This window comes from Petaurus breviceps, unplaced genomic scaffold (assembly GCF_028583685.1).
Source record: "Petaurus breviceps papuanus isolate PSGF00001 unplaced genomic scaffold, PetGlider_PUasm1.0 229, whole genome shotgun sequence".
Taxonomy (NCBI): Eukaryota; Metazoa; Chordata; class Mammalia; order Diprotodontia; family Petauridae; genus Petaurus; species Petaurus breviceps.
The window spans coordinates 14,384,578-14,455,708 of NW_027185903.1; the positions used below are offsets into that span (position 1 = coordinate 14,384,578).

General features: G+C 39.0%; 2 protein-coding genes across 5 annotated transcripts in view; one reads left to right on the forward strand and one right to left on the reverse strand.

Annotated features, from left to right (window-relative positions):
* The first annotated feature begins 9,775 nt into the window (after positions 1-9,775).
* Positions 9,776-42,489, forward strand: HMGCR (3-hydroxy-3-methylglutaryl-CoA reductase). Of its 2 annotated transcripts, none has more exons than XM_069096237.1 (20): positions 9,776-9,959; positions 20,648-20,835; positions 21,571-21,682; positions 23,110-23,197; positions 23,534-23,618; positions 25,184-25,289; positions 28,280-28,386; positions 28,491-28,607; positions 29,178-29,338; positions 29,737-29,984; positions 30,098-30,264; positions 31,923-32,117; positions 33,766-33,924; positions 34,062-34,219; positions 36,418-36,523; positions 38,917-39,087; positions 39,396-39,536; positions 39,647-39,805; positions 40,246-40,400; positions 40,527-42,489. In XM_069096237.1, the coding sequence occupies exons 1-20, from the start codon at positions 9,872-9,874 to the stop codon at positions 40,579-40,581; spliced, it is 2,766 nt and encodes a 921-aa protein (XP_068952338.1). In that variant the 5' UTR covers positions 9,776-9,871; the 3' UTR covers positions 40,582-42,489. The 2 variants fall into 2 exon arrangements, with proteins under 2 accessions (XP_068952338.1, XP_068952339.1); XM_069096238.1 differs by lacking the exon at positions 9,776-9,959 and adding an exon at positions 15,396-15,558.
* A 26,290-nt stretch (positions 42,490-68,779) lies between these two features.
* Positions 68,780-71,131, reverse strand: part of CERT1 (ceramide transporter 1) — a 173,253-nt gene continuing 170,901 nt past the window's right edge. For all 3 annotated transcript variants that reach the window (XM_069096249.1, XM_069096248.1, XM_069096250.1), the window contains 2 exons: positions 69,775-69,911; positions 68,780-68,948 (listed from right to left, as the gene is read on the reverse strand). In XM_069096249.1, the coding sequence (XP_068952350.1) occupies positions 69,784-69,911 (128 nt within the window). In that variant the 3' untranslated portion in view covers positions 68,780-68,948; positions 69,775-69,783. The remainder of the gene's footprint in view (positions 68,949-69,774; positions 69,912-71,131) is intronic.

Here is a 71,131-nt window from a genome sequence, read left to right on the forward strand (position 1 = left end):
TTTTTGGGTTAGGACTCCGGCTGAGCACTGCCAGAGGCCGGAGCTGCTGGGAGCGCTCTTCCAGGACGCTGGGTGGTTGCTGTGAGTGGGGAGAGGAGGACCTTTGCCTGAGGTAGCCTGTTCTGTTTTAAAGGCTTGAAAATGTGGGTGCTTTCTACTTTATCTACCTGTGCCAATATCATAACTACTCTGATGGCTTTCACTTTCTGGTTTTGGGACTCAGTCTTTTGGTATCTTAATAAATTTTCTAGTTTATTTCCCCAAATGGCAAACCTGACGTATTTTGTGATGGATAATTATATCAGCATATTTGTAATCTCTATAGGCATTGTGAATATGGCATTGCTGATACAGCCAGGAATTGAGCTACTTCCCTGTCTGTGGGTATCTTTCCTGATGCAGAAAATTCTCCTGCTCCTAGTTAGCTCTGCTAGATCCTAGACCTCTGAACCTCTGGAACCAATAAGCAGTCTTCAAGCTTCTCAGGAAGCAATGCTTGATCACTTGAGATCACAAAAGACCAAAGACAAAAGAGACAGTCAAAATTCAGGCACTGACTCACCTAAGGTAGACAGGTGCTTTAAACAGGTCCCTACAGTTCAGGACAGTTAGCTGGAACAGTGGATAAGTGCCAGGTCTGGAGTCAGGAAATGAATTCAAATCTGGTCTTGGGCACTTACCAGCTGTGTGACCTGGAGCAAGTCATTTAACCCTGTTTGCCTCAGTTTCCTAATCTGGAAAACAAGCTGAAGAAGGAAACGGCAAACCACTCCAGTATCTTTGCCAAGAAAACCCCAAATGAGGTTACCAAGAATTAGATATAACTGAAACAACTGAAAATCACCATGAGGAACCAAGAGATTGACTTGCCAAGGGTCACTGAGCCAGTATGTATTAGTCAGAATTTGAACCCACATCTTCCTGACTCAACAGCGGACCAGCTCTCTATCCCTGACATTATGCTGCTAAATTAGGTAATACAATTTAATATCATCCAAATTTAAAAATGAAGAGTAGCATCTTGCCCTGAATCACTTAGCACATACATAGGGGTGGGATTTGAACTCCAGGTACTCTATCTACAGATTTAGTTGCTCTTTCCTCTAATTCCTCTAATTGCCACACATGAAAGAAATGACAAAAAAATACCAACTAACTTAATGTAAGCAAATGTATATGTATGGTGTTTGTATTACCTTTATAGGTTATGTGTATGTCCTCATGGATTTGTCTAAATGTGACCCACAAGGAGGTTTAAATAGATATCTCAGAAATCTCACCAACCCCCCTCTAAAGAAGTCTTTGATTCCTGCCTGGAGGGGAGTAGAAGAAGGGGCCCAGGTCCTCCTTAAGTATTGGTAGGCTAGGGGAAATAAATTTATTTTTAGGTTCAAGCTGTTTTCATGGTTACTATCCCCTAAAAAGAAAGTCACATCTGAAGATTTAGTAACTTTCCACCAAATTCTATTTACACAAAAGACTATCACAAATAGTAAATAGTGAAAAAACTCATTTATCCAAGTAGATAGCAAACAAAATTAAAGTTATACAGATTAGAATACAGTAGACAATTAAAAGAGTGAATGAGCTCTCTTAGTAGGATCAACATAGCTTGCCTCAGGAGAGGGAGAGAGGAAGAGAGGGAGGGGGAGGGGGAAGAAGGGAGAGGTGGAAGGGAGAGGGGGAGGAGGGGGAGAGATTTTGATCTCAGTCAAGGGGAAATGCCCCAAAGTCTCTAGGAAAGGAAATAATTAGAACATAATGAGGCGCCAGCTCCTCTACGTGTCTATGGCTTCCTACAGTTCTCTGCACATTTGCCCTCTCTAGAAAAGGAAGAAGAAAATCTCTCCTCTCCCAGACTCTACCACCTCCATCTTTCTTGTAGGCATTCAGCATTGAGTAATTCTTTCTACCAGTGAAGAGAATCTTATACAAATATGCTAGGCCAGAAACTCAGGTTACACATGTAAGTGCTTCCATGAATAATACTAGTATAATTTTTTCAAGGTAGGCTTTGTGGAGGAAGTGAGTTTTCAGGTGGGATCTGAAGATGCAAGATGATTTCAGGTTGGTCCTTAGAACAAAGTTGCCCCAACAGTTTGATTACTGTACAGAGAATAGAGATAAGATGTCAAATTCTGTGTCTACTGTGAAGCTTTCCTGACTGACCCAGCCTACAATGATCTTTCCTTTCTTTAGATGCCCATAATGCTTGTGGTCTGCCACAATCTAGTCCTGAGAGGACACCAAGCTATATCCTGCCCTGGACTCTTTTCTAGTTTTCATGCACAACCATCTCCTGAATTATGTTGTAACCTCCTAAAAAAGGTGAGGTCAGGGGAAGCTCACCCTCTACTTCTCTGTTTTGCTCTGCAACCCCTATAACAATTCTCAGTAGGCAGAGGAGATGGGGTCCAACGCTAAATCCCCATCTGTTAACTAGCTCATGTCCTCCAGCCTAAAAACTTTTCTCATCAAGGTATTATCACAAGGTTAGTCTCACCATCATTCAGCCTCATTCAAGTGGAAAAAGAAAGTGAAGGAATGGAAGAAGTAAATTTGATTTCAATGACATTCCAAGCATTCAGATAAATTCTTACATGTCATTAAGCAGCACTAAAGATTGATACTCACTATCTTTACCAACAAATGTGTAAAGTGATTTGCAAACAAACCTTAAAGCACTATATAAATGTCAGTTATAATGGTAATTATAATTATTATTATTGAGTATCTACCATGCCCATGTGCTAGAAACAGTCAATTGCATGCTTGATGACATAAGGGTTTTTTGTTTATTTAAAATGCTTGCAATTTCACTATGTTTCCATCTACTTCTTCCTTTATTGCCTCAACTATGTAGGTGATGCAAATGAGGTTGAAACACCTACGGGAAGGACTTCTGGAATAGTCATTTTGTTTTTTCATTCTTTCAAGAAATATCTGTCAAGTTCTGAAAATGTACAATCTGTTTTGGAGCAATTTACCAAGTTATAGTACCAGAATTAAAAAGACAACCTGGCATAGTGAATACAGTCAGGAAGTCCAAAATCTATCATTGTTTTGCATTGTAAAGCCATGCACAAGCAGCTTTCCAGAGGACTGTTTCTGCGAACAGCTTTTCAAGGTTCTGATTACACAGTAAAGTGAACTCTCTATTTATTCAATAACAAATTGGAGCAAAACATTCACAGAAAATCAAAATACAGCATTCACCATGTTCCAACTCAACAACTTATCACTAAAATGGCCACACAGTTTTCACCAAAGTGGTCACATAGTTTTGAACAAAGTACAAACATTTAGTCAATCAATCACTTAGTAACTCAATCATAAAGTACAAAAGGTCAAAGTCTTCAACCCATGGGGCATACTAAGTTATAAATCAGTCAATATTCAGTCATCAGTTACTATTCAATCATCAGTCACTACACAGTCATCAGTCACTACTCAGTACCCTCTTAAGGGGTAGTGGAAAATACACAGACCATCTACCCCTTGGTCACAAGTTAAGCACAATTTCATCACTACTCAGTACCCATGGAGAGGTCTTTTCATCTTGACTCAGGGCAGGCTTTCAGCTTCCATGGCTCCTCTTCCATGGACCAGCTCCTGCCCAAATCTAACCAACTGCCACCTGAGTTCAAAGGCAGACAGCTCCCAGCTCCTTGTCCAGCTCTCCATGCAGTTCCTGCTCTACATTGGAACTCACACTGTCCAGTCCATCTGAATTCTTCACAGTCTCTGTTCCTGGGAAGACAAGGCTTAATAAAGCCACAATAACATTCATACACATTAACAAAGCCACAACGACATTTGTACAGAATACTGACACCACAGTCATGCTTCCTCAGTCTTTGGCAGCTCCAGCTGGCCCTCAGAAATTCTCAGCAGCTCTGTTCTCAAAATCAAAATCACTTTCTCCCATTCTCAAAGTCAAAATCACTTTCTCCACAGAAGTTCCAGTCCAGCAGCAGCAGCCCAGCCTTCAGGTGCTCATCCCAAGAAGTTCTTCAAGAAGTTCCACAAGAAGTTCTGACTTTCACAGCTGGGGTTTTTTCCTTATATACAGTATTGCTCCTCCCTGTTCAGCCCCTTCCTGTTACATCAGCAACAGGGGGTTCCCTGTTCAGCCCCTTCCTGTTATATCAGCAACAGGGGTTCATGCCTTCTTTAACATTTAACATAACTTCTTTAACCTTTAACAGAGGCTTAACTTGAAACTAGGTGCTGTCAGTTTAGCAATACAAAGGGATCTTCAAATTTAATTATTATTACATGCACATAAAGGAGAAGAATGCAACATCAGACTGGAAAGGTAGGAGTATGACTTTGGCCAAATCACTTACCCTCTCGTGGCCTCAGTTTCCTCACCTGCAAAATGAGAAAATTGGCCTAGATCACCATATTATGACTGGCTCAAGCCATACTCAGACTGTCTTTTTTTCTGCTTGTATTCCAAGCACTTAACACAATACCTGGTATATTATAGTATTGTTGGTAGTGATGAGTTGTTTCAGTCATTTGGTGTTTTCTTGGCAAGGATACTGAAATGGTTTTCCTTTTCCAGATCATTTTACAGATGAGGATACTGAGGCAAACAGTGACTTGGCCAGGGTCACACAGCTAGTGTCTGAGGCTGGATTTGAACTCATAAAGGTGATTATTATTAATAAATTATTTCTCTATCTACAAAGAGAGGGTTAAATTAGATGACCTTTAAAGTTCCTTCTACCTCTAAATCTATGATCCTGTGATGATCATTCTGATCATAAGGAAGCTTAGCCTGGTAGCATTGTGGGGAAATGAGTGGACAAGAGAAGGTTGAATAGGAAATTATTTCAAAAGTATGGATGGTTAAGAGTATAGGAATCAGGACCTAACTGGGGTGATATCAGTTCTATGTCAGAAACATAGAAGGCGTAATGCCAAGCAAAGGCAACTTCCAAGGTTTGGAATACCAGCATAGTAACTCTTGATTTATTCAGTGACAAATTAAGGCAAAACATTCACAGAAGAGAGAAAATCAAAATACAGCATTCACCATGTGTAATTCAATAATTTAATAAGTCCTCAATTCAATCACAAAGTACTAAGGTCCAAGTACTACTCCACCCCTGGAAATTACATTCATTTAGTCAATCACAAAGTCTCTCTTCTCAAATGGAGATTAGTTTCCAATCATAAACAAAGTACATTTATTTGGTCAGTCTCAGAGCACAAAAAGCCAAAAGTTTCCCACCCCTGAACTACAATTATCATCAGTTAACCTGCATCTTTGCAAAAGGGGCAGTGGAGAGCACAAAGGCCATCTACCCCTAAGCCACAACAAGGTTAAGATATCATCACAGCATTCAATACCCAAGGAGAGGTCTTTTCTTCATCTTAATCAGAGGCAAGTTCTCAGCAATCTTTGTTCCTGGGGAGACAAAGCTTAACAAAGCCACAGGATACATTGCCAGTGAACTCATCAATTCACTCTCTGCCTGCAGAACAGTCTCAGGACCCCTGAAAATATCAGCAAGACTCTCTTCCAGGATTTCTGTAACCATGTAACAAGAAAATCCTTCTTCTGGGCTTCTGAACCAACAGCAAGGTTCCAGGACCTCTGCAACAACAGCACTGTCCTTCACCAGCAGAAGAATCCAGCAAAATAAGATCAAAACAGACAGAAAAAAATACCAGCACTACAGTCATGCTTCCTCAGCTCTCAGCAGCTCCAGGTGGCAGCTCTCACAAGTCCTGGACAGCTCCAACTGGCTCTCAGCAGTCCGGGCAGCTTTGGCTGGTAGTTCTCTCTCTCAGCAACTCTGGCCCCTGCCAATTCTCCTCTCTCTGTCTCCATGATGCTGTTCCCCAAAAGTTCTTCTGCTTCTCTCTGCTTGGGCCTCTCTCTAAATCCATGGCAACAGCTCCTCCCAGTTCAGCCCTCTTTCTTCAAATCAACATCCCATAAGTAGGATTCACAAGCTCTGGGTTTCAACACTCAACCCAAAAACCAATACAGGGGGATCTTTAAGTTCCATTAACATTACAGAAGGTAACTGATGAGAGGAATCTTGGAGGTACCAACTCTGTGTCCTCCCAACTTGTTTGACCCTGCCCTCATATGTATGCCTAACAAAATATAAACCATGTGGTTTGCTACATCCCTCATTCTCCTTCCATTCCACATCTCCTCCCACCCAGCTTCATTCTCACTAAGCCTATATGCTCCCAGAATCTCTGACACCACACTCTTCCAGCTCCTGATGGCCTTCCACACTCATTCCCACCTAATGTTTCAGTTTCATGATCCTCTGCTCCTCCCTTCAGAGCCTTCCCTACAAATGGACTTGAGACAGAATCAGAGAATTTTTTTTTTATACAGAAAAGGGACAAAGCCCACAAGATTAAATTTATCCTCATAAAGATAGGGAAATTGAGAGACAAAGGGTAAACAATTGTATCATACAGTAAATTAACACAGTTGAGATCAGAATCTATATCTTGGATGCTGGAGATTAAGATTACACAAAGAAGTACATTGGTTTGGGTCAGGTGTGGCTAGGTGTGCCAAGACACACCCAGCTCACAATCTATGCTTGACTCTGGAACTATGGTGTAACACCCCTTGAATGGTGTCCCTAAAAACATATTGTTCTTTATGGTACTGTATATATGGAGAAGATAAAATTTCTGATTGACTGAGAGGATGTAGAAACCAATGCTTCAGTTCTGGATAAGGGACTTACCTGACTTGTTTGCAGACAAGACCTCCAGGGAATCTGTCCAGTGAGAGACTTTTGAATGGCAGAGCCTCCTCATATGTGTATGAGAACCAACCCCTGTTAACGCTCCTTGATTTCAAGAATTTGCAGTTCTAGAGACTGCTGAGAATAGACCTTCCCTGCATCAGATAATTTTCTTTCTCCTGGTTTGAGATCCTATTTCCCCCCAAGCTGAAGAGCCCAGATATAATTGTAGCCCAATTCCCTTAGGAGAGCCTAGAGGAGAGACTGACCAGTTTCCATAGTCCTGGACCTTGCTTGCCCCTCCCCCCAGCTAGGCTGCTGGTGGTGCAGTCTTAGTCTTCCTCCTAGTCCCCCAAAAGAAGGAAAAGCTATCCCTTTGAAGATGGAGTGGAACAGATCAGTTTTCAGATCATTTTCTGTTGTTGTTCAGTCGTTTCAGTCATGTCTGACTCTTTGTGACCCCATTTGGGGTTTTCTTGGCAAAGATATTGGAGTGGTTTGCCATTTCCTTGTCCAGCTCATTTTCCAGATAAGGAAACAGAGGCAAACAGGATTAAGTGACTTGCCCAGGCTCACAAAGGTAGTAGGGGGCTAAGGTCGAATTTGAACTCAGGTCCTCCAGACTCCACAGGACTACCACCTATCCCCAAAGTCACATCATCCACATGTACATATTTCCACAGGCTTAGAGCTCTAATGATGAACTGGAGAGATTATTTAGTCCAGAGGTATAAAACACAAACCCATTCAACTGCAGCCAGAAATTGTGAGATATTAAACAAAATAAATAAAAATACAATTGAGCATAAATAATGCTAATACACAATTTTCTAAGTCCATAACATGAGGCCTGCCAAGGGATCCTTATGTCTGATTTAGTGGCCCCCGTTCCTATTTGAGCTTGACACCATTCATCTCATCCCACTACTACCTTTCTCAGATGAGGTCTCTGAAACCCAGGGGAGTAAAATCACTTGCTAAGTGTGGTGCCATTCACCAATAGAGAGGGTAAGATTAAACCCAGCTCCTCTGACTCAAAAATTCAGTAATCTTTCTACTATACCATACTGCCCTAAAGAGCTGGATATAATGGGATTTGAACTCACTCATACAGAGACTACGACCTTAATAGCTGCTCTTTCTCATCACCTTTCCTTTCCCTCTCCCTTCTAGACAACTCTTGTCTGTGCTCATCCTTGGGCTAGGGATTTTTTCCCCATACAAGTATACATTAATGATGAAAGGGTCTATGACTCTAAAATAAAATCCTGAGATCCCAATCTAAAAAAAAACAACCCAAAACAACAGAAATGAGGGATGGAGTAAAGTCAAACACCAGTATTTCACATTTGGGCAACTGGGTGAATGGTCAAGCCACTGACAGAGCCAAGTCAGAGGGAGAATACATTTTTGGGGAAAAATACAAAATTCTGTTTGTCCTACACCCATAATGTTCACAATTCAGTTGACTACCAACCTAGCCAATGTGGTAAGCAGATTTTCTAAAACAAAAATTCGGACACATGTTTTAACAGAGGATATTCCTTGTGCATGGCCTTGCTTAAAGGGAGAGGGAGGACAAATACATTTTCTTGTGAAATTGGAATGGGGTAGAGATGATCTTCATTGGTAGGTGTCTCCACACTGGAAGCTCTCTGAGCTGCCTAAATCCCAGAGCATTCACAAATGTGTGTACATTCACTAGGAATTTGAGGCTTAGCCTGAGGAGAAACGGCAATCCTCCATGGACCCAAGAATATGTCTCCTGGATGTAAGGTAGGAGAGTCTCGCGGCATCTGTCTTTTACTTAGCCTTTATACTGCTTAACACCAATATTTAGCAAGCATTTCTCATAGCAACTCTATGAAGTAAGTCAGCATTGTTGGCCAAATATCTTATAGAGAAGGAAACATCTCCTGTTGCCTTAATTTGAATATATTTCTCAATATCAAAAAGCCATTGGGAAGTATGCTTAAATTAGGGTAACAAATACCCCATAATCAATGAAATGGTAGAATATTTGGAGCCTTCTGTGCCACTTAGAGGCAGCTGGGGAGCACAACAGATAGAGCTCTAAACCTGGATTCAAGAAGACTTGAGTTCAAATTCTGACTCAGACACAAGCTTAGCTATGCTACCCTGGGCAAGTCACTTAACTTCTGTCTGCCTTAGTTTCCTCATCTGTAAAATGAGGATGATAAATAATAGCATTTACTTCACAGAATTACTGTAAGGATCAGATAAATTATTTGTAAAGTAAAGCTTTGCAAACTTTAAAGAACTATATAAATGCATGCTACTATCGTTATCTTTATGGTACAATGAATTTCTGGATATCAGGTAATAGTAACACAAGGCAAGGCAGAGTTGGATAAAGGCAAAAGCTTCTAGATGGGGGACAGCTGCAGAGTGATTTTGGGAATGGGAGAAGAAACCAGAGAAAGCTGAGCTGTGTTCAGGAACCGTACTAGACAGTAGCAAGAACAATAGCTTACCAAAAAAAAAAAACATGCCCCAGAAAGAAAAGAGGGTAATTAAATCCCAGAATACCCTGGTGCTCTTTCTTTTCTAATAGACTTGCACTATTTTGGGTATGTTAGTGTAGCGGCTTCTTTCTTTGCCACTGCTTACAAGGAAAGCCAGGAGCAGGCAAATGGGCAAAGAAAAGGGCAGAAAGAAGAGAGCAGCAGGTAGAAAACTACGGCAGAAAAAATGTTACCCAGTGAACAAGTGTAAAGAGTAGCATGGCGGCATAGTAAGGAGTTCTAGATTTGGTTAGCTTTGCTCCTCTTACCGTATGACTTTGGCCAAGTCCTTCTCTGTAAAAGGATGGCATAGGACAAGGTGACGTCTAAAGTCTGTTCCTATTTTGAAAGCTACCATCCAATGAAAGAAGAGCAGCACCCACAGATATCCTCCCTTTTTTCTTGAGACATGTCTATCATGATTGGTGCTCTGAACTACTCTACTCCAAACCACTGGGGTTGAGTCCCTATAACTTAGGATTTGTGTGGGTGGAGGGTGTGCTTGTACTTTAAGCAACATCCTTTCTTTCTCTCTCCTGACACTGTGGAGTGAGAACAGGAGCTAAGCACTTTCTATTCTGGCTGCCACTGAAATCCAAGACTAAAGGCAACATGGTGTTATGGAAAGGGCACTGGATCTGGAGTCAGAGGCCCTGGGTGGAAATTCAAACTCTACAACTTACAACTTATCTAAATGTGGGTAAGTCATTCAATCTTTCTTTGCCTTGTTTTCCTCATCTATAAAAGGAATAGGTTGGATCACAATGTCAGAGTGGGGACCTTCCAACTCTTAAGTCTATGATTTCATGATCCCATTTCTTGCTTCCCCACCCCCTTCAAACCAATCTGAATTGATGGGTCCCCAGGTTCTATACTACCACAGAGCTCATCTTATTGCTGAAGTAAGGGCATGTTATCCTGAAAAAGTCCATGGTATACATCCCTGTGCTATGAGATGCCTCAGCGTATCCTGAACATGTCCCTTGGTTTTTACTGTACCAAGATATACCTCCCTGGACATTGCATAAGGACCCTCTAGAGCAGGATTTCTTAAAGTGGGGGATGAGAAAAGCTTGGTTAGGGTAGTGACAGCAATATCTGGCAATAACTTATTATCCTATTAAAACATTAGAGAAACTCCAAATTGATCTTAGTGGGCCTATGGAGAAGAAAATTAATCTATTTGGTTTATTTTGTGCATTCGTATTCTAAACTCTAGAATTTGTTTCCTTTCATATTTAATAGGAGGTAGAAGAAGGTTTACTGAAAACACAAATATCCCAACCAAAAAGGATGGGGATTTTTGCTATAGAGAAAAGCAGTGGCTATATCATTTTCCATTAGGGTTATTCATTGATTCACATTGCCTAAAGATTACTAAGCAGCTCTGGTTGTAGGTTCACATCAGATTTAAGCCACTAAATGACATATATAGGGCTAATATGCCTCTTGTTAATAATATAGCTGGTACAAATGCTGAAACAAGTCCTACAAGCTTGAAGACTATGAACTTCAAAAGGTAGGGCTGAGATACTTGGAAAGATAGTCACCTTTCATTATTCAGATGAAAGCTTCACAACCTAACTTTCTAGCCTTATAGCACACTATCCCCTGGCCCCCTTCACATACCTCCTCTGTCTGTCTCTGTATACAACATCTCCCCTAGGCATGAAATAGGGATACCCCCATCCCTACCTGAAACACACACATCTTTCCTACCTCTTGAAATCATTCTTCTCTATCAGTGCCCAGCTTATAGGCTACTTCTGCTAGAAAATCTTCCCCTATCTACCCAAAAGAGAAGTGACCTCCCCCCCCCAAAAAAAAACCTCTCCTAGCACTTTGGTTCTTTCCAAAGTACTTGTCACATTCTAATTCTCTTGAGGTTGTGTTTGTAAATTATAACCTCTGTTAGATTACCATCTTCTGAAGAACAGAATCCTATCTGATTTCATCTTTGTATTTGGGTCCAGAATTAAAAAGGAAAAATGAGGTGAAATGGATTGCCTCTGGGAAATTGCACAACACTTTTGAGACTCAAGTTTTTTTCCCCAAAACAAAAGATCTATCTTTTTTAACATCAGTGTCTTTATGCTTCATAAGACATGGAATACTTAAGTCTCTAAATCATTAAATTTGCAGATCACCCAAGGGTATGTAGAGGGGTGTAGAATATTACTAATGAAGAACTGGGTAGGAAAAACTGCTTAAAGGATGTCATCAGGGAACAGTAAGACCAGAAAAGGAGGTGGCATAGTCATGTACTGGAGAGTTGACCTATGAACATGCTCCATTGATGTCTATATCTATTCAATGTCAAGAGTTCTAAAGAAAGGCCACCAGTACATTCAGTGGACTCTACCTGGAGGATTTATGCAGACGACAATCTCACAGGATGAAAAGGTAAAGATGGGTTGCGATCTGCACTGTTGGAAGCAGTAACATCTTTTGCACATGGATTGCAAATCCTTTAAAATACTGAATTTATTGAATAGTAGTTATCGGGTATTAGTTTACATTACTCCCCTCTATACCCAACCAAGTTGGGTTCTGAGTAATCAAAATTTTAGTCCACATTAAATTTCCTTTGTGTTGCTGACTCAAGACCCTCTTATCAACTTACCCCCAAATTACTCTGCCAAACTCTCTGGTCCACCTTTTTGTTTTAATCAAGTTATTCTTGCCACTCCTATATCCACCTCATAGAATCATAGATTTGGAGCTGTTACTTCAGAGGTCACTAAGTCCTACCCCTTTAATTTTAAGAAACCAAAAACTGGAGCCCTTAAGTGACTCACCCAAATTCACAAATAAGGGGGAGGGCGAAGATTTGAATCCACATTCTCTGAGTCCAAAACTACCATTCTTTTCACTAATTCCTAATCCTGATTCTACTCCCTGGTATCATCCACAAAACTTCCATTCACTTAGCCAAAATCTACCCAGAAGTTTTCAAAGGATTATGATAAAGAGAAAAGGAAATATTCAACATCTACTGAAAGCTAGGATTTAGAGATGGGAGGTTCTTGAAAGATCATGTTTTTACCCCTTTACAGATAAGAAAATAGGTATAGAAAGTAAGAGTATAAATTAAATGCATAGGGAGCAATCCATACAAAAGGAAATGATTTACCCAGGCTCATGCAGTTGGCTAGTAAGTGGCAGAACTGGGACTGGAGCCTAGTCTTCTCTCAATTCAGTGCTCTTCATAGACCATACTGCTTCTCCAAATGTGAGAAATCTCATAGACATTCTGTTAGACCTAAAAAAAAAAAACTCCACACTCAAAGCAAAAAAAAGGATATTTTTTTTACAGATTAACAAAAGGTAGAGAAAATTATGTAAGTGTAGAGGCTCTATCTTTGGTATTATCTGGTATCTGTGGGTAATGAAAATATTTTAATTTATATAAAAATAATTGCTGCAAAGCAACATCAAAATATTCGCGGTATTATATGATGCATGCTAATGTAGTTGCCCTAGAATTAAGCCATTATCTGATCATAGTAAAATGAACAATCTGACCAATAACCATGTCAAGAAATATGAGAAGTAAAGGCAGGAGAGCAACTGTATTTAAGGGTAGATTAAGAGAGGAAATTTCAGTGTCACTCATTCCTTAGATGTTCTGAGGCTTTTAGGTCAATAGACACACCTTTAATAAACCAAGTAAATCAAGGCAAATATGGTATTGAATTCCAAATGGAGGGAAAAAACCAAAATGAGAAGCACACAGATAATTTCTTCGGAGGTTATGTCTATGTCCACCTTTAGAGAATTATACTATTTTTGAGCTAGAAGTTCCAATTAGCTTATCCCCATAATCTGAGAGACAAAGAACCTGGGGCCCAAGGAAGCTGACTTGAACCAGAACGGAGTGGTGGGGCCAGGGCTAGCATTCCAGTCTCCAACCAGATTCCCCACAGAATGCATTTTTCACTCTACTCCACTACCTTTCAAATATGCTAGTTTTTATTTGGCCTTTTAAAAATATACACGTATATAGTAGTTTCATTTATTTGATAAATATTTCATAAATTTTTTGCTAGGTGCTAAACACTGTGCTGTGAAGGGAGGGCACAGAGACAAAAATAGTTCCTGATCCCAGAGATCACATTCTATTGGTGGTGGGACAGAGCTGGAGTTAGGATGTAAAAACAGATAACTAAATGCAAAATATCTACACAGTAAATCAAGGTAATTTCCAGTGGGAAGGTGGGAGTAGGGAAAAAGCACCAGCAAATTGCAAACAGGGGTATAGGATAGGCTTTCTGTAGGCCCAGGTGACAGGGAGGGCATTTGAGACATACAGGATAGCTCTGAGCAAAATCACTGAGAAGGGAGATGGAATGCTGTGTATCTGGAACAGCAAGTAGACCAATTGGGCTCAAACATGGACGGTATGAAGGAAAGGAAAGTGTAATCATTTTGGAAGGGTACAATGGGGTATATTTTATTCCACAGTAAATTGGGAGTGAACAGGGAAATGATGTGACTGGACCTTGCTTAAATTTGGTAGCCATGTGGAAGAAGGATTGGAATTACAGGATCAGAGTTTTAGAGCTAGAAGAACCCTGCCTTAGAGGCTACTGTCTCCCACCTCTTCATATTACAGCTAGGGAAACTGTAGGACACTAGAGTTAAGTGACTTGCCTAGGGTCACACAGCAATCAAATGTCTGTGATAGGATGTTGAACCCTGGATCTTTCTGACTCCAAATATAGTACACCATATGATAGCATGCTATCTCTCAAATAGAGAGGAGACACAGGAGGGGGAACTAATTATGAAGCTATTAAACTAATCCAGCCCAGACATGATGAAGGGCCTGAACCAGAGTGGCTGCAGAGAGAAGGGATTCTTAAAATTTGAGAGACCATGGAGGTAGAATCAATTAATCAATCATTTGCCAAGTGTCTACTATGGGCTACTAAAATAGTCCCTGCCCTCAAAGAGCTCCTCAAGAATACACAAGACCAAAAAGTGACTGGATATTGAGGTAGGGGTTGTGGATAAGGAAGAGGGCAGAGTCACAGATGACTCTCCAAAGTCTGGGAACCCCAGGGACGGGGAATTGGTGGTGCCTTCCATATACGGTAAAGTTAAGAAGTGGGTAGTAGGAGGGGAATGAATTCTCTTTACGACCTGTTGAGTTTGGGATGGGTAAGACGAATAAATGCTAATTAGCTACAACTGAGACACTTCTGCAATGTATTGTAGAAGGCAGGTAACTTATTTTAAATACATAAATCTAGGTAATGATAGCTTACCTATTGCTCTACTCTACTTACCTATTGCTTAACTCTAATATATATCGGGGCTCCGACTTAAGTACACATAGGAAAAGAGAACTATAATTTTCAGTTCCTAGTCTATAACATACAATTCACTTTGTTCTCCTGGGTCTGTTTATTCACATAACAAAGGCGAGGGTTTGGGCCAGACATTCTCTAAGGACCCTTCTGGCTGCTAACATTTCATCTTGCTACATCTAGCTTTAGTTTTAGCATTAATTGTGTCAGATGCTAATTGTCCCCAATTGTCCCCAAATCCAGAAAGTTGCCAATTCAGAGAAGTCTGGCTTTCCACTCTCTTCGGTGACTGGGGCCGGTACAAACTACCTCCTAGGACTATTCTTTGGATGGAATGTTACCAACTCCAATACTTTGACCCCTACTTCCCTCATCTCCTTCATCTCTTTCTGTCCTTCTGTCCCTCCCAGTGCCCTTCAAATTCCTTTCACTGGCTCTGCAACATAAGCCTTTTTCTCCTCCTCCGTTACAGCTCCTACCTGTATCTTCACATTCCAGACCTGAAATGATGCCTACGTCACAGTCACCATTTCCCCCAGCCACAGCCCAATTTCCCCATCCCCATCCTCATCTCTGCAAACCCCTCCCGACCTCACCCTTCACATCCTTTATCCCTTTATACTAGGCTGCTTTGATGCCTATACCCCCCCAGGGCCCAGTGACCAATGGGCTGCGGCGGCTCTGGGAGTCAGGCTCCTCATTGGTTGGCGAGCCATGGTGAGAGATGGTGCGTTCTCCCTTCTCTGAACCGACTCTGGGCTGTGGGCGGTTGTTAAGGCGACCGTCGGTGAGGTAAGGCCGTCAGGCCGGTAGACACCCCTGTGATTGGCTGAATGATCGGACGATCCTCTCTGATTGGCCGCGATCTCTTCAGCTCTCTGCGTGCGTAAACTGAAGGTTCCTTCCGCCCCGCGTCTCCGTTGAAAGGAGACTGCTGTCCAAACGCCCAAGCCTGGGATCCCGGAGGTTTTCCAGGGCGGCGGCGAGGTGAGGAAGGGATCCTGCCCAGGGTCTGGGGTGGGATGGAGGTGGGTGGAGATCGGGGTCTGCGCCATGACCGCGTTCAGACGCCTTGGCGGAGCCCGGAAGGCGCCTGCCTGCGGCGGCGACGGCGAAGAACCCGGTCTGCCGGTGCCGGCCCGAGGGACCCCGAGGACTCGAAGGGGGACCCGCCCTGCGTCCTTGAGGCCCCGGCGGACTGTTCCAACCGCTGGAGCCCACGCGGTGGGTGCGTGCGGCCGAGGGTCCTTCTCCGAGCGGTCAGTGCCGCCCTCCCCGCCTTTCTCTTCTTTGCCAGGAGAAGCGCTTTGGGGCTCCCCGCAGCGCTGAGGAGGGGGCTTCCCTGGCCCCGGGGCAGCCGCGGGCGGAGATGAGCACGGAGGCGGCTGCGGGAAGAGAGTCCAGGGCGGGGGCGGTGAGCTGGGCGGAGGAGCGGTCCCACCCTGTGCCCCCCGCACTCGCAGCTGCCGGACTGACAGGGCAAGCCCGCGCCACCCCGAGCAGGGGCGAGAGAGCCCCGGGAAGGAGCAGTGACCCCTGGAAGGGGCCCCTGACTTTTTAACCGGATCAGGGAAGGCGGATGCGGTGGAAGAAGATGTCCGGGGGGGTGCCCGGGACCCTAAATAATTTTCTGTGGGGAGATGGGGGGGAGGGCGTAGAATAGGCTGTCAACCCCGCGGATCTCCAGTTCTGCTAGTGTCTATTTCCTGTAATTGCTTAGGCGAAGGGAGAAAAGCAAAGCAAATGACAGTTCTTTTAAAAGTCCCAAATACGAGTGTCACATCCTTTGGAAGAGATTTCAGCCCCTGCCTTGCCCTTGCTTTTCTTTGTCCTAGTACAGTGCCGGGTATGCTGTAGAACTTTATAAATGCTTGCTTGACTGACTTGTAAATGTATAGTTTGGAGTTCTTGATGGGTTGAAGGCCTAGGCAGCGGATTTCATCTCTAGGTCAGTCCGAATTTTGGCATATTAATTACATATTAATAAAATTGGAGCTGTCATTTGAGTCCTAGCTCTAAAACTAATAAATTCATGCCCGTGTCACAAAAATCAGCTTTTTCGTATCATAGTCATGCCAGTTACTTTAAAGATCGTTTAATAGTCCAGTGTCTTCATACAAAAAGTTAAGGAAGCTGAGGACAAGGGACAACAGCAGACCTCGAGGTGATAGGGTTGTCAGATGAGCCAGGAGGAAAGTCTCCATCTTCTGTCTTTCTAGTCTGGTATTCTTTCCATACATCCAGATTGGCAATCTCAGCAAATACCCAAGTGGAGCCTGCTTTAATCTCCTATTACAAGGACTGGTGCTATACTGGAAAATTTGAAAGATCCATTGTCAGGGTAATAATATTGAATATATCAGATACTTAATAAGCATCCACAATATGCTTAAGTAAGTCTAGCAATATATATTAGATGATGTGGAGATACTAAAAATATAGCTCTCCTTTCCCTCAAGCAGACAAGTCACACACACAAATAATTAGCACAATAAATGCAGAACTCTTTGGATAGCAAGGACTATCCTTTTTGTAACTCCACGACCCAGTATAGTCCCTTGTCACCTAGTAGGTGCTTTGGGAGGATGAGGGTTGAGGAGGAAAGGGATGGAAGGCCACAGGGAATGTTGGTCACAGGCTAAATGACTTAGGGTGATCACACCAGTAGTATGCTGTAAAGGAAAGGTTGAACTCGGACCTTCCTAATGCCAAAGGCAGTAATCTATTCAGTATGCATTATGCCCATGCTACTTTTCTTATTATGTAAAGCCCTTTACAAAGTTATGTGAATGTAAGCTTTATATAGATGTTTAATGAAAATTTGTTGAATTTAATGTTTGCTAATAAATTCTATGGGAGGTCAGAGATGGAAGAAATCAATTTTGACCCAAGTGCTTTCGAACTTCATTTCTTTATGGCAAAATACAGTTTTATGTCATTGAAATACCATGTTTTGAGGCTGATCCCTCTGAATGAATAAACCAAGGTATATACTGTCTATTGAATAAAAATCTCTATTCTGAGTTTACTTGATCCTACTTTTCTGTAGTTTTGTAGAGCAGGTTTATTTTAAGTTTGAAGATTAATTCATTGGTATGTAAATGCATTAATAATATTAATAACAGGGAAATAGTAGTTGGTTGTGAAAATTTTGAGCCAAAAAGTGGTTTTCAGTTATTGTGTTAAAACACTTTGGAATAAATCAGATTACCATATTTATATTGTGTTCTATAGGGTTCTGTGAGAAGGAGTAGGGAGAACAGAGTGTGGGCCAGATCAGTTTTTTTTTTCTCCTAAATGTTACAAAGATTCTAGAGAAGACAGTATTGCAGAATTGTGAGGGATTGAAAACCTTTTCCCATTTTGGGGGGCTTCCTGGAAATTTTCTTTGTGATGAGTATGTCTTAAGAATACTACAAAAAAAAGTATACTACAGAAATTGTGGCATCAGATGATTATTCTCTGTTTTCAATTCTGCTTGTAGTTGAGCTAATTATAGATTATAACTTTTTTCCTCTGAGGACTGGGAATCATTTTGATATGCCAACTTAAAAAAAAAGGTTAATTAACTTAAAAGAATATTCATCTAAGGTGCTACATTAGACTAGATCCCCCAATATATGATTGCAAATACAAAGGAACTTTTATAGTGTAGTAATCATGTAGCAGACTATGTTGTAAGTTGGTCCAGAATTGAAAGGGAAATTTTCAGATTCATTTTAAACCCATTTCTCTTAGGTCCTATTCACTGACTAGATTATAAATTTCTAAATCTAACTGATAAGGTGTCTTTCCCAGCATCAATGTGTAGACAAAGTGTTTTAACAAATTCTTTTCAGTCGTGAAAACAAATGGTATCACTTTTTGGGTTTAAGTTGTAGAAAAATCATACCTATATTATAATGGCTTACTATAATCTATTACTTAAAAGCGCAGGCAAAGAACTGCCTGTAAACAATTTTTAAAGGTGCCTTTCTTAGCATTGATAGTATATGATATAAACACTGAGTTCTCTAGAATGCCAGAATTTAATGTGAGCTAAAATGCTATATTTTAGATTAGATATACTATTGGTTTCAAACTCAAATAGAAACAGAGGGGCCACATAATGACTTAGAAAATCACAAATTAATATTCTCTGCCTGTTGTGTTTTAATTTATTCTGGTAAACATTTCTTAATTCCATTGGCATTTGGTTCCAGCTAGTTTGGGGGCAGTAGTTTGACACCTTTTTTTGGAGGGGGGAAGGCAAGGCAATTGGGGTTAAATGATTTGCCCAAGGTCACACATCTAGTAAATGTCAGGTGTCTGAGGTCAGATTTGAACTCAAGTTCTCCTGACTCCAGGGCCAGTGTTCTATTCACTGCGCCATCCAGCTGCCCCTAGTTGGACACTTCTGCTATAGGTAACTCCTTGCCTTGAAAGAATACGCTGAGATTCAGATGAGAAAGTATACGGCAAAATACTTTGAATCCTGCAAAGGCTTAGACATGCTTTCCCTTTGTTCGCATTATGTAGTGTGTGTATCCATAATCCATATCCTTGTTTTCTGAGCTAAAAGATATGCACATTGTATTCAGTGATTTTTAGATGGTCTTTGTAGCTTGGTGGATGAATTAGATCTTCATAGCAGTATTTTTGTTGTTTTGGATCTGTGATTTCATTCATATAAAGAACTCCTGGTGACTTTTATTAGAGTTGCTAGGACCTTGAGAGTTTAAATAACTTGCCCACAGTAAACAAAGGCAGCATGGGTCAAAGGTATGGCTTGACCTCCTCCTGCTTGTGAGGCCTGCTTTCCATCCCCTAAGCTAAGCTGATTGTGGCAGGTATATTATATTTTCTTTATAATTCTTTCACTTGTTGGAGAATTGTAATATTATTGACTATGTAAATCACTGCCAGCTTTTAAATGGGAAATAATTATATATTTTTGATCCAAGTGACTTTTTTCCCCCAAAAAATTTTTAACCAGTATCTAAGTTGCTGAAAAAATTCTCTAGGAAACTGTCTCTTTTATTAAACTGTTTCCTTTTTTAGTCATGGAAAAACTGTGTTTGTTTATCTGCTGGGACATACTGCCATTATTTCACTTTTCCTTATAGATTTGATGACACAGTTCTATTTGCTACTACAGATGTCACTGTTTTATATTCTCTTCAGAACAGCCACAGCATTATAGTTTATTTTTTCTCCCCAGAGGCTTAATTTTTCAACCTTAGTTTTCTCTTTATTCTCATCTATGATTAATATTCTCATAATGTTCATTTTAGCATAGAACATTTTGACTCTAAGATTACAAGTCCCAAATTTAGTCAGTCTTGATATTCTTGACTTGTACAAATCATTATGCTGAGCCTTTTTCAGTTTTAAGGTAATTCTTAAATTCTGCATGAAATGTGAGTTTATCTGGATGGCTGCTTCAGATAGTTTTCATAGAAAATCCCCTTGCACGTTGGAGGAAATCATCTGTGGGAGATTTAGCCAAGACATAAAGAGGGGGGAAATCTATAAAGCTTCTTGGGGCTTATTAATTATGTGGACACATAATATGGTCACACATGCTTTTTATCCCATTTCTTCATGCTACAGTAACTGCTTGTAAGTAAAATAATTTATGTAGTTTGAACAAAAGACTTAAATTAACCTTATTGAAGAAGCATTGGTTTTCTTCATCTTTAAAATGAGGGTTAGACTGAGTATAGTAGAGTCTAGTAGGGACCAGATTTATAGGGTCTCGTCTAGCTCTTCTGTGAGTCTGTAGACAGTAGTCTGGACAAATTATGGTAAATGAATGTAATGGCTTATTACACTCTAAGAAATGGCAAAAAAATAACATTTAAAGAAACATGAAAAGAATTATATGCACAGAGAAGTGTACCAGATAGAAGCCATTCTTTTTGATGTGTACACTTATGTGTCACTCAGTAATCTGTCAAGTAATATTTTATTACTTGTACGTGTGCAAGATACCATGCCATATTAAACACAAGGCAGTTAGAGCTTGTTTCCTCCAAATGCATCTTTCTACTATGGCAATGAAAAATAAACTGAATACTCGTTTGTTGTCTTTCAGGATCAAAGGACTCAGGGGCTACAATGTTGTCAAGACTCTTCCGCATGCATGGCCTCTTTGTGGCATCCCATCCTTGGGAAGTCATAGTGGGGACTGTGACTCTTACCATCTGCATGATGTCCATGAACATGTTTACTGGTAATGACAAAATCTGTGGCTGGAATTATGAATGTCCAAAGTTTGAAGAAGTAAGTTAAATACATTTTGATGCTTTTATTTTTGAGATTAAAAAAAATATTATCTAATATTGTTTAATAGCTTAGTAACAATCTCAAGATACAATGAATACAATAGTTTTACTATTTTAAAAAATGTAGACTTAAGTCCTGGACTCTTTAGTTTAGGGAATTATTGATATAGTAACTCCTTATTTCCATTAATACAAATAGATAATTTACAGTCAGAGAAAATTAACTGAGTCCTTGAAAGGTTAAGTGATTTCCCTTGATCTCACAGGTAGTTTGTGTTGAGGGCAGGCTTTGAACCAGTCTTCCTTACTTTAAGGCACTTTCTTTCTGCTATACTATTGTGACTCACATTCACATTGTATGCATGCATTTATTAGGACCAGTCATTTATATTGATACTCTGGAAATAGGTAACATTTGAGTGGATTTGAAATTTTCTCAAGTATATGAAAAGAATAACTTTTTTCTGGAGAATATATTATTTGGTTTTTGTAGCAGAGTGACTTGTAATGCTTAGCAGTAACAAATTACTGCTCCTTTATTATAGCTAAACTGATTGAATTACACAAAACAGACCTTTCTTTAACTGAATTTTTGTGTAATTTTTTTATGTTTTGGAAACTCGATGTATTCTTGATCATGCTAATGTACAGAATAATGAGGTATAAAAATTACCCTTTTGGACTACTTTTTAAGATAATGAATATTTTCTTTTTTTCTCTACTCCCATTACAGGATGTTTTAAGCAGTGATATTATCATTCTGACAATCACACGATGCATAGCAATCCTTTATATTTACTTCCAGTTCCAGAATCTAAGGCAGTTGGGATCAAAATATATTTTGGGTAATCTTTTTTTGTTTTTAACTTCTCTTTCCTCATACATCATCAGATCCTGTCATGCTTTCTTCTGTGTTTTACCATGTAGGTATATATAACCTATTGCTCCAGTTCCACGTTACATGTATGTTTCACCTGTACATATGAGAAATATTTGCTATTTTCCTTTTCCTTATTGGAATGAGCCAAAGATGTTTCTTGATAACTGGAAAAATTGCAACCCCAAACCTCCCTTTGTAGTTTTTGACACTGTTGAGACCCCAACTCTCTCCTCCTTTGGACTCCTTAACAGTACTCTGCCTTGATTCTTTTTTCTAATTACTTCTCTTATTCTTCCCTCCTGTGAAATATGGGTGTCCCCTAAGACTTTGTCCTAGGTACTTTTTCTTCTCTATACTCTCCCTTGAGATCAACTTCCCTGGGCTCAATGATTATCTCTGTGCAGGTGACTTCCAAATCTATCTGTCTCTAATCCCACTCCTTAGCTCTAGTTTCACATTATCAATTGTTTGCTGGATATCACTGGAGTTTTTATTAGGTTTCTACATTTTGGTTGAATGCACCATCATCTTTTGGTCACAAGTTAACAACCTGTGGTGTGATCTTTGACACTTCCTTTTCCCCCACTCCCATACAACTTTTAATTATAACTCCACAGCATTTCTTGCATTATTTCTACTTTCTCCATTCACATAATCATTCATTGCCTGGACTATTGCAGGAGCCTCCTAATTAGTCTGTTTCCAGTGTCTTCTCCTCTCCAAAACACCTTCCACACAGTGGTCAGAGAGATATTTGTGAAACATAGACCTAACCACGTCACTGTCCTGCTTTTCAGTGACTCACCTCTGCTTCTATTACAAAATAATCCAGGAGGATTTTTTAAAGCCTTTTCAGAGTCTTGTCTCTCCACTACCTTTCCAGTCTTAATTCATAATAATCCTTTTCATATACTTTTCCTTCCTCTTAGTTAGCTTTTCCCCCTACACAAGATTTCATCTTCTGCCTCTGTGTCTTTGCATGATTGGTACCCTTTCATGCCTGACGTGAATTATCTCCATCATCACCTCTGCCTCTGAAAGTGTGAAGCTTTGAAAGATTCAAAACCCACCTGAGGCTCAAACTCCTCCCCAAAGCCTCTCTTAATTCCCTCTCCCCTCCTGATGAAATTATTTTTGTATTGCTCTGTATATATTTTGTATTTATTAATTTGTATACATCAGGCCTTTCAGTAAAATACATAATATCCTTGAGGTCAGACACCAAATCATTTTTGTCTTTGTGTCCCCAGTGCCTAGCACAGTGTCTTCCACATAGACACTGTACTTAAGAAATGGTTATTGAATTATTGCATATAATACACAACTAAATTTTGGGGATATGATTTTTTTAAGATATGTCACTTTAATTTTGTTCATGATTTTTAATTTTAGGCATTGCCGGCCTTTTTACCATCTTCTCAAGCTTTGTCTTCAGCACAGTTGTTATTCATTTCTTAGATAAAGAGTTGACTGGCTTGAAGTGAGTATTTAATACCTTAAACATACTCTGTGTCTAAATATAAGTTACAATTTTAAAATTATTTTTTTTTGCCACAACACTCCAAAGATTTGGAGGATAGTACTTCCAAACAACATTCTCTGAATCTAGAGTTAGTCACACATGGATGGGTGGATGTGCATAGATTCAGTAGATGTAAGCAGGCACTATGTGCAACTTGAGGGGCCTAGAAGGAAATAGGATGTGACTCTTAGCTTTAGGAGTATATATGCCAATAAAATATTGTTAGCATATAGTGTCTTTTAAGAAACCTGTTTCAACGATTTTTTTGTTATTTCCAATCATCTTGTTTTTCAGCGAAGCTCTGCCCTTTTTTCTGCTCTTGATTGACCTTTCCCGTGCCAGTGCATTAGCAAAGTTTGCCCTCAGTTCTAACTCACAGGTAAGTGCTGCCTAGGGGCACAGAGTATGTGTTACGACTCCTTGTTTTGGCATGTGAATTAACGGTCAGCACAGTAGAGCTCCTGTTAAAGGAGCTTTTGCAGTGGCTCTGTGATTTCAGTGGTTATAGAAGCCCAAACAGCTCCCATGGATCAGCACTTACTCTTCTACTTCATAGTCTTAGAAAATTGCCTGGCACACCGAGGCATGTTGCATGACTTGTCTAGGTAGTAGCCAGTGTGTGTCAGGTGGTACGTGAATCCAGGTTTTGCTGATCCTATAGCCAACTTAGTATTCTCTATAGCATGGTACTTCTTTATGAAAGGAATAGTAGCTTGAAATTCAGGAATTGGAAAAAGTAACAACTGTTACTGTGGAAATTCAGAGACTGATTTTAGCGTGGGGGGGTGGGGTAACTGGAAAAATCACTCTCGTTGCTTTTTATAGTCAGACCACAGATATCCCAACTCAGTATTTGCTGTGATTTGGAATCTTCTACTTGCTCATAATGAATTTGGAATCTTAGGACAGTTTATTGAGAGGAGCGCCTTTATGGCGTTGATTCATTTCCAAGTTATTTCATTCTTTCCTGTCCAAGTCTAGCATATTGGATACACCAGTGACTTCAAATAATCTGACATTTTAAAAATAAAATTTTTTTTTGGAGGGGGGATTATAGGACAGTTGGGGTTAAGTGACTTGCCCAAGGTCACATGGCTAGTAAGTATTAAGTGTCTGAGGCTGGATTTGAACTCAGGTCCTCCTGACTCCAGGACTGGTGCTCTATTCACTGTGCCACCTAGCCACCCCATAATCTGACATTTTAAACCTTTGTATATCAACCTAAACAAAATTTTGATTTGCTTAAAAAAATAACAAGACTGCAGGAGAAACTATTTATTCTTGGAAAATTTATTTCTGGTGTGATTTATATATGTGGTTGATAAGAGCTATACACTTTCTCTTGGTATTTTGACAAGGATATGATTCTGGTTTTATTATAATAATGAATATGATGTTGCAAGTATAAAATGGTAAGTCAAGTCTTACTACTTACTGATGGAGAAAATAAAAGGCTGCCTGTGCCGTATCAACAACTCCAATTTCCTTACCATTACTCTCTACTCCCAAAAAAGTAAAAAAATAAACCTTTGGCTTTGTTCAATGGAAAGGAAAGCGCAGTGTCTGAATCTTTTCCTCCACCACGTACCATTTTGTTTGTGACTTTAGCAGCCTTATAGTTTTCGGTTAGCTCATCATGACTGTTCTTTTCCTAGAAGCAGTGAAATGTAAGACTAGGTTTAGATTTTTGTTGTTGTTGTTGGTACCTGTGTAACATTTAAAACATCCACTTTTTTTTTTTTTGCGTTTTGGAGGGCAATTGGGGTTAAGTGACTTGCCCAAGGTCACACGGCTAGTTTTTGTAATAAGTGTCTGAGGCCAGATTTGAGCTCAGATCATCCTGACTCCAGGGCTGGTGGTGCTCTGTTCACTGTGCCACCTAGCCGCCCTGACATCCACTTCTTTTGCTTCTAGCCAACATTAATGGTGTGTTTTGTGTTGTAGGATGAAGTAAGAGAAAACATTGCCCGTGGAATGGCAATCTTAGGCCCAACCTTCACACTTGATGCCCTTGTTGAATGTCTTGTGATTGGTGTTGGAACCATGTCTGGTGAGTAGTTCTTTCAATAGAATAAACGTATATGGAATAAGTTAAATTCCTACCTTTAGTGTGGCCACATTTTAGTCCCTGTCTGAGGTATAACATTTAGAATTTGATTACATATCAGCATGTCTTGAAAGTATTAGGTACTTAGCAAATATTTGTTCATTTTGATAGGAAATGGGACTAGACCTATTTAAGGATTGGTTCTCTAGAGTTTACTTGTGATGAGCTCTTGTTTATTTGTCCCCATGGAGAATTATGTGCCTTAGAATTGATCATTTTTAGTAGTTATCTGCTTTTCTCTCCCTTTTCCTTCATCTGTTAACTGTAACCATTGACTAGCCAACTAAGTTAGCGTCCTGCCACACTGTAGCCTGAGAACTGTAGCCTGAGAACAATCAGGATTGATTGGAGAATCATTTGTCAGCTTAAGTTCTTATATTGCAATGTTGAATTGACTGATAAACTGGCATATATAGTTAAGCTTGGATAGTAGCTATCGATCTTACACTAGGGATAAATATCTTTAGGATTGGATTTTTTTTTTTTTTTTTGCTTTTTGGAGGGTGGAGGGCAAGGCAATTGGGGTTAAGTGACTTGCTCAAGAACACACTGCTAGTAAGTGTTAAGTGCCTGAGGCCGGATTTGAACTCAGGTCCTCCTGACTCCAGGGCTGGTGCTATATTCACTGCACCACCTAGCTGCCCCTAGGTTTGGATTTTTGATGCTATTCAATGAGAATGAAAGAATCTGATCTTTAAAATTTGTCAAAGTTATGCTTAATTTCTGATCCAATGTCATTGGACCTGAATTTCTCTCTCCCCATTTAGTTAAACTACTAATCTAGTGGAGTGGAAATGATTCCCTCTTAGCATTAAAGGTTTCTCTATATCTTCAGAAAACAGAACCATTATTATTACTTAACAGAATGTTTTCGTTCACTGAAATTCACTAGGCACTATATTAAGTATTAGTTTCTTTTCTTCTTTTGCCTTACTACTTGTGTGAACACTGGCTTTTATTCATTCATTCACCAAACATCTGTTGGCCAAAATAATTTTCTGTCCTGACACCACCTGTCTGACACCACTCAGACACCACCAAAAAAGGTGTCTGAGTGGATTTGTTCAGTTAGAAAGGCCTTGAAAAGCCAAGGAAGACTTACTTGCTTGTAGAGAAGGAAATAAAAGGTAGTCTATGAAAATGATAGGGAGTGAGATTAGATGATCTGGGACAGGGCTTAGTTGAGTACAATGAAACCAAAGCTCACTTACTTGGAATTTGATAAAGAAAGCAGTGGGTAGCTAGTGTAAGAGTTTAAGTTGTATGATCAAAGCACTGGGCAGGGAAAATAATAGGCATTTTGAACTTATTGGAAGGGAGAGTCTGAGAAGTGAAGACAAAGTACTTGTTTTCCAAACAGGCTGATCAGGACTTTAAATAGAGGGGTAGAGAGGATAGGGCAGATTTTTTAAGATGTTGAAGCCAGAACCAGCAGGCTTTTGTAATTTAAAGGTAAAAAAGAGTGAATGCATTATTTTCTTTGAAAAGTAAGGTATTGGTGGCGAATATGGCAGTAATGAAGTGGTGCAGAAAGAGGCTCAGGACAAGAAAAATTAGCTCATTTTGTTTTAATTCACTTTGGTGAGAATTGGTTGTATATAATACTTAAGTTATAGTATCAAAAGCATTCTCTTAAATTTGCCCATAATTCAGGTCAAGATTTTAAGTGAGAGCTTAGAAGTAGATTTGTCTTAAATTCGTATGAGGTTTTGTTTCATGCAACAAAAATTTGTATTTGAGTAGTTGAACTGACTCAGAGAATGGTAAAATGCAAAATTTAGGCATGTAATAATGATAATGGCATTTGCAAGCATTCTTTATGAAACTTTGTATCAGCAGCATATATTTTTTTTAACATTTCAATGTCTTTTCACGTGCATTAGTATGTAAAGGACATCAAGACAAGGTTTGTACATAACTGCAATTTTTTTTATTTGAAATTATATGTCAAAGCCAATTTGTAATAGAAATTTCATTCTTTAATAGCCATTTAGCATCACTTTCTATATAGTTGATCACATAATAACTAAAATGGAAGGACTTTTAAAATTACTATATACAATATCTTGAAATTCAACTTTTCATTATAATAAAGCTCTTATGATAATCTCTTTTATAATAATTTTATAATCCTTTTATGGTGGTGTACATTTCACACAGTCCCTTGAAATTAAGGTGTACTTTTGATTAAATTTAGTAGTAAAGGTTTTAAAAAATATCTGTTCTTTTAGGTTGGCATGTTGTCTTGGTTTTTTGTTTTCAGTAACTTGCAGGAAGAGTTAGATAAGTAATGTTTGTGGGATATTATTATCTCGTTTGAGTCACCCAGAGGCAGAAAGTTTGATAACCTTTGTTGTGAAGGAGAAGATTTTGTATGTTATTCATTGCAAGGGCTGATGAAACTAGTTGATAAATATAAAAAATTATTCATTCCATGTTGTGAACATTGACATTTGGAACTTGAGTGGCTAGTTCCTCAGTGAAAAAGCTTATTCTGAGACTTTCATATATCTTTACAGGGAAAGCCTTTATCTTCAGTGTATTATATAATTTAATTTAAATGTATTAATGTTAAAAGAGGCATTTGTTGCATAGTAATGGAGACTAGACTGGGACTTTAGAAGACCTGCTTTTAAATCCTGCCTTGGATACAATGTAATCTGTGTCTTAGGCCAGTGGTATCACACTCCCCCAGATACTAATGTAATTGGAAAGTGTTTAACAAAACAAAAACACAAAAACCACAGATAATGTTAATTTGACTTCGAGTTACCAAAAATTTACTGATCTTCATTGGTAGAGAGTAAAGACTTGTAGTTGACCAAACCAGATGAAATCACAGGTTCAGTTAAAAAAAGTCAAAACTCAGAGACCTCAGAGTCTGTCTGGTATGTTACTTTCTAAATGCAAACTTTTCCCTTTTCTCCAAACAGGTGTTCGACAACTTGAAATTATGTGCTGCTTTGGTTGCATGTCAGTCCTTGCCAATTACTTTGTGTTCATGACATTCTTTCCAGCTTGTGTGTCTTTGGTATTAGAGGTAAGAGTGGCTGCTGTGGTGATGGCAAGAAGAGATTTCTTATAGCTTTAGTTGCAAAGATAGCATCTTTTCTTTGTAATGTGACCTGATGACTTTTTTTTTAGCTGTCTCGGGAAAGTCGTGAAGGTCGTCCAATATGGCAACTCAGTCATTTTGCCCGTGTTTTAGAAGAAGAAGAAAATAAACCAAATCCTGTAACTCAGCGGGTCAAGATGATTATGGTAACTTTTTTTTTCCCTTAAAAGAAAAATCTTCTATGTTCCATCCATTGTCTTTTTTCTTCATCTTCTGCCCCATTCCTGTTTTTCTTTCATCCTCTTCCCACACATACTTGCCCTTTCTTGCTTTTTTCTCCTTTCTATTCTTTTTCTCTCCTCCCTGCATTTATTAATCTTTCTTTCTGTGTCACTTCTTTCATCATTCTGTCAATCCTTCTCATAGTTCCTGTGGCCTTTTTCGTAACTGGCCGGTACAGATATTTTTGTTGGCATATAGCTGGGCCAGGATGAGACCCGATGGTCTGAGGACCATTATTTTCCCTTCACGAGGGACAAGTCCCGCCTTCCTGCTCATTCATCTGTCGAGCACAGGGAAAATGTAATCTCCCTCGGTGTGTAGATAAGTGGGAGAATATGACATTGGGTTAAAAATGCTTGGAAACTTTATTCGGGCCCAGGGACCTCCATTCTGGCCTTGGTGCTTTAGTCCTCTGGAAAATACTTCTTTAACTTTGCTGCACAGACAAAGCTGATTCCACTCTTGAAACGGGTTTTTTTTTCTTCCCATTTCAGTCTCTAGGCTTGGTTCTTGTTCATGCTCATAGTCGCTGGATAGCTGATCCATCATCTCAGAACAGTACCGCTGAAAATTCTAAGGTTGCTTTAGGACTGGATGAAAATGTGTCCAAAAGAATTGAACCTAATGTTTCTCTCTGGCAGTTTTATCTTTCTAAGTAAGTTAACATTTGCCTGAATTATTATATATATATATATTTTTTGTTAGGTTTGTTCACAGAGGTAGCATTTATATTGAGTAAAGTCCTGGGCTTCTAGTCAGGAAAGCTTGGGTTTACATCCTACCTATGACACCCACTAGCTGTGTGATCCCAACCAAGTCATTTAAGCCCTGCACATTTTAAGTAATTCCTTTGGACTCCGTAAGTATGTTTGAGATGGACTGCAACTTTTTTTGGTAGAGGGAACTCCCATGCTAAGAGTCCTTTCAGTCTGATGCAAATCACACCTCATGTAGTCACTTATTTTTATCATATCAGTACTGTTCTAATATTGCACTATTAATTGGAACTTTATACTGGTGAAAATTAACACTAATTTTCTTGTTTTTATTTAGGATGATCAGTATGGACATTGAACAAATGATCACCCTCAGTTTAGCTCTCCTTCTGGCTGTCAAGTATATCTTCTTTGAACAGGCAGAAACAGAGTCTACACTCTCATTAAAAAACCCCATCACATCTCCTGTGATGATACAAAAGAAGACTCCAGACACCTGTTGTAGACGGGAGCCTGTATTGACCATAAATAAACAGAAATGCAGTGAAATGGAAGAGGAATCTGGGCATAACAAGGAGAGAAAAGGTGTGTGTACCTCCATCCTCTCAAATACTAAAAGTAATTGATGAGTTCTCTCCGTTCCTAATTTGTGTAAACTAAATGAGTTTTGTTGGACTTTCTCTGGTATTTTTAAACAGCTGAGGTTATAAAGCCCTTATTGGCAGAAACTGAAACATCAAAGGTTACGTTTGTCTTGGGTAACTCAGATGTGCATCCAACATCATCAAACACTGAGCCTGAGATTGAACTACCCACTGAACCACGCCCTAATGAAGAATGTCTCCGGATACTTGAAAATGCAGAGGTAGAAAAAAATATACAATTTTCCAATCTTGTTTTAGGCAGAAATTCCTGATTTCCATTGTCAGATAGTTAAGTACCTATTGTGTGATCATCCTCACACTGTCGCTGTAATTGTTAGAAGTGTAAGATCAAAGAAATATTTTTAAAACCTGAAATTATAAAAAACATATTGCTTTTATTGGTAGTGTTATACCTCTCTCCTCTTATTTCCCTTTGTACACAATGTTTTTCTATTATCTGAAGCTAGCCATGCATAAGAGAGAAGACTGTGTTTAGGCTAAATCACTGGACTGATATTCAATAGTCTTTATTTTTGTGTGTATTTAGGGGTCAGTTTCTCTTAAACACAAACCTTCTTTCCTTAATACATGTGTAAGTTATCTTTCCTATCTAAACCTAGGAAAAAACATAGTGTGAATATTCATATATGTATATAAGGTAACAATACCCTACATTTACTGTAATGCTTTAAACTTTATTTTTTTTTCCACATTCATGGTTTTATTTGATCCTTAAACTAAATCAATTCTATTTATACTACATTTATTCCCTCTTAAGTTACTACATGTAGTAATTTTACCAATTAGTCTGGCATACATTAATAGTATGCTCCCAACTCTCTGGAATAATTAGTAGAACATAAGTTTCCTTTACTGTTTTGCTCACGTGAAGGGACATATTTTGAGATTTATGACTTCTATGATATGAATACTGTGTTGATTGTTTAGCTGCTAGCTTTATTTTCTTTAAAAACATAAATAAATTCTGGTTAAGATGAAAATATGCCACCCACCTGATGGATATGCTTCAAAAAGCCCATGATGTATGAAATTGTATTCATTTACATTATTGTGAATCAGAGGTTCAACTCCATTTAATGGCTGTCTTGATGTTAGCCAGAACAATCAACTCTTAAATCTTGTTAAGATCTGATAGAGGACATTCTCCTTCTTGATTCCTGTGGGCATCACCTATACCCTTGAAGTGCTAATAACTGTTTGTCTTCAATAGTACTGATTTAGTGAAAATGTAGCAAATTTCTGCATTTTCCTTCTGTCTTCCTCCCCAGACCCAACATTAAGCAGATCACCTTGGATCAAGTCTAAACTCCAGAACATACATATATCCACTAAAGTCTTTTAAGATTCTGAATCCTTCTTATGGTGTGGAGGTGACCCTAAGTTCTAGAAGGCTGTGCCAGCAAAAACTGTGGTAGATTCTACCAAGCTGGCAACAGACAGGTCCAGTGATTAATCCTAAAACCATCTTAGCTAATTTTGAAGTTATCACCAGGGTGATGGGGTGAAGCAGAATTTTTAGACATAGCACCTTGCAAAGCCCATCAGCTGAGTTATGTTGTATTCTCCCTCGGTGGAGGGAGTACATACAAGGACATCACCTTTAAGCATAGCTACACATATGACTGCCAACCCATGTACATTTTTCTTACTTAAGTATAGTAATGGTGCCATGGGCAGGTATTGCCAAAATTTCACTGATGTTTTTATACGCTGTTATATCTTATTATCACTTTCATTTTGTAAGAACTTTATACAGCAATATCAGACGCTTGCTGTTCATAATAATGTAAGGGAGAAGAGGTTTAAAGTCCTTTAATGTAACTTAGGAGTTTCTCCCCCATCCTTTTTTTTTTTAAAGAAAGGTGCAAAATTCCTCAGTGATGCTGAAATCATCAGATTAGTCAATGCTAAGCATATTCCAGCTTACAAATTGGAAACTTTGATGGAAACCCATGAGCGAGGTGTGTCTATTCGCCGGCAAATGCTGTCTAAGAAGCTTCCTGAACCCTCTTCATTAGAGTATTTACCATACAGGGATTATAATTATTCTTTGGTAAGTAGTTTTCATGGAGATTTTCTATGCTTTTTAACTTTAAAAAATGTTTTTCCTTAGCTGGGCTTCATGATATATAAATAATATGTAGATCTTTTTATAAACAGCTAATGTTCTCCAAGCTATTTTTAATGTCATTTGAGGCTGTACCTATAATGCAGCATTAAAAACTCAGTATTTGTTTCCCCCACTATTATATGTGGGTATATACATATCTACAGATATACACATTCAGCAAATATTTCCCGTTATTGAATAACAGATATGTACTTATATGTATGTCAGTTATATATACTAACTGATCAGATAAAATTATCAGCTATGTATATGTACTCATAATGTATATGCAAATTATTGAGTAAATAGTATACATACTTATATGTTAACTAGTTACATGTATGTATATATTCATACATACAGTTTATTTAATAAAGGGGAATATTTGTTTATATATGGATATACCTATCTGTACACACACACACACACACATGTATGTATAAAATAGGAAAGCTTAATTTTGATCCAAAGATATTTAGCCTTTTCAAAATCCATTCTGGTTATTTTAGCTAGATGGAGCCCTAGGACAATCCTTACTGATTCTGGCTGTCTGACCACATAAGAAAATCATTCAGATTTTTCCTTTTTTGTTCTTACACTTTCTATAAATGTGAGATTGTTAAGCTTTAGGAAGACCTCTCAACAATGACCATCTAACTATGTGAAGTATCTAGGAAAAATTATATGTAGTTAGATCACACCTGTAGTGATCCCTTTTTTTTTCTCTGCCTTTTCTTATATAGTTAAATTTAGAGTTTGCTTATATGTAAAATGGTTTGGAATTGGACAGTGAAACGTGCACGTCACTGACTTACGGATTGATGTTCCTTTAAAATTTTTTTTTTAAGCAATTAGGGTTAAGTAACTTGCTTAAAGTTACACGACAAGTTATTTTGTGTGGGTATTAAGTATATGAGGCCGGAACCGATCCTGGGTCTCCCGACTCCAGGGCCGGTGCTCTTACTTACTGCGCCACCTGGCCACCCCTCCTTTAAAATTTTTATCTTATCCACTGAAGTTTAAAGAATTTAAATAGCAAGTGGCTCAAGAAGTACCTAAATTTGAGAAGTGAGGAGGATTTTTTGGCTTATTTGATTACAGTGCATTATTTTATTCTACGAATGAAAAGAATACTGAATTTGGAATCAGGACCTGGTTTTAAACCCCTGGTTCTGCCACTTATTACTTGTGGGATCTTATACAAGTCTCTTAACTAACTTTTCTGGGCCTCATTTTCTTCATATATAAAATGAGGGGGCTTGGGACTCAGCAGGGTTCAGATTCTATTTCTGTCTTTGTATTGACTTTGAGCAAATTATTATACTGGACTTCATTCAGCTCCTCATCTGTAATAGGCAGGGAGGGCTGCTCTAGATTCCTGTCCAGCTTTCGCTCTGTGGATCTATGATCCTATGATATGTAAAAATGAATGTACAAATCCTCTGTTTCTGTTTTATATAGAGAATAACACACTAAATGAATGTAAAGAGTTTAATTGGAAAAAGATATGTATTGAGAAATAGCAGTGGCATAATTGAATACGTGTAACTATGACCGTGTTAGTATTTTATTGCATCGTTTGCCCTTTTAGGTGATGGGAGCTTGCTGTGAGAATGTTATTGGATACATGCCTATCCCTGTTGGAGTCGCAGGGCCCCTCTATCTGGATGGCAAAGAATTTCATGTCCCAATGGCCACAACTGAAGGCTGTCTCGTGGCCAGTACCAACAGGGGTTGTAGAGCAATATGCGTAAGTAACTTCCTCATTCGCCCTGGCGACACAGTCAGGGCAGTTTGGGGACAAGCAGAAGACTTCTTTTCCTTATTTAATATGTGAATCTTTGATAATAATAAACTGTTCAATTGGCTTCTTATTTCCTGCTTTAGCTTGGTGGAGGAGCCAGTAGCTGTGTTCTAGCAGATGGAATGACTCGAGGACCTGTAGTAAGGTTTCCCAGTGCATGTGACTCCGCAAACATGAAGACTTGGCTTGAAAGTCCTGAAGGCTTTAAAATAATAAAGGAAGCATTTGACAGCACCAGCAGGTGAATGGGGAGGGGGGAGAGGGTATTGGTTTCACAGATGAAGATATTTTCATTAGCTGCCATCATAGTTGCTTAAGATAATATGATACATTAATCAGGTGTAGAGACACTCATATAAAGTCAGTAATAGTAATTGAAAACAAGGGGAAAGAAGGCTGTTTATTTCCCTGAAAGTAGACTAGCTTGCTTTTTTTTTTTAATCGTGATTTACAGGGATTGTTTGGCTCCATTAATTTTGTTCTGGGAGAATTTTGAGTTTTAGAATTGAGTTATATTTGAGGGGGCATGTACTCTACAAGATTTTATGCTAGGCTCTAAAGATAGGTTAGGGCTACAATAATAATAGCTGGTGTTTTTATAGTGTTGTAATGTTTACAAGCACTTGACGTCTTTGGAAATTGAGTCAAGTATTTCCATTTTGTGTTTGAGGAAACTGATGTTTGCAAGGTCACACATAATATAATATAGGCCTTTGAAAGATGGCTGAGGAATTTTGACCTTATTGAATAGGTACAATTGTGAGGATCATGGAAGTGGTTTAATGGGGAGCAGGATGATGACAGCTGTTTGGCAGCTCAGAATATGTGATGGATTGGAGGTGCTGGGGGGACCAGTTAGACTTTTGTACCAGACCGGATGAGAGGGAATGAAAGCCTCACCTAAGGTTGTGGTCCTGGGGGTGCCAGGAGCAATGAATCACTAGAATGAATGTAGGCATTTGCAACTAATTAGTGAAGGAAAGTCAAAGATGAGAATAAGATTGTGAAAGCTAGGTGACTCCAGGAAAGGTAATGAGAAGTTGAGAGGAGAAAGTGTTTTGGGAGGAAAGCTAACTGAGCTGGAAGAGACTTCCATCTTGTTCAGCTGCTTTATTTTACAGATGAGGAAATTGAGGCAGAGAGATTAGTTGACATCCATTGTCACACAGGTAATATCACCTGGTATTCTAAATCAGCTCCTCCAGTTCTAAATTTTTTCCTCCATAACTTAAACATTACCAACCCTCATTAACTAGAAGAATGGTGGTGCCAACAACTTAAATAAATGTTAGGTAGAAAGACGGTTTCGAAGGGGGCACTTCCATTTGGGGCTTATTAGAGGGTGTCACTGACTTGATCAGGTGAAGCTAACTAACAGGCACTTGGAACTATGCATTGGAATTGAGGGGAGATGGTAGGGGAGTCATCTGCCTCTTCATAAAGGTGATAGTGGGAGAGTGCTAGGTGAAGGACAAGAAAGAGGAGATCCAAGACAGAGCTTGGAGGACCCCTATGTTTAAAAGGCATAAGGAGCCAGGAAGTGAGTCAGCAAAGCACCTCTCAGAGGTAGGAGTGCAGTGAGAGGGCCATGTAGGCCATAAGGGAATGGAGGGTGTGAGGAAGAGTCTGAAACTTCCCTCCACCCTTTTAAGGAGTTTGATGTTGGGGTGGGAGTACTCCTACGTGGGGATTGGACCATTGCATTTAATGTCAGATTTTTTTTTTTCCAATGTATTGATTGCTTTTGCTGATTTTTTTTTATTCTTTGTTACAAGGGATAGTTCTCTGGGAGTATGGAAGGAGGGAGTGATACAAGGAGAAATTTAGGTGATAGTAAAAAGGATATCAGTAAAGAATTATTTTTTTTAAAAGTATAATAGGGAGCAGTATCATGTTGTGAAAGTCAAGGAAGATAGAGTGGTGAATGTGGAGTAGGAGAGAGGATACATCAGATTTGGAAATAAGGAGGCCATTAATGGTTTTCAAGAGAGCCAAGACCAAAGTCTTAAGGTCTGTGTTAGCATGAATCTCGACATAACCAAGAATGATGGCAAGGAAGCACTGTTGGAGGAGATAGCTGAATTCACACTGTTTAGTGTGGGTAGCTGGCTTGCTTTTTAGTACTGAGAACTGAAGTTAGAAAATAAAATCTCTGTCAAGGGGAAATACCTGGAACAAAAACAAGATTGATGCCAGTATGTTTTATTTTTTATTTTTTTGTTTGCTTCCTGTTTGGTACATCTTTTTATAGTTCATATATCATCAGTGATTGAGAAACAGTTGAGGCACTCTCTAGGATTTCACTTGGTTACAGAAGAACTTGTTAATGATTTGAGTTTCTATGGGCTCAGGTGACTCATCCATAAAATTAGAGTTTGAAGGAAATCAGTCCTAAGACCTCTTTCAACTCTAATGTTCTTTTGGTGATTTCATTTATAGATTTGCACGTCTTCAGAAAGTTCACATTAGTCTGGCTGGTCGCAATGCCTATATCCGTTTCCAATCCAGGACAGGGGACGCCATGGGAATGAACATGATTTCAAAGGTATGCTCTGGAGTTATGTGACCAGTGTGTTTTGACTCCAGTACTATACACCCATCACATAGTGAGGTGCATTAAATGGCCACCCTCAGTTCTGTTTGATTTGTTTTGCAGTTGTTCAGTTTGACTTGAGTGTTGGTGCTTTATTATTTTTAAATGGTAGAACTCTGCTTAAAGAAACAGGGCAGAGGAATTTTTTTTTTATTTTTTTTTTTGCTTTTTGGAGGGGGTAAGGTAGGGCAGTTGGGGTTAAGTGACTTGCTTGAGGTCACATGGCTAGTTTTGTGTTAAGTGTCTGAGGTCGGGTTTGAGCTCAGGTCCTCCTGACTCCAGGGTTGGGGATCTATTCACTGTGCCACCTATCCACCCCAGGGCAGAGGATTTTGAAGTTAACACTTCATAGTTGCATACCTTCAACTTAGATACTGCCCTCAAATATATCATCTTAAGAATGTACCCGTTTCATGACTGACTACAAAGTCTTTCCCTTCACAACACCACTCAGGCACCATCTTTTGCATGAAGTCTCAATAGCTCGTGTCCTTTCTTACAAACTCTCTTGTATTTAACCACTTTGCTATAAAGTTGTATCTAACTTTCTATATTTTTATAAGTACTGGTCTCCTCCATTAGAATGTAAACTTCTTGAAAATAGGTTTTTTTGAATATGCTTTATCCCCAGCACTTAGTATAGTAATTGGCATAGAATAAGTTTATAGTAAATGTTGATTGATTTAGGAGACTGAGGTGTGTTTGTAGCATCATCAGCATGTGTTGCTGTTTGTCCACATTTTTCCAAGAAGACTATATTTAACTAGCATTTTGTTTTCCCAGCATACCTTAGCCTACTTGACATTTATATATGTGCTGGTTGGGCCAGTGACTGATTTTTCATGGTTGCCTATTTCATAATGAAATCAAAGAAAGGAAAAAGACTTCATCTACATAAGGCTTTTAAAAGTGCCAGTGCGTGTATTTACTCTTTAAGCATCAATTGCAGTATAAGAATTATTTTTCCTATAATTCACCAAGTATATATTTTAAGTATATTAAAAATACGTTAAAAGGTAACTAAAATGTCTTTGGAATTTACAGTCACATAGCAGAGATAAGACAATTTCAGATAATGAAAATGTGATGAGTCCTTCCAGTAGAGGTGTCAGGGAAGATGTCATGAGAGGGAAATAGCCTCTGAGCTGACTCCCTAAAAGGAGAGCAAAGATTGCAGTAAATGGAGATGACTTTTTGAGCAATGGGGGACAGCTGGAGAATAGGTATGGAGGCAAGAAATGTTAATCCTAGGCTGGGGGAAAAACAAAATAGGATCTTAATGTCTTTTTGGAAGCTTGGTAAATTTTTTTAAAATTATTTTTAATTTTTATTTTTAATTAAATTAATTAAATAAAATATATTTAAATATATTTTAGCTATTGCCAGTGGGCAATAGCTTAATATACTTAAAGAAAGAACTTATTTACTATTCATATAATCAGTTCAAGTGAGTCATCTGTGACACATATACAGACCACTGAAGTGTTTTCTGGGAGCCACAGCTCAAAGTGTGCTCATAGCTATTCACAAAGAGCTCTTTTTACTTGAGTTGGATGTATCTGCTCTGCTCGGGAGAAAAAACAGGTGACAAGCGTAACAGCTGATGGATGCAGGGTTTGTACATTTAGTTACTAGAATAGTGCCTAAAAACAGCTATTCATTCTTCGTAGTTCATACACAGAATACATTTTGTTGAAGTAGTCATATGTATGGTTAAGGTTCCACTAAGGTGGTTCTCTTGGTCTGGAGTGGCTGTGAGTTGGAATGACATTTTGTGATGTTGAGGGCTCTCAAAGGCCCAGACAGCAAGACAAAAGCTTTGGCAAATCCTTCCAGGCCCAGAAGGCTTCAGGTGTAGCCTGGAGAGGAAGGACTGGGTCTGCATGGTCTGTTCAGGGAGCAGCCTTGTAAGTTCTGAAAGCTCATGCAGAGGAGCTGCAGGGTGATGACTTTGGGAGTCCCACCAATTCTCAAAGACAATCTATTAACTCTTCATGGAAGGGTTGTGATCTTTGTGAAAGGGGGGTGGGGCGCACCTATATAAATACACACATTTCATCAGTGTGAAGAACTGTCCTTGTGGGAACTTGACCAATACAGATTGCTGCCCATCTGTGACTTAGTAGATAAGCCTCTAAGGTGGAATTTGGACCCCAGGGTTTTCCTGACCCAAAGGCTAGCTTTCTGTCCCCTCTCCACCTTGCCTATGGAGGAAACTCCTTGCATCAGTGAAATGATAGACCTTTGAAGTGTGTAAGAAGAGCTTCATGACAAGTCTGTGTGACTGAGCCAAGGAGAAAGTGACATGTGGTTTAATGTGTCTGTGTATTTTTTTTTAATTATAGGGAACAGAGAAAGCACTTGCAAAACTTCGCGAAATTTTTCCTGAAATGCAAATCCTAGCGGTTAGTGGTAACTACTGTACAGACAAAAAACCTGCTGCTATAAATTGGATAGAGGGAAGAGGAAAATCTGTGGTTTGTGAAGCTGTCATTCCAGCAAAGGTAGTCAGAGAAGTAAGTAACTAAGTCAAATTCAAAGGCCATTTTAAGAAAAATTAATGCAGATTACTTACATGTGTGAGAGACTAATACCAAAGGTGCATAGGTTCTTATCTGTGGCCTTTATGGAAACATGACACATATTAATGATTTCTGTGAAAACAGGGATTCCTTAGGGCTGGAATTCTGTTCTCCCTGCCTCATAGATTTGGAAAATGTGCCCTTTTGACTGGCACATCCCTCTCTTCCACTCCTGCCAAGAAAAACCAAACAGGCAAATATTAAAAACTCTGAGTGAGAATTTAAAAACACTTCTTTTCTAGGTATTAAAAACCACTACAGAAGCTTTGGTGGAAGTTAACATAAGCAAGAACTTGGTGGGTTCAGCCATGGCTGGGAGCATAGGAGGCTATAATGCACATGCAGCCAATATTGTGACTGCCATCTTCATTGCTTGTGGGCAGGTAAATTCTCTGAACTGGTTTTTTGTTCTGTTTCACCTCTCAGAATCTCAGGGAAGTGTGTATCATAGAGCTCATTCCTGGTCTGTGATTTCTTTTTTTCCCTTTTTAAGGATGCGGCTCAGAATGTGTGCAGCTCTAATTGCATCACTCTCATGGAAGCAACTGGCCTCTTAAATGAAGACCTATATATTAGTTGTACTATGCCATCCATAGAGATAGGAACTGTTGGTGGAGGAACCAACCTGCTGCCCCAGCAGGCCTGTTTGCAGGTATAAAAGCATCAGAAGCACACATATGTGATATTCCCAAGCAGCTTTCTGACTTTATATCCATGCTAGCCAGCTTCCATCACCCTGAGCTCACCTGAACACTTGGGTCATATCTTTATTTTGTCCCTTTTTTTCCTATAAGTCTAACCAGCATGTCAATGCCATGCTAATCAGTCTTCTTCCTGAGTTGTCATCACTTGACAAATGCTAAAGAGAGATTAGTGGAATTAATAAGAGCATTTCTAATCCACTTGAATGTATTGCTGCCACAAAGTGGATTCACACAGTGTGACAGTGTACCTCTCTAGGAAACGCTTGTCAGCTCTGTGCCATTTGTTCTATGGTAAGGACTTATATAGACACCCCCCACACCCTTATTGGCCTGTTCAGTAGCAACCCTCTGTATGATTGTAAGGGTAAAATGTGTTCTCTGGCTGTAGATGCTAGGCGTTCAAGGAGCTTGCAAAGACAACCCTGGTGAAAATGCCCGTCAGCTCGCAAAGATTGTATGTGGCACAGTTATGGCTGGGGAGTTATCACTCATGGCTGCACTGGCTGCAGGACACCTAGTCAAAAGCCACATGATCCACAACAGGTAGGACCAAGTTTCAGTGTATTTTTCTCACTTGTAAATCATACAGGATTCAGAGTTCAAATGAATTGAGAATAATCAGTTTATTTTACTGGTATCTTTATCTCATTTTTGTCCTTTCTATTCTAGGTCAAAAGTAAACCTACAAGATCTCCAAGGAACCTGCACCAAAAAAGTGGCTTGAGGGTCACTTAAGTTCTGAACTCAAGCATTTTCATGAGAATGGATGTTAAAGAAGACTAATGTAGAAAATCTGTGAATTTTAAAAAAACAGCAACAGTGCAATGTCTTTGTCAAGAGGACAAATTAAACGTGTTCAGGGAGGCAACTGGCTTCAGTGGTTCAAGATTACTTTTCCAAGAAAAGTTTCTTTTCCAGATCTGACAACAGTTTAGTGTTCTGCGTACTTGTGTTTTTCTGAAAGACATCAACTTAGGTATTAAGGCATCAAAATACCACAGCTAGTAAATACCATCTCATGTCTGAAAGAAAGAATAAGCTGGAAAAACAATTTTTGATTTTGGTGAGATTCACAAATATGCAAATTTCATGGTGATCGATGGGAGATTTTTTTTTCCCCCAGGTAGAAAATAGAATTTTTAGCCTAAAGTGAAATAGTTCAGTTACATTATAATTATCAAAACTTGTAGCTGATCTTTATATTCAGATTATTAAGTTCAAGTCTTAGGACTTTAAGAAAGAAGAGTAAAGTTTTTAATTGTATTCCATTTGGTGCTGGTCTAATTCAATTTTTGGCAGCATTTAGCTATAATTCTTAAGAAGGGGGCTCTGCTTTAATTTTTTAAGGGAAAAGCTTTTTGAAGTTTTTTTTTTTCTTACCAGACTATAGAATAATGTGCTCCACATAGTATATAACAGTTCTGTGCCATAAGTACCAAAAATCACTGTGTTTCCTCATACAGGCTAAGTTCCTTTTAGAACTTTTTATGTCCAGGTGCAGATTGGCTGTTACACACCTCTCTGTATAAAGCTTTAGCAAATGCAGGAGAAGCTCTGAGCCACTTACTAAAGAAGGCTTTGAATGCAGCAATTCCAACAGATGTTTCTCTTTAAAACCTCAAACCTTTTAAGTATAGTCACTTAGATTAGGGTGTCTCATAGGATCAGGTATAGGACCATGGCCTCTGTTCAACTCAGCCTGAGAAACACAAGTTGTTGGGGAAAAGATAGTCTTTCTCAAAGCCAGTTTTCTTTTCTTAAAAGAAAGTTACTGTAATTTATTTAACTAAAAACAATTCCTCAGTTTTTTTGTAAACTATTGTATCAAACTGTATATGTTGTAATAATGCCTCTGATGCTAGGAGTTTATTGAAACTGTTAAATAAATACAAATCAAATTGTACATTGAAAAAATACTAGAGCTTGGGCAGCATAAAGTAGTGTTCTTTGATGCTATCCAGAAAGCCCTGGCCTACTTGTAGCATTTCTAACGAGGGAGAATAAACAGGACTCAACCAGTGAGCCTTCCAGCCAATGAAGGAGCCATAGGGGAATGAGCACCAGAAGGGGAATGTACTTTTTTTTTCCTGTAGCCAGGAAGTTGGTGATTGCAGGACACTTGACACAAGATTTTTTGATGGTCCCACAAAAGCATTTAAGCCTAATGGGGATGAAGAGAGATGCTGTATTTTTTTTTAACCTGCAAGTTTTATATAAATGGAAAAGAACTCCTTATTTTGTATTATGTCCATTCTAACATTTTAAGTGTTGGTCTTACAAAGCTGGTGTCTGATGTAGGAGATAGACTGTGACACATTCCAGTGATGCTGCAGTCGCATGTAATACCCAGGAATGTTTCTGTGGTTCTGTTATCAGAGACTCACCTTTCCTTTTGTGTGTGGAGTTTGAGCTGCTTCTTGTTACTGACTTATTTTCAGCCAGTGACTTATTTATCTGAACTTTTCATTGGATTGACGGTGAAAGGTTAGTTCAGTGTTCATTTTGGTGAATGTAACTTACCAACCGTTGTCTTGCAAAATTAACATTTTGTACAATTACTAAGTTGTATACGTTTTGGTACAGAATTTTTTTTTTTCCAGTTTCAGTAAACAATGAAAAAAGTTAATTCTCATCAAGTGTAAGTAGTGACCTTTATTGATTGGCTCACCTCAGAGTCAGGACCAAATGACATAAAGACAGCATCTAGTACAGTGGTTTGAAGAAAGGAGGTATTCAATAAACCTTTGTTGAATTGAATTGTATTGCTGTAGTCAGTCAACAAGCATTTATTAAGTGGCAGGTGTTCTGATGGGAATACAAATACAAGCTAAAAAGATAGCCCTTTCTGCCTTCAATGAGGCTTATGTTTTTAAAAATATATTTCATCAAATATTGCCAATTAACTGTAAAAAAGTTTTAACATTAATTTTAAAAATTTTGGGGTTGAATTCTGTCCTTGCCCTCCCTTATCCCTTGAGAAGGCAAGCAATACGATATTGATTATACATATATAGTCATGCAAAATATTTACATGTTAGCCATATTGCAACAAAAAAAAAGTACACACCTCCTTTCCCCCCAAAAAAAGAAAGTTTAAAAAAGTTTGTTTCAGTCTCCTCTCAGAGATCAGTTCTCTCTAGAGATATATGGCATTTTTCATCGTGGGTTTTCTGAAACCATCTCCATTGTCATTTCTTACTGCACAGTAATATTCCATCACAATCATATACCACAATTTAATCAGCCATTCCCCAACTGATGGATATCCCCTCAGTTTCCAGTTCTTTGTCACCACAAAAAGCTGCTATAAATATTGTTGTACATATAGCTACTTCTTTTTCTTTGATCCTTTTAAGATACAGACCTAGTAATGGTATTTCTGGGTCAAAAGGTATGCACAGATTTCTAGCCCTTTGGGTGTAGTTCCAAATTGCTTTCCAGAAGGGTTGAATCAGTTCATGACTCCAACAACAATGCAGGACTGTCCCCATTTTTCCATGTCCTCTCTAGCATTTGTCATTTTCCTGTTCTGTCATGTTAGCCAATATGACAAGTGTGAGGTCATACCTCAGAATTGTTTTAATTTGCATTTCCTCAATCAGTAGTGGTTTAGAATATTTTTTTCATGTGATTATCGATAGCTTTGATTTCTTCTGAAAACTGCCTGTTCATTACCTTTTTAATCATTTATCAATTGGGAAATAGCACATATTTTTATAAATTTGACTCAGCCTTTATCAGAGAAAAGAATTTTTTTCCCAGTTTCCTGTTTTTCATCCACTTTTGGCTGCATTAGTTTTGCGCAAAAACTTAAATTTCACGTTATCAAAATTAGCCATAAGTTTACTTTCCAGGATCCTCTCATCTCTTATTTGATCATAAACTGCCCTTATCCATAGATCTGACAAGTAAAATTTTCCCATGCAAGGAACTCACGTTCTAAGGGGAAGAAAGAACTTGTAAACATCTAGGTAAGTAACAAAACAAACAGTTTATGAAAGGGAAATTCTCCAGCAGCTCACAGAAAAGACCTGCAGAGGGTGAGAGGGCAGAGCATTCCAAGGCATAGGGATGGTGTAATCAGGTTTCTCAGCTCACAGCCAAGGGCTGTGCTACTAATGCTGTCGCTTCAAATACCAAAAATTATTACCATTTTAATATGCTTGGTTGGTCTTCATTCTCGAAGAGGACCAGAATGATGTCACTGTCAGGGTCAAAGTGCAGTGTGTCAGACTGGCTGATCAGACCAAGATGAGCTCAGGCACAAATACTGTATATGAACGTTCAGAGTGGGGATGGCTCTAAATGTGTGCACCTTGCATTTCTTTTCCTAAGTCTCCCAACACCATGAGGGCACCAGTAATACCAACCAGTACTCTGGCTATCCACCCGTGATGCCTCCCTCTTTCCTTGCTACCAGGCCTTGTTCATCCCTGTCATACAATTCCTGGATGACCTTTACTCCTGCCCCACTAAAGCCCTTTGATGGTGATAATTTTGCAAGTTGCCTGTTTCACATTTGGGCTGATTTGACTAATGTAACCCAGGTATGTACCTGGCTGCCTGGTCTCGATTAGGCCATCATTTACTTTGAGAGACTTCTATTTAACACTTGGCATTTCAGTGAAAGCTTTTGACAGGGCACTCAAATGGGTTGTTTGACTTTTTTTTTTTTATTTAAACCTAAGATTTCCTTGGTGTAGGAACTCTGGTGAAGAAACTCCTTTTTCTCTCTGGAATTTCTAGACTGAGTGAGGCTGGCTCTCTCCCTGCTGTTATGTCATGCTGCCTCTCATAAATTACAAAAAGTAAAGAAGGTACCTCATGCTTTATGTCTTCAAAGATAAATGCCATCGCTTTAAAATGCTTTTTGTTCATCTATTTCTCATTAGTTGGCATTCATCAAAAATTTTTTCTCTTCAGGAGTCCTAATGCTATTATTCCTTCTTAGGGAATTTTAGTTGTAATTTGTGGCAAGCTGAACGTGAATTGTCACATTCATGACAAATTCTGTTGCTAAGTCTTGAGTTTGATTTTGTTGTTGTTGACTCGTGTCTGACTCTTCATGACCCAGTTTGGGGTTTTCTTGGCAAAGATACTGGAATGGTTTGCCATTTCCTTCTCCAGCTCATTTTATAGATGAAGACCCTGAGGCAAAAGGGGTTAAGTGACTTGTCTAAGGTCACACAGCTAGTATTTGGAGCTGGATTTGAACTCTTGGAGAGTCTTCCTGATTCCAAGCCCAGTGCTCTATCCACTGCTCTACCTAGTTGCCCTGAGTTTGACTAGATTACCTATACTTAGATCTGTGTATTTGTTTCTAGTTATCTCAAATTTCTCTTCCCACCCCCTACTGCCAACCTCCTTACATCTACCATTTCTTGAGCCTTGTAACAACCCTGTCAGGTAGGTGCTCCAGGTCTTATCTTAGGGATGAGGTAACAGGTTAAGTAACTGGCCCAAAATTATACAGCTGGGAGGTGCTGGAGGTGAGATTCTAACCTAGGTCTCCCAGGCTCAAACACCTGCACTTTATCAGCAGCTATTCACAATGAAGGCATGTGATCAACTTGTTCTTATGTTTATTAAAATAAGAGGCCAATATGTACAGCATTAGCTGAAAAATAACCACCCCTAATGGCATACGGTTTTGGGAGGGGAAACGGAATGGGGTTATGAAAACTGGCCCTGAGGAGCAACCAAGCAACCTGACTAGAATTAGTGCTGGGATGAACAAAAACAAATAAACAGGTTCATTTAGGAAGATAAATATGAGTGAATTTTGTTTTCCTCTAAAATGAATTGATATTCCTACTAATTTGTAATAATGAGTCCATTGCTAAAGGGGCATCAGTTCTAGTTTTTAAGCCAATGGGAAGGGAACAAGAGATCTACATTAGCTCAGGACCTTTCAACATGCAGTTAACATCCTGTTCTACTATTTAGACATTGAGCCATTAAGATACAGGGGAAAGATAATCAAGTCAGCTAATGGTTTGTTATTAACTGAAATGCCTTGCAGTCAGTCTAGTTTGATCATTACCTGGGTATTTGAAGAAGAGAGCCCTGGTTAGGTCAACTCAACTCACCTAGGTTCGCATTTTCCCCCTTAACTTATTTCTAAACTTTTCCAAACTTCGTCTAAAATCCAAAAAGGAACAGGAAGTTGTGACTATCAAAAACTAGCATCTTGGGGGCGGCCAGGTAGCACAGCAAGTAAGAGCACCGGCTCCAGTGTTGAGAAGACCTGGAGATCGAATGCCCAGCTCAGACACTTAGCACCCACCCAGAAACACCTGGCCGTGTAACCTTGAGCAAGTTACTTAACCCCAATTGCTTAGGGGTGGCCGGGTGGCTCAGCAAGTAAGAGCACCGGCTCCAGTGTTGGGACGACCTGGAGATCGAATCCCGGGCTCAGACACTCAGCACCACACCCAGAAATAACTGGCCGTGTAACCTTGAGCAAGTTACTTAACCCCGATTGCTTAAAAAAAAAAAATAGCATTTTGGCACCATTCCTTAGGTGACTACATCTTAATGAATGATATTTGAATGGGGCCATCCCAAAATACAGGAGTTTTCTTACCTGTTCTAGTGTCAGATTAATAGATGGCAAATTGAAGGGAAAAAGGCTCAGAGAATGAGACTCAAGATTGAATAGTACAAAGAAGTACCTAAGAGACAATTTTAAAAGTCTGATATAGAAAATTAATAGAGGGGATGGCTAGGTGGTGCAGTAAATAGAGCACCAGCCCTGGACTCAGGAGGACCTGAGTTCAAATCCAAATTCAGACACTTAACACAAGTCGCGTGACCTTGGGCAAGTTACTTAACCCCAATTGCCCTGCCTTCCCCCTCCAAAAAAAGGAAAAGAAAAATTAGTAAAGATTAACATTGAATTTAGCAAAACTGTGGATGGAATGTGGATACATTCTAAAACTACTACATTCAACAGAAAAAAGTCAATAGGAACCAATAAAAGAACATATTTTGATAAATGACAACTACAACACTATAAAAAGGCCTAACATCTCAGAAAAAAAGCTGTGCTCAGAGCTTTGAATGAGTTCCTAATGAGCACTTGAACCAGGTGCTTGGCTTTGGGGGGGGGGGAATATATATATTTAAAATTTTAATTCTGTAGTTGACTTGGATTTATGTATTAGGTTCCATTTAACCCAAATTTCCTCCTTGAATATTACATACCTGTAGTCAAGAATTCAAAAGTAGGAGAGAATAGACGGAGTGGCTGTGGCAAGAGTTATAATTAGGAATAAGAGAAAAAAAGTGAAAATTATGACATTAGACTGGAAAAACCACTTCTTCGGGCACATCTACTGCCACTTGGATCTAAGCAAGAGGTGACTTTGTCCTCAAGACAATCATCTTGTAATGGTGAGGTAGAAATGAACCACCTGTTCCTATGCTCAGGGCTGCTCTTTTAGACATTCAAATGTAGCCCGAACATGAACAAAAGACAATCAGATCCCCCTCATTGTATGGAATTAGGTCTCAGCATTTTTCTCACCTATTCAGAAAACCTGTTGGATTTTTGGCCACAATTTACTCTGTATCTCACAGATAATCATGGGTCCCTTGAGTCTATTCAGAAACAGAAAGCTGGCACAATAGAGAGGTCCTGTTTGTTTAAGGAAGGTATGTGTGTGGCCCGAGTCCCAAATAAAGGCAAGGTTCCAGGGCTCCTAGAGGGCAGTAATAGCTAGCATTTATATAGCACTTTAAGCTTTGCAAAGCACTTTACATATTTTCTATTATTTGTTCCTCACAATTGCTCTGAAGTAGATGTGATTATTATCCCCATTTTTACAGAAGAGGGAACTGAAACTGAGAGAAATTAAGACTTGCTCAAGGTCACACATCTAACTAAATGCCTGAGGCAGCATTTGAATCCAGGTCCCTCTGACTCCAAATTCAATTGTGCTACCCAGCTGCCCCCAAATCTAGATAGAGTATGTGGGTTGCACCATCCACTCAAGTTCCATAGAACAGATTAAATTAAGCGCTGAATTATTGATTTGGCCTATAGTGATCACAGAACTCTAAATTAATGCTCTGTATATGGTTGGGATAGCATGAGAGAAGTGGGAGTGCTTTGACCTCAGGAAGCCTCTCCTTGTGCTCCACTTCTGAGGTGCTGAGTGTGCATGTAACAAGAGGATGAATGAATAGCAGCATGTTATGGGAGTCCAGTCTGCCCAGTTAGAAGAGCAACAAGCCCTAGGAAAGGCAAGAATTTAGAAGATGAACAGCAGAACAGGAAGAGGCCTACCTTCTTACTTCCCCACTCCCCTTTCAGAATTAGTAACAGAGCAGTGATATTAAGTAGATTTCACAGCCAAGGCCTAGGTGTCAAGGAAAGCAACAGATCCTTGCTTAGTTACCTTCAGATGCCTTTCCCGATTAGCTCTTCAACTCCTGGAGAAAGATCAATATTGAAGAGGAAACTCTTCCTGTCCCAAACCATCCTCTCCCATTCTACTGCTCCCAACACCCAGCTTTCTGGTCTACCTTTTCTTTCTTTTTCTTTTTTTTGGAGGGCAACTGGGGTTAAGTGACTTGCCTAAGGTCACATGGCTAGTGTGTCAGAGGCCAAATTTGAATTCCGGTCCTCCTGACTCCAGGGCAGGTGCTTTATTCACTGTGCCACCTAGCAGCCCCTGGTCTACCTTTTCAATACTCTACAAAGAGCTATATCTATAGCAGGGGGTTGCTTGAGCCAGTGGTTAAAACTTTCAGTGTGAGCACTTACAACCTTAGATACTGGCAAAGGACCACAAATCATGGCTTTATTTTGAGAGCCAGCTAAATATTTACCTAGCATGTCTCTCACCAAAGGAAGGTGCCTGAGAATTTTCAAAAGCACACACCACCCTCCTGTCTTCCTTCTAATAGCTAATATTTATTTAATTCAATGATTTAAACTTTTATTTTTCCCTTCACTTTAATTTCTGAATATATCTCATCTCTCTACCTGACATCTCAAACTAGTCTTTGTAACAAATAATCATAAAAGAGGAAAACATGACTTATGAGAGTGGTAGAGTGGAAAGAGCACTAGGGGGCCAAGGACAGGAGTTCAAATCCTGCCTCGGATAAATTACTTAATCTCCATGGTCTTCAGTTTCCTCATTTGTAAAATGAAGATATTAAATTATATTGCCTCTGAGACCCTTCTAGATCTGTGATCCTGTGTATCTTGAGGGTTTTGCATGTGAATAACTTATTCATTTAGCGTTTGTAGTCTGTCAGTTTAGAGTGTAAACTCTTAGGGAATGTGGTTACCCTTCTCAATAAAGTTTAAGCCAAGATAGAGATAGGGAACCTTGCAGCCTCAAGGCCACATGTGGCCCTCTAGGTCCTCAAGTGTGGCCCTTTAACTAAATTCAAATTTCTCAGAACAAATCACCTTAAAAAAAAAAAAAAGATTTGTTCTGTAAAACTTGGACTCGGTTAAAAGCTGCACCCAAGGACCTAGAAGGCCACATGAGTCCTTGAGGCTGAATGTACCCCACTCCTGGGCCAAGCCCAGGTGGTGGCTGGTTGAAGAATGGGTAGATGCCAAGATCTGTCTTTAAGCTGGCCCATGTGAATACTATCTGCTCTCCTTCATTTTAAAGAAAACTTCCCCAAAGAAGGGTGAATCTAAGGAAGTGAAGCTGGGAACCCTTAAAATGATATTTCTTTTTAGGGAACAATATTCTATTACTCCCACATCTACTCCTGCCAAGATATCAAGCTTACGGCACTAAATTAAAAGCTCATTGATTGGTTAATGGGTTCCATCATTCTTCTGCTATATCTAAATGGAAAGGGGCGATTTTCAACCAATGCCTCATTCTGTTTAGCCCACAAGTGTCCATAAAGAATAGACAGCACTGTCCTCTCTTCTCGGTGACAAAGGACCATTCTCAGCTGAGGTGTCCCAGCCAATCACATCCCATTTCCTCATCTCTCCCCAGCTTGTTCTTTGCAGTCCAGTCACACAGGCAACATTGGTGTTTTTGCCTTCTCTTTTCTCCACAGTTACAGCCTTGACTGTGGCTATACTAGAGACTTGTGCTTCCCCAAAAGGGAAGTCCTGGGGGGAAGGATAATGATAGCTATCCTCCTCTTCCTCCTCTCCATGACTAACCTGCCCAATGGGACTCTGGAACCTCTTCTCTTTTGTCATTCTGGGAGATGCACTTACACTTTTCCTTTCTCTCTCCAGCTGCTTCTTTCCCTACCTTCTGCTTTCATACTCTTTTTAAAAATTTTGCTTTTGTATTGACTTAATTTCTCCCTATATCCCTTCCCCTCCTAGAGACCCATTCCTTAGTGCACATAATTTTGAAAAAAAAAACCCAGCAATCAATACATTGAAAAAAAGGAGTCCGCCTGCAATATCCCATTACTCCCACACCTACCCCTGCCAACATATCTCAAGCCAACCTTGCTCTCTCTAATTAAAGATAAGCATTTTGGATTGTTTTGTAGTTATTTTTTTCTGCTTAACATTGTAGTCACTGTATGTTTGCCTGGCTCTGCTTACTTCAAGCTTCTCTGTATTCCTCATATATGTCATTTGTTACAGCACAGTAACATTTCATTTTATTCACTTACCACAACTTGGCTAGTCATTCCCCAACGGACATCTACTTTGTTTTCAATTTTTTGTTACTACCATTACATTCCATGCACAGGAGATTTCACTGATGTGCTACAGTTAAAGAGAATCTTAAAGACCTGAAAATTCACATCTCCCTGGCCCTTTCAGCTAGCCAGATGACAGCTCACCACATTTCTCCCCCTAAATCTGCTGTCACCTGATTTCTGCCTTTATGTCTTGAGTGAAACTATTCTCATGAAAATTATCACAAAGACCAAAAAAAAAACCTAATGGCTCTTTCCCCAGTCCTTGTTCTCCTCAGCCTCTTTGCAAGATTAACATTGTTCAATATCTCCTTGAAATTCAATTCAATCCTTTTTGGGGCATCTTTGTCACAAAGGTTTTATTTTTCTTTTTGAAGAGAGGGAAAGAAAATAAAGGCTTACGAATGGAAAAAAAAATTTAAAATTCAGTTCAATAAATATTTATTAAGTGCCAATTATGTGGATAAGAGTATAAAAGGATTTGTTCTGTGAAGTTTGAATTCAGTCAAAGGACAGCACTTAAGGGCCAAAGGTAGCCTTGAGGCCGCAGGTTCCCCACCCCTGTATGAGGCATGGAGTCAGGAAGACCCGAGTTCAAATCCAACTTCAGATACTTACTACCTGTATAACCCTGGGCAAGGGACTTATCCCTTTTTGCCTCAGTTTCCTGTCTGTAAAATGAGCTAGAGAAGGAAATGGCAGATCAGCATCTTTGTCAAAGAAAACCCCAAATGGGGCCATGAAGAGAAGGACACAACTGAAACAATTAAACAAAAGTGTGTCGTATATAATGCTATGGGAAATAGAGATAAAATTTTTTAAATCACTACCCTCAGAGGGTGTATAGTTTGACTCCGTGAAGGGCTATCAGTGTTACATATAAGGGAAGAGATAGGAAACTCCACTAAGTCATGGAGGCCTTGAATGCCAGACTAGGAAAAAATTTGAAGTTTACTCAGTAGGAAATGGGAAGCCTTGAAAGGCAAAGAAGTGTCAGGATACATGCACGAAGAAAATCAGGTTCCCTAATGAATACTGATGCAAAAATTTTTAAATAAAATACTATGAAAGAGTTTACTGCAGTACATCACAAAGATTGTACATTATGACCAGGTGAAGTTTACACAAGGAATGCAGGGCTGAATCAGTATTAGGAAAACTATAAGCACTCTCCTTTTCTCTCTCCTTCAGAGGATAGTCTTTCTTTTCCTTAATCCTTGACTTGGGTGTTTGTCAACACTCAGCTAGCTCTCCCTTTGTACCCTCCATGGCCTCAATTGTCACTACTACATGGACAAATACCAAATCCACATGTCAAGCCCTGAACTGTCTCTTAGACCCCAGATTTGGTGTTTTCAATCACCTCCTACATGTTTCTATCCAAAGGTACCAGTGTGTAAGGCTCAGCACGTCTAAAACTAAACATTCCCTCTCCCTAGATTCACTTGGAATGACTTCCCTATTTTTAGTAATGGGTCACTACCAATTAGTCTGTCCCCTCCCTCCATGTATTGCTGGCCTAGGGGAATTATTTTTAGGTTCAAAATAAAAGTTGCTTCCCTGCAACTTAAGAGTTCTTCCAAGTTTATGCTTCCTAGCTTGGCCCCTTCCCAACAAATCCTAGTTGCACAAAACAAATAATGAGTAAGCCCATTTATCCAATTATGAAGCAAATGGAAATCAGGTTTTACAAATTGGAACATAGCAGAAAAATTCATAAAATGAATGATCTCTATTACTGGGAATGGAACATCTCAACTCTAACCATGAGAGGCACCAATTTCACCCAGAAGGAAATTCCTTGACCTCTCTGGGGTTATAAGGTGGAAATCAGAGAAATGTTGAGCAGCTTGCTTCCCGTTTGTCTGCAGATTCCAGTCTTTCTCCCGTCTGGAATTGGTCTCAAAGAATGTCTGGAAGCACACGTGACCACTAGATATGTCACTATTTTGCCCAGCTGGGCTAGCTCCTTGTCAGATGTGTCACAGTAGTTGAGTCGATATATATCACTTTAAGGTTTGCAAAGAACTTTCCAAATATTGCCACATTTAGGTGCTATTATTATTATTCTCATTTTACAGATTAGAGAAGTTTAACTTGCCCAAGATCACACAGCTAAGTGTCTAAAGCTGCATTTGAACTCAGGTCTTCCTGACTTCAAGCCCAGCATTCCATCTACTGAACCACTTAGCTGCTTGCCATAGCTGCTGTGAGGAACCTGATGGTTCTTCTAACCCTTTGAAGTTTGCAAGGATGGAATCCAGTGTGTTCTAGATCCAGATATTCATGCACCTAAGGTCAGGAAAGAATAAACATAAAAGAAACAGGCACCATGATTGAAAGACACATGGCAGCCAGGTGTGAGACAGAATAGTCTGCCCTTTTGTCACTTGGAGGCTAACAACAAACCTTATCCCTTGACAGCTACCACAGAAGAAAGGAGAAAAAAAAGATTGAGAGGAATGTGTAAATCTTGTATATAATCTCATTTCTGGCTCCTCAGCCAATTAAAAGACTGTCACCACAGTATCAACCTCTTAGTGACTCATGGCCAGAAGAAGGCTTATCAATCGCCCATGTGTGGGACTGAAACTAGGCAGAGAATGTTGTGCATGTTTTATATAACCGATCAAAACAGGAAAATCTAAATCTTAGCATAATCTAAAAACTGGGTCCTCATTGGCCATTCCCCATTACACTACTTATTATTGTAAAAAATAAACACATAAGTTATTATAATACACAATAAATAATAAGTGTATTACAGAGTTGCAAAATAAAGCACTTTTTAAAGTATGAGAGGAAGGTCAAGATGATGGAGTAGAAGCACGACCTTCCCACAGCTCCAGCTTCCACCTTCCCCAATCCATGTAAAAAGGGGACTCTAAACAAACTTTGGAGCTGCAGAACCCACAAAATGACACAGAGAAGCTAACCTCCCACTGAGGATAGCCCGGCAGGCCGGCAGGAATCGGCCAGCACAGCGCTCTGGGAGCCGAGCCCAGCACCACGCCCAGGCTTTAGCCCCAGGACAGGCCTGACCAGCCACCAGCCAGAGGGACTCCAGATCAGCAGCAGCTGTGGCCCTTTCCAGATTTATCGATACATAGACGCGGACAAGGTGAGAGGCCAGTGCAGTCTGGACTTTGGGACCCAGTAAGTGGGAGTGCGTGGCTTTTATCCCCGGGGCGAGAAACCTCTGAGACGCTGGCACAGCCAGCCAGCACCACATGGCGGCTTCAGCTCCTGGCCTGCAGAGTGTAGGGGGACCAAGCACCAGTCTGAGGGGTAATCGCTCTTGCTTTATTTAACCTGCTTGGATCTGGATTGCAGTCTAGGGTGGAGGTCCTGGGGTGTGTGTCCAGCTTGCCAGAGCGTGTGGAGACCTCAGAGAGGGCACCCATCTAATACCTCCGCAGTGGAGAAAACCCTAGCGTTTGGGACGAAAACTCCCCTGTCTGGTGGCAGAGTCCTACTGTGGCAAAAAGCCCAAAAGTCAAATAATTGAGTGGCAAAATGAGTAGGCAAAGGAAACAAAGCAGACAGAAGATTCCAACATTACACTCCTATTTTGGGGATAAGAAGGAGCAAGGCATGGAACAGGAGGAAAACAGTGAAGTCAGAACTCCTGCACCAAAAGCTTTAAAGGAAAATACAAGCTGGTTACAGGCCATAGAGGACCTTAAGAAGTAGATAAGAGAAGTGGAGGAAAAATTGGGAAGAGAAATGAGAACAATGCAAGAAAATTATGAAATGAGAGTCAACAGCCTGACTGAGGAAAATAATACCTTAAAAAACAGACTGACTCAAATGGCAAAGGAGGCTCAAAAAGGCAATGAGGAGAAGAATGCCTTAAAAAATCAAATTTGCCAGATGGAAAAAGAATCTCAAAAGTTCACTGAGGAGAATCATTGCTTCAGAATTAGATTGGAGCAAATGGAAGCTAATGACTTTTTGAGAAATCAAGATGCTGTTAAACAGATCCAAACAAATGAAAGAATAGAAGGCAATGTGAAATACATCATGGGAAAAACCACTGACCTGGAAAATAGATCCAGGAGAGATCATTTAAAAATTATTGGACTGCCTGAGAGCCATGAACAAAGTAAGAGCCTGGAAAGCATCCTCCAGGAAGTTCTCAAAGAAAACTCCTGATGTTTTAGAACGAGAGGGCAAAATAGAGGTTGAAAGAATCCACCGATCACCTCCTGAAAAAGATCCCAAAAAGAAAACTCCTAGGAATATTATAGCCAGGTTCCGGAATTCCCAGATTAAGGAGAGAATATTACAAGCAGCCAGGAAGAAACAATTTGAATATTGTGGAAACACAATCAGGATAACCCAGGATCTGGCAGCTTCTACACTGAGGGATCGAAGGGCCTGGAATGTGATATTCCGGAGGTCAAGGGAGCTGAGATTAAAACCAAGAGTCACCTACCCAGCAAAACTGAGTATCATGTTTCAGGGGAAAATATGGTCATTCAGTGGAATAGAGGACTTTCAAGCATTCTTGCTGAAAAAACCAGAGTTGAATAGAAAATTTGACATTCAGATACAAGAAGCAAGAGAAGCATGAGAAGGTAAACAGGGAAAAGAAATCATACGGAACTTATCAAAGTTGAACTATTTTTTTTTTTTTAAGAAATCGGGGTTGGGTGACTTGCTCTGGGTTACATGGCCAGTTGTTGTTTCTGGGTGTGGTGCTGAGTGTCTGGGCCCGGATTTGATCTGGGTCGTCCCGGCACTGGAGCCAGTGCTCTTGCTCACTGAGCCACCTGGCCAAAGTTGAACTATTAACATTCCTACATGGAAAAACAATAATTGTAACTTATGAAACTTTTCTCAGTAGTTGAAGGGATTAGAAATACATATATATATATATATATATATATATGTCTTTATATGAGGGTATGCGGGCATATGAATACATATGTGAATGTGTGTATATACGTTTACAGGTATACATAGATAGAGGGCACGGGACCAATTTAACAGGAAGGGATGATACTTAAAAGGTGAAATTAAGAGGTGAGAGGAATATAATGAGAGGAGATGGGGAGAGACAGAGTGGGGCAAACTATCTCATATAGAAGAGGCAAGGGGAAATGGTTACAATGGAGGGGAAGAATAGGAAGGCAAAAGGGAATAGGTCAACCTTATTCCTATTGAATCTGGCTTGAGAAGGGAGGGAAATACACACTAAATAGGGGATCTCACCCTCCAGGAGAATAGGGGGGAAGGTGATGTGAGGGGGGATGATGGAAGGGAGGGCAGGCTGGGGGGGGGAAGTTGGAAGCACCCACTTTTGAAAAGGGACAGGATCAAAGTAGAGAATAGAACAAGTGGGAGGTGGGATAGGAGGGAGAGAAATATAGTCAGTCTTTTACAATACATCTACTATGTTATTGTTTTGCATTAGCCATACATGTGCAACCTATACTGAACTCCTTGTCTCCCCAATGGGGGGGAGGGTAGCAGGGGGGGAAGGGAATGAATCTGGAATTGAAAGTTTTAAAATCAAAAATTCAAATATATATATATGTGTGTGTGTATGTATATATACTATTATTAATACCATCTTACATGTAATTAAGAAAAAAGATATACAGGCACTGAGGCATAGAGATCCCCTGGAAAAGTTGAAATGGGTATGGGAGAAAATATGGGAGAGAGCAGATTGGAGGTGGGGATATCCTGTGGGACTGCTGTTTTGGGTGGATGGGTGGGGGAAAAAAAGGGGAGAAAATTTGTAACTCCAAATCTGGCGGAAACGAATGATGTAAATCAGAAGTTAATAAAGCATTTAAAAAAAAAGAAAAAAAAGAGAATAAAAAAATAAAGTATGAGAGGAAGAAGTCATAACTAACCAGGAGATACAGGAAGACTTACTGAAAAAGGTGGCATCTGAGTCAAGCTTTAAAGGGTGGGTAGAACTTCAATGGGTATAGTGTGGGAGAGAGGACATTTCAGGAACAGAGATTAAAAAAAGAGTATCAGGTACTAAATGCTAAGAAATCTTCTAGATTATGAAGATACAAGTACCAAGAAAATAATAATACCTACTCCCAAGGAGTTTACAATCTAATAGGGAAGACCAATACAATTATAAATTTATACAGAATAAATTTAAACACAGTAGTTAAAGAGGTGGTATTTGGGTTAGGTTAAGAGGCAATTGGTATCAAAGACTATGCCCATACCTCTTTCTGGCCATATAAGTTAAGAGGTGAGGGAGGAATTGCCTCCAATCAATCAGAATTTGTAAAGAGCCTATTTTGTGCCAGGTTCTAAGCTAAGGCCTAGAGATACAAAGAGCTAAGTGGGATATGGTGTTGTTAGGGACAACCAAAGTCATTTTTCAGGTAAAGCAAGGATATAGAGTCAAGTGGAATAGACAAGGAGTCAAGTTAACTAGCATGTATGGAACCTGGGGAGAAACTGATTATTAAAATGGGTATGAGGAGAGGCAGAGTCAAGATGGCAGAGTAAAGGCAGGGACTTGCCTGAGCCCGTCCCCAAAACTCTACAAATACCTTTAAAAAATGACTCTAAGCAAATTACAGAGCAGAATAACACACAGAAAGATGACGAAACAAATGTCCAGCCCAAGACAATTTGGATGGTTAGCAGGAAAGGTCTGTCGCACCAGGAAGAGGCTGGAAAGTGGTCCAGAGCAAGCCATGCTAGCACAGCCCAGGCCCCAGTAAACCAGGAGCAGGCCTTGGGAGTGACCCAATCGGTAGGGGCAGCTGCAGGGGCTGCTTCCAGAGCTCTCAGTCCACAGATGGTAAGGGTAAAGGTTAAACAACTGGTCAGAAGGAGATTACAGAGGTCTTTGTGCTAGCACGGAGGCAGGCTTGCTTTGCTTATACTTGGATCTAGGTCACAGTCCTGGGTGGCAATCTGAGGGTGAGGAGCATTAGCATAGTAGAGTTTGCAGCAACAGTGGAGCAGGGACCTTCCTCACAGTTTCAAGACAGAAAAGAATGCTTGTGGTCACTCGCAAACCAAAGCACAGGCCAGGAGAGGAGTATACACCTCTCCTTTGATCATACCACCTTGAAGAACTGAAAACTTACAGGTTCCTAGAAGTATCTCTGAAAACAGCTGCACACAACTCTTGAAACTTGGGACAGTTCACCCTCCACACTGGAATCAGAGTCCCACTTTAACAAACAGTTAAAAGTCAAGTAACAGCCTGTGAAAATAAGCAAACAGCGGAAAAAAAATTCCGACTCTAGAAAATCAAAATACACACTAAGAAGAACACAGCAAAATCAAAGCTCATACATCCAAAGTCTCCAAGAAAAATATGAATTGGTCTTAGGTCATGGAAGAACTCAAAAAGGATTTTGAAAATCAAGTAAGAGAGGTAGAGGAAAAATTGGGAAGAGAAATGGGAGTGATGCAAAAAAATCATGAAAAACTAGTCAACAGCATGCTAAAGGAGACCCAAAAGAAATACTAAGTAAAATAACACCTTAAAAACCAAAGTAGGCCAAATGGTAAAAGAGCTCACTGAAGAAAATAATTCCTCAAAAATTAGAATGGAGAGAGTAGAAGCTAAATGACTTTATGAGAAATCAAGAAGCAATAAAACAAAGCCAAAAGAATGAAAAAAAAAATGGAAGACTTTGAAATATCTCATTGGAAAAACAACTGACCTGGAAAATAGATCTAGGAGAGATCATTTAAAATTTATTGGACTACCTCAAAACCATGATAAAAAAAAAACAGCCTAGACATCATCTTTTAAGAAATAATCAAGGAAAACTGCCCTAATATTCTGGAACCAGATGGTAAAATAGAAATAGAAAGAATCCACCAATCACCACCTGAAAGAGATCCCAAAATGAAAATTTCCAGGAATATTATAGCCAAATTTCAGAGTTCCCAGGTCACGGAGAAAATATTGTAAGTAGCCAGAAAGAAACAATTCAACTATGGTGGAGCCACAGTAAGGATAACACAAGATTTAGCAGCTTCTATTTTAAAGGATTGTGGGGGAGGGGAGGCGTTGAATATGATGTTCTGGAGGGCAAATAAGCTTAAGACTACAACCAAGAATCATCTACTCAGCAAAACTGTAATCCTTCAGAGGAAAAAATAGATATTCAGTGAGATAGAAGACTTTCAAGTATTCTTGATGGAAAGATCAGAGCTGAATAGAAAATTTGACTTTCAAATATAAGATTCAAGAGAAGCATAAAAGGTAACAGGAAACAGAAATCATAAGGGACTTAATAAGGTTAAACTATTTACATTTCTGCAAGGGAAGATATTTGTAACACATAAGACCATTCTCATTATTAGTGTAGTTAGAAGGAGTATATACAGACAGAAGGCATAGCTGAGAGTTGAATATGAAGGGATGATACCTAAAAAATAAGGTGTAAGAGAGGAATGTACTAGGAAAGAGAGAAAGGTAAAGGCAGGATGGGGTAAATTATCTCACATAAAAGAAGAAAAAGCTTTTATAGTGGAGGGGAAGAGGGGGAGGTGAGGGGGAGTGAGTGAACCTTACTCTCATCAGAAATGGCTCAAAGCGGGAATAACATACACACACAATTCGATATAGAAATCTATCTCACCCTGCAGGAAAGTAGAAAGGGGAAGGGGAATAAGAGAAGGGGGGCAGTGTGTGATAGAAGGGAGAGTAGATTGGGGGAGGTGGTAGTCAGAAGCAAAGCACTTTTGAGGAGAGCCAGGGTGAAAGGAGAGAACAGAATAAACTGGGGAGGGAGAATAGGATAGATGGAAATAGCAATAGTAACTGAAAAAAAATTTGAAGCAAGTTTCTCTGATAAAGGTCTCATTTTTCAAACATATAGAGAATTGAGTCAAAATTATAAAAATAAAAGCTATTCCCCAACAGATAAATGAGCAAAAGATATGATCCGTTTTCAGGTGATGTATCTATAGCCACATAAAAAAATACTCACTATTGATTGAAGAAATGCAGATTAAAACAATTCTGAGGTACTACATCATACACATTAGATTGGCTAATAGGACAGAAAAGGTAAATGACAAATGTTGGAGGGGATGTGGGGAAAATGAGACATTAATGCACAGTTGGTGGAGCTGTGAACTGATTCAACCATTCTGCAGAGCAATTTTAAACTATATCTAAAGAGTTATAAAACTGCATACCGTTTCACTTAGCACTACCACTGCTAGGTCTATATCCTAAGAGATTACAAAAAGCAGAAGGACATATATGTACAAAAATATTTGTAGCAGCTCATTTCTGGGGGCAAAGAGCTAAAAATTGTGGGAATGTTCATCAACTGGGGAATGGCTGAACAAGTTGTGGTACGTGATTATGATGGAACACTATTGTACTATGAGAAATAATGACCAGGATGCTCTCAGAAAAACCTGGAAAGTCTTGCATGGGCTGATGCAAAGTAAAATGTACTGTGTACAAAATAACAGGAATATTGGGAGATGATCAGCTGTGAATGACTCAGCAATTCACAGCAATACAATGATCCAAGACAACTATAAAGAATTTATGATGAAAAATGCTATCCATCCCCAGAGAAAGAACTGATGGTGTCAGAATACAGATTGAAGCATAATAAAAACAAATTTTTTTCTTGATTTTTTTGTGTTTTTTCCCCCCACAACATGACTATTATGGATGTTTTGTATGACTTCACATGTATAGTGAATACATCTATATTGAACTTCTTGCCTTCTCAATGGGGGTTGGTGGGGTGGGGAAGGAGCAAGGGAGAGAATTTGAAACTCAAAAGATTTATAAATGAATGTTAAAAATTGTTTTTACATGTGACTGGAGAAAATTGAAAAGCAAACCACAGTGATAAAACAAATCTAAAAAAATAAAAATGAAATAAAATGGGTATGAGGGTTCATGAGGAAGTATTTTGAACATGCTATAATGACTAGATAGCTAGAATTGGGTCAGCTTTATGGTTCCCCTCAGTGAGTAAGCATTTACATGCTTATTGATTTGAATTTTTGGTAAAAGAAGTCTCAACAAGCTAGTTGGTAACACATACAAGAGATTATAAACAATACAAGATGTCACAATGTAGCATATGACACATGAAAAAAGAAAAGCATTAACAATACATCATAACAGGGTGGCTACGTGGCACAGTGAGTAAAGCGCCGGCCCCAGAGTCAGGAGGACCTGGGTGCAGATGCAGCCTCAGATACTTAACACACACACACACACACACACACACACACACACACACACACACACAAACTAGCCGTGTAACCTTGGGCAAGTTAGCCCCAATTGCCCTCCAAAAGGCAAAAAAAATCCAAAAACCAATACATCATAACAGGAAAAAATTAGTAGGAGTAGAACAGGAAGATTTCACAGAGGAGATGGACTAAGCTGGACATTGAAAGATAGGTAAAATTTGGATCAGTCCATGAAAGCGTGAGAATGTACAAAGGCCATGACATCAAATACCTCATCTTGTTTGGAAAAAAGGAAAAACAGTGGGAAAGAAGGCTAAAAAGTTGATTGGAGGGGCGGCCAGGTAGCACAGCTAGTAAGAGCACCGGCTCCAGTGTTGAGAAGACCTGGAGATTGAATCCCGGTTTCTGACACTTAGCACCCACCCAGAAACACCTGGCCATGTAACCTTGAGCAAGTTACTTAACCCCAATTGCTTAGGGGCGGCCAGGTGGCTCAGCGAGTAAGAGCACTGGCTCCAGTGTCGGGATGATCTGGATCAAATCCGGGCTCAGATACTCAGCACCACACCCAGAAACACCTGGCCGTGTAACCTTGAGCAAGTTACTTAACCCCTATTGCTTGAAAAAAAAAGTTGATTGGAGCTAATATGTGGAAAGCCTCAAATGCCAAGCATTTTCTTCACAACCCAGTAAGGTAGGTAGTACAAGAAATATTATCTCTATTTTACAGATCAGGAAACAAAGGTTCTGAAAGTTTGAATGGTGTATCTAGCAGATTTTTTCAAAATCACGTTTTTTTCCCTAATTTTCATGTTTTCCACATTATCAATCAGTGTTATTGAGTTCTATTTTTTCTGATTTTCCTGTCTAGTCTGTTCCATTGATATTTCTACTCTTTTGACCAATATTAGCTGGTTTTGATGTTTGCTGCTTTATAATACAGTTTGAGATCTGTAAATTCTATTTCCTTTTACCTCAACTCCCTCCCCCCTAGTAATTTTCCTTGATAATCTATTTTGTTCTTCCAAATGCATTGTTATTGCTTTATCAAGTTCCATAAATATCCTCTTGGTAATTTGGTTGCTATAGCATTAAAAGCATAAATTTATTTCCATATCATCACGACCCAGTGAGCACTGAATTATTCCTCCATATATTTGTTGTTTCTGTTTCTTTAAGGAGCATTTGAATTTTGTGTTATTTTGGAAGATATATACCCAGATACACTCATGTATTTTGTAGTTATTTGTTAGGGGATTTCCCTGATATTGCTCATTAGATTTTATAATGCAGAAATGTAATTGATTTTGAGGATTATGTAGCTTACAACTTTGCCTAAGCTATTGTTTCAGGATATTTTTCCTAGAATTTTCCAAGTATGCCATGCATCCATAGCAAATAGGGATAGCTTTTTCTCCTTTTAACCTATCCTTATGCCTATTGTTTTTCTTGTCTAGTTGCTAGCCTTTCTAGAACAATATCAAATAATAGTGGGGAGATTGGGCATCATTGCCTTACTCTCATTGGAAAATAAAATGTATATCGCTGTTGCACATGATGCAAGCCTTTCGTTTTAGATGGTTGCTTCTAAAACATTTCTTTTTTTTTTTTGCAGAGGGGAGGGCAGGGCAATTGGGGTTAAATGACTTGCCCAAGGTCACATGGCTAGTGTTAAGTGTCTGAGGCCACATTTGAACTCAGGTCCTCCTAACTCCAGGGCTGGCACTCTATTCACTGTGCCACAGTCATTATATATTTAAAAAAAAAAGATTCCTCTGTACATACTTTGCAGGGTTTTTAGAAAAATGATTGCACTTTGTCTAAGACTTTCTTCATTCATTGATATAATTGTGGTTTGGGGCATTTTTAAAATATTATGTTGTTTTCCTGATGTTGAACCATCTTTCTATCCTTGGTACAAATACCTTGATCATGATGATTTCTTGGATAAATCATTAGTCTGACAGGATTGTATAATTTTTGAATTTTAACTGACATTGGTTTGTTGCTTATTATTCATCATAATGTAGTTTCCTTGTTTATTCTGAATGTTTTGCTTTGTCAGATAACATAATTACAACTCGTTTTTTTAGATTAACTTGATGCTTAGTAAATTTTTTTCCATCTTGTTTTGTGTATATATATATGCCTTTGTTTTTTAAACATGTTTCTTGTAAGCAACAGCTTGAAGGGTTTTGTTTTCTTATCCAATCTTTTTTTTTATTATAATGGATCAATTAACCTATTCATTTCTAAAGTTATGAATTAAGCTCATTTTATTTTTAAGGTATGATTTCCTGCCACCCCTCCTCTGCTGTAAATACTATGACAATCTTTTTTAAGGTGGCCCTATTCCCACTGGAAATCCCATGTTCTTTTTCCCTCACTCCTCTTCCTTCCCTCTCACATTACCCTGTTCCCTTTAGACTTTTACTCAATTCCTTTTTCTTTGCCTTTATCCAGATTCTTCCTCTCTTCTGCCCCATTTCAGTCAAGTAAATTTTCCTCTCTTCTACTCCCCTTCTAGTTCTGTTCATTAGTTGTTTTTTTGTAAGTTTTCATCGGTAGCATCTCATGTAATCTTACCCCCAATCTCTTCTCTTCCCAGAGAGCCATTCCATTAGACAAATAGTATTTTTTGGAGAGGAAAAAAATAAGTCAGAACAACTGACAGGTACACTGAAAAAAACTGAGAACTTGTGCAATGTATAACCCCTGTGGACCTCCTGCCTGTACAAAGGCATAGGTCAGGGAAGCCTTCTCACATCTCTTTCATTTGAGTTCATTAATTTTGAAAATGTCATTTTCTGAGCTCCTTTCCTGACAGGATTTCTTTTCCTCTGCTCATTATCCATCCTGTTAGGACATTCATTCCTCTTATAACTGTCTGGTCTCTCTATTCTCAGTATTCCTCAAGTAATCATAACTTCCAAGGTTTCCATTCTGGATTCCCCCCCTTTAGGCAGTTTCTGCTACTACAATGTAGATTGTCTCAGATTCCCCTTTTCCATTGTCTCACTTCTAGAAAAATTTCTGATTCCCAGAGGTGACAGAAGACACTGTCCCTAGAAAGAGCCTCCCTGCCACATTCCTGTTAATTAAGTACACCACTACTTATATATCTGCCTCTGGTTACCTTGTTTCTCCATTTGCTTAAAAAAAAAAATCTCCCTGAGTCCATGCCCTCCTCCCCCAGGTGCCAGGTGCCCCTGGAGTTCTAATTTGCTCCCTCCTGAGGCAAATTTTTTTTTTCAAACATCAAATTCCCCAGGAAACACCTAGCACAAAGTTCTTTTATCTTCCTTCATAGAATTTCTCTTCCCTGATATGAGGATTCATCAGGGGACTCCCTCTCACCACCAAACAGGACATCCTTCTTCCCCTTTCCTTCTCCCCTCCCTCAGCCCTTCACTCCTTGTAAGCTCTCCTCTTCTGGAGACCACAGGGGTCATCTTCCCTTCACTGTCACCCCTCAGTTTGCCTCAGGCACATCACACTTGCCTTTTCTCCATGTTCCACTTTCCCTTTCCACGCATTTTTTTTTTTTACCATTTTACACAAAAAAATGATTCACCTACTGTATGCAGAGTGACTAAGCTGTCTCTCCATTGTCACCTCTGCTTCGTTCTTCACTGTCTCCTTTCATATGTTTAAGAAATTAGTCTCTTACTGGTCTCTGCTGTCACTCTGTTGCTTTTGCCATCCTTGGCTGCTGAATCTATTCATCACTCCTGCATTTGTTTGTCTTGGGCTGTTCGAGAAGCAAATAATCTCTTCAGTTCTGCTTTTTTTTCACCCCCAAGAATGTTGCAAGTGCTTCTTTGTTATTGAATGTCCATCTTTTTCGATTTATAGTTAAGCCCAAATTTGTATGGTGAGCTCCAATGCTCTTCATTTCATTCTCTCTTGCATTTTTTGGAGGTTTTGCCAAACTCTAATAGTACTGAAGCATTTCTGCAGTTCTTAAAGAACTATATAAATGCTAGCTATGACTATTATTTCTTTTCAACAATGATACATCTTCGTAGTCAGGAAGCTAAAAAAGCACCAAGTAAATCTGTGCAAGTATTACTCCCAATAAGAACCTGGGTAAAAAGGCAATCTTGTTTGGACATTTGTTAATCATATAGGAAAATCATTACTAAGGATTGCTAAGACTCTTTCAACTTCTAGAATCTTAAGATTCAGTGAAACTGAAAGATGAACACGAGCTAGTGTAACCAAGAAGAGTTTAGCTCTATTTAAGAAGGCTTATACTAAGTGTGGAAAACTATGAGATTCTCAGAAATTCTGTCTGAGGACAGAGAACACATTCTAACAAAATGGCCTTGCAAGAAACAAAGGCACATGTTTTCAAACTGGAGGGAAACCAATTCAGTGAGTTTACATCAAGAGGTGTCAAACATGCAGGCCATACAACACTGCCAAGAAAGGCCTGAATCAGATTAAAATGCAATCTGGAAACAGCCGACAAAATAAAAACAAATACAGTAAAACACGGATAATATATTTAAAACCTAAATCAACATGAATCTTCTACAGATCTTCTGTACAGATTAGTGACCCCAATTCTATTTGAGTTTGACACAGCTGGCCTACAATTTCCCCTAGAGCTAAATTTATGATTAGAGAACATCCAAAAAGTTTTATACACGTGTGTATATGTGTATATATATTTATCCAGACTCAAACATTCCTCTATTTCTGTGCCTCTCTTAAAGGACCTTGTGAGAGAAATGCAGTTCATAAACAATTCATTTTTACAATGCAACAGTGATACAAACTGGGCAGATACATGAATATTCTTTCCTAATATTGATCTGTATAAAATCCACAAAACTGGTCATTTTCCCAGCATACAATCTTCAAACAAATAATCCACAAGGGACATTTCACAAACCCCTAGAGCACTTGTCCTTTTGAACATGCTTGAAAATAAATGTTCTCTCATTTATTTATATTTATCCAGCAAACACTGTGTGCTCCAGAGAAAAAAAGAATGGCTGCAATTTTCTATTGGTTTCTTAAATCCATCCTGGGAGAACAATGGCTCAATTAAAAAAAAAACAGGCAAGGAAACACATTTGTCCGTAATATTTTAATACTTTTTCCACTTTTAAATACTGGTTTTAATTTCTGATTGTAACATGGAAGATCCAATTTTTCTTTTAACATCAGGATCATAAAGGTATCAGAACAGTTACACTCTACACACTCTCAAGGTACTTGAAAATGATTTATGTTTTTGAGTCTGTAGATGAACAATGACAATAATCCTAATACATCTTGATCTGCACAACTGTGACAAAATATTGGTGAAAGATTTTTAACTGAACAAACTGATAAGCTTAAAGAGAATCCACATAGCTTCACAGGAGAACCATCTCAGGCCAATGGAATAAAGTTGACAAAATAATTACTTTCAGATAATGAAATTTTCCTCAAAAGCAACTGACACTGATTATAGGCATACAAATTCATTGATGGGAACTGACAAAATAGGAAAAGTCACTCCTCCTTCTCACTACTTACACACACACACACACACACACACACACACACACACACACACGCATGCGCACACACACCCCCCCCCCCCCCCCGGGCACAGACACAGAGCTCCTCAGTCTGGCTGTCCCTGTTTTCAATTCCAAAGTCCTGCATAGTCACTTACCCTCTTAAAATTCAGAGTCCCAAGTCCCAGGAGAAATATGGCACTCTCCTGTTCTGTACCCTGGCTGTGTGGCACGGGGACAAAGCTCCTGATTCACCAATATTTTGCACATTTTAGAATCCTGCAGTATTTCTACCACAGCACAAAGGGGTGTTAGGAGAGATGTGGACAGAGGGGAGAGTAGGAGGATACAGATTTAAAAGTTAGTATCTTAGGTATGACAAGTAAAAATGACCTGGGGAAGAGAGAATCATTGATACTCAATATGTAGGAATTAGCCTTATGAAAATAGTTCTACAGGCTCTGAATATTTACTAAAAAGGTTAGTACCTCTTCTGAATTTTGAACTCTTTCCATATTCTCTAGGTCTCACTTAACTCTGATTGGGCAGGGTTAACACTAGTCAAGTACTAGTGCACTCATTGAAAAGTTATTTATTTAACAAATAGCATCTTTAGTGTAATCATTTTATTTACAGAATAAATTGCAAAAGTACATCACATTTAGTGCAAATGCAACTGATGATATTAAGATTTATATACTGCTTTTGTAAACTTTCCATATCTTTGTAAAATAAAGCTATCCAATTAAATTACTAAACAGTTATTTGACTGTGTTCATGATAGTTATCAGAAATGGAATATTTATAATTGGGCATAAAGAATTTTTTCCAAGTTCCCATCAGTGACTGTAGTGAATGAAACTTTTTTTCCTCCCTCCCCCAACCTGATTGTAAAAGAAGATAGATATTTGAGGTATAAATTTTTCTCTTTGTAACATCACTATATAAAATGTTCACTGGTGATGTAAACAGATATCATCATTTTTGTCTCATTTTGCCTTACTAGTATTACCACCATATAGGCACTTTTCCACATATTCAAATCGTGAACAGCATGTTTCTGTAATAAGGCATATTCCATGCAAATAATTTTGAGAAAGGCAAATTAAAAAATAGAAAAATTTTATGGAGCATGAAATTTGCGTGCATGTAATGTAAGCACGTGTTTATATAAGCATTTTCTCTCTTTGTACAGAATAATAAATACTATTATATCTGATGCAAGTAATTCTCTTCCAGGATTGTGGAGATTGAAGTGATCAGCCTCATCCCGTCATTAAATCATCTTGCATTTAACATCAAGAATTCATTATCATGTATGAAATATATACAGGACATGTTTCATACTACATGACTTTACAAAAAAGTATCAGACCTCTATTTCTATCTGAGATGCATAAGTCAGCAAACACCCACAAAACGCTTCTGCATTCTCTCTCAAAGACGTCACCACTAGGAAGATTCTGAAGTTGGCAGTCATTTCTACTTCATTAAGTACCATTTTCTGCCTCAACTCCAAGCTTTAAAGTTGTTTACAGTCATCTAAAAAGTTATTTTACATTTAAATTTTCACAGCAACTAAGAGGAACTCTGCAATTAATATTGAGCAGAATCCTTTACTGTTCAAAGAAGGTTCTGACCAAGAGGCAATAATAATATAACTCACATTTTCTATGCAAACTTCACAACACAGTTTTGAGACCAGAATCAGAAAGACCAGTAAACATGCCTGTTTTTAAGTACTGGGAATGTTGTCAAATGTCAAATTTGTAAAGTCTGATCTACTTTAATAAGTATTACAGTGCATCCTTTTGCAATTTCAGGAAAACATGAGCTCAATAACCTTAATCATCTTGCAAAAAACAATTCTATCTATAGCCAACAAGGGAGAACAGATACTGTTGCTGTTTTCAGGCAGGCAGTCTCTTGTAGGTCATAACAGAACCACTTAGAAATTGCCAAATTGTGTTCACAAAAACAAACAAACAAAAAACTATAGCACATAGTACACAACTGAAAAATACAATAGAAATATAAAGATATCTGAGAAAAAAATAAAGCTTTTCACACTTCCTCCGTCAGAACCAAAGTTCATCATGAGAGTAAGACAATAGAAAAGGCAAAGTCATTGGTTATTGACAGCCCTCAGTTATTGAGACATTTTACATGACAAGATGATTCATTACAGAAATCAGCAGCAATGGACTCTATGATTATACAAAGCAAAATCAGAAAAACCTGGCCACCTAGAATTGACTGCAGGCCTGAAAAAAAGAACCATACCCTTTATGTTTGGTGCACAAAAAGCACATATGTCCTTACCTTATGTGTCTGCATTATGTGCTTTAAAATTTGCACACAAAAACCCAACACATATGTGAGGCTCTTAAGCAGGGCCATAGTAAAATTAAAAGTTTTGCAAAAATATCCCCAAATTAAAGCATTAATTCCCCAGTTTGTGATTCAAAGTCCCCCCGCACCCAAAGCAAGCAAATAAAAATATAGCCATATACATGTATTATTACATGTATTTATAGTTATATACTAAGCAAGGAGAGCTAGCAGGAGAGAGCTAGTGTCAGATGTTCAACGTCACTGTATTGCAGGGTTTCTTCACTTCAGTGCACAAAGCCAAGGTCATGGGCCACAGAAAGGGCTGTAGAGCCTACGTTCCAGCTTAGAGCATTCATTTTGGTTAATTCCTCCAACATGGAATGTTCACACAGCCTTGCTTTAGTCACTGCAAAATGTACAGGAAGTTTAAATGTGAGCAGCATATTAATGAGTGACATATTAACAGGAAGTCTTCAGAAGACCACTTCAGTGAGTTGTTCCGACCCAGTGAATTCGCTAATAACTCTGCTGTGCTACTGAAAATGCTGGGACCCCAGCATTATAAATGCAGAGCTGGAAGGGACCTTAGAGGAAACTCAACAATCTCATAGATGGGAGGGAAATACTCAAGAAACTGAATGGGATAAAGCAGAAAAGACAAAGAGGAAAGCCTATGGACCAGAAATGGAGATGGATTTTTGGTTTATCCAGTACAGAAACAAGCAGACGTATTACCAACAAGAACTGCATCACCAAAGTTGAGCAAAAGTCATTCCAAAGCACAGCACTTTTCAAAATTGATGCTTGGAGGGCACAAAGCCTCATTAAAGGCTGGCTATGTCTGAAAATGACAAGTGTTGTGTTGAAACAGTTTAACATTTCTGGTCAACTGGTATCCTGGATAATTCAAATAATCTGAGATGTCAAAAATATCTTAACACATATCAGTGTCTGGCAATGAGCTTCATTTCATTAAGAAAAAATCCAGGATACAAAACAAACAAGAAGACTCAAACCCTAATCAATGTTATCATTATAATTTTAGCTCAACTGATCAACTCCACTCCATGAATTCTCTAACGCTTATAAAGGCTAGGAATGGTAAGATTTCTAGCCTCATACATTTCAAAAGCAAATGATTTGTTTTGAAAATATTTTTTGTATTAATGGTTAAATTTATTTTTTGACACTTATAAAGAGAAACCACTAAATACACAGAGAAATGTGAATACCTGTTAACACTAGAACAAAATTGGTTTCCCTGCGGTTTTTTCTTGGACGTAAGATGTGAAACGCTTTAGAAACTTGGGATACTCCCGTTTTGCCACTGCCCTTAACACTGAGGCTGGTGCCCATCCTCCAGGGTTCACTAAATGAAAGAAAGAAAAAAAAATAAAGTTCAAAAATTACAAGATTAATAGTCACATATTAACATTTTAAGAACCAGTAAATAATGGGTACTATATTTTATAAATATGGAATAATATTTATCTGGAAGTCATTTAGGGTGCACCCCCAACTAGAAAGAATAAGCACTAGTGTATCTAAAATATGATTTAATCTACAAAAGTATCATTTATGCCCAGAACTTTTTAGGAATTATGGTGACTGGTGGCAATAATACTGGACTAGGGATCAAGGGAGATGGGTTTTAGTCCTAGTTCTGCTAGTTGCTGAATGTTCTTGGTCAATTCACTTCCCTCTCCGGACCTCACTATGCTCTTCTGTAAGATAAGGGATCTGAATGAGATGATCTGGAGTCCCACTCAATTTTGTAAAATGTTATGACTCTATGAATTTACTACATTGTACAAAGCAAGCAAGCAAGTTGACTTAAGAACTATGAACAAACGTACTGTACAAAACACATACATAACAATAAATATTCAGAGAGAACAAGAGTAACACCAAGACAAATTCTTTTTTTTTTTTTAAGCAATCGGGGGGGTTAAGTAACTTGCTCAAGGTTACACAGACAGTTATTTCGTGTGGGTGCCAAGTATCTGAGGCCGAAACCGATCCCGGGTCTCCTGATGCCGGGGCCAGTGCTCTTACTCACTGAGCCACCTGGCCGCCCCTCCAAGACAAGTTCTTTGGAGACAGTAAAAACAGAGCATATTTTTTTTCCTCCTAGTCTTACTTAAATTTTACTTTTATTTAGTCACATTACTGTAGGATAAGTATTACTCTTATTCTCACACTCAGAAATATGTAAGCACAGAAAAGTAACTCACTTATTCATAATGTGACTAGATACTGGAGAAGAAAGTCTACATGTGGTTAGATCCTGGATTAGAATTTTAGTTATTATTAAATGATATTTTCTACTTTAGAATAATCATACCAGCTGTATAGTATCAGAAAAATCTACCTCTTAAAAATTAACTACTAATAATGGCCAAAGTAGTTTCTTGTCCTCTAGTTTGGGTCTCGAAACTGGATTGAGAAAAGCAACTGCCAGACAACTAGACTGAATCATATCAGCACAGAATGGTTATTCCCATTTCCCCTTATCCAAATTTAGCACTTATCCCGACATTCTTCTTCCTTCTCATATGAGCAAAAAGCTGGCCTTAAACTTCTAATCAT

What these genes read in the sequence shown, in the direction of transcription:
- HMGCR (XM_069096237.1), top strand. Translation starts at nt 9,872, where the DNA reads ATGGTGTTATGGAAAGGGCACTGGATCTGGAGTCAGAGGCCCTGGGTG. An exon ending in TACAACTTATCTAAATGTGG is followed by an intron (nt 9,960 to 20,647) that starts GTAAGTCATTCA and finishes GTTGTCTTTCAG; the next exon opens with GATCAAAGGACTCAGGGGCT. An exon ending in AAAGAGTTGACTGGCTTGAA is followed by an intron (nt 23,198 to 23,533) that starts GTGAGTATTTAA and finishes CTTGTTTTTCAG; the next exon opens with CGAAGCTCTGCCCTTTTTTC.